This window comes from Pelobates fuscus, chromosome 4 (assembly GCF_036172605.1).
Source record: "Pelobates fuscus isolate aPelFus1 chromosome 4, aPelFus1.pri, whole genome shotgun sequence".
Lineage (NCBI taxonomy): Eukaryota > Metazoa > Chordata > Amphibia > Anura > Pelobatidae > Pelobates > Pelobates fuscus.
This window is the reverse complement of record NC_086320.1, coordinates 93,060,359-93,132,447: the sequence shown is the minus strand read 5'-3', so window position 1 is coordinate 93,132,447 and position 72,089 is coordinate 93,060,359. Positions and strand designations below refer to the sequence as shown.

Below are 72,089 nucleotides of genomic sequence, written 5' to 3'. Positions count from 1 at the left end.
CTTCTTTATTTTCACTTTCTAACACCCGCCCAGGTAAGTTACTATGCATTCCAGTCTACTGGTTACACACACTTTATACACCATCTGCCATAGGTTCACGCCATAACACTTCTAATCTAGTGTTTGAAATATTCAATATTATATTCAAGAGTAACTACAATTTGTTCTTAACATACATGCCATAAATTGCATTCACCTAGTATGAGAACCTATACTCTCACGTCTTTTCTCTATTCCCTTAGTGTGAAAAATACCTACCTTGTGTATATTCGGCTCCTTCAAGCACGCTGAAGATTCCACATGTTGACTACTTCAGGACTCCAACTTAGTCCGCAGTTCATCGTTACAGTTTACACGGTTGACACAGACATATCATCGACCACAGCAAGAAAGAGGATATGGGAGGAGTTTGATGACATCATATAATACTGTTATACAATCTGATTGGTTGAACTTTTTACATTACTGTTAACTGTTCCTTTGCTGCTGGGAGGTTCAGTAAAGAAAGATAAAGCAAATATTTGCCTCCTGTCGTTAATAAAATTTAGATTATTCAGTCACTAAAGCTAGAATAATCCCTAATTATCTTGAACTACTAAGAGCTATACCATTATTTAAGATAATGATCTTGTACTTTATCTAAACCTTGTTAATGATGAGAAAAAAAACGGGGGGAGGGGGAGGAACGGAGATGGGGGAGAGAAAAGGTAAGGGAAACAATAACCTATTAACTAGGTAGAAAGAAAGAAGCAAATTGTACTCACGGGGCAATAGTACCTAAGTAGTAGTCTGCTAACTTATCCTCCATTCAAGCTTACAATAGCTTGGGATATTTTATTATATCAAGTTTATTGCTTAACTGATTAGATGAGACCCTCTATGAATTTGATTATAATCAGAAAATGTATCACATATAAAGGCCTCTGTATTTATCTAAATGTGCAGGGATTTAATTAGTGTTGCATTAGTAGATATGTCCGCCACATTTGATCTATACAGGGGCTCATTTTCCCTATTTTCATCTGATTCCACATTAACAATTCATGTTCCACTGTTGAGGTCATTACTTCTTCAATTTTTCGTCAGGAAGGTAGAACCGTGGTCTTCCATTGTCTAGCAATTAGTATAGATGCTGTGCTCAATAAGAGAAAAATCATTTTCTTAATTGACTTAGGTATATTGTTTGGAAGTAATCATAGCAGTATGATTTTAGGATCGTGGGACAACTCCATATTTGTAACTTGTTTTATCATCCTTGTAATAATACAAGTTTTATCATCCTTGTTCCATAGAGAGTTTACACCTTCGCATGACCCTCAAACATGTAACATAGTACCTTTACATTTATGACATCGCCAACACTGGTCTGACGTTGCAGGAAACATAGAGTTTAGACGTGTTGGTACCAAAGAATATTAACTTGTAAGTCTTCTTGCCAGTCTTGCATGAATTTCCAATTGCTCTGCACAGCGGGATTTGCAAGTTTTTGATAGCAAATAGACAATGTCTTTTTCGGAGGACGTAGCGATAAACATTGTTCTTCAAATTCCGTTATAGAAGCTTGTAGTGTTGATTCTACTGTTGAAATCTTGTCTATAGTTACAATCGCTTTGATTTGAAGATAAGCAAATGTAAAATTTGAGGGCAATGAAAATTCTTCTTGAAATGCTGGGAAGGATTTAAGACCCTCTGTGTTGCATAAATGAAATAGATGTGTGATTCCTGCTTTTTCCCATTTCTGATAGGGAAACGTACCATTACAATAGAATAAAATTTTAATTGGGGTCGCAAGGGCCCATGGGTATGCTGAACATAATTTGTCCCTGCAAGTGTCCCAGATTCTAAGAAGATGTTTGTGGATAACATATTTTCCCTTCTTTGCCTCAATTGATAAGGTTTCCAAAGTGTTGTTGAAAGATCTTGTGTTCCACAATAGTTGCTTTCTATTGCCACCCATTGGGGGGAATAACCCGTCGAGTGGGCGCTAATAACATTCATTAAGATGGCTGAGTGATAATATTCTCTTATATTTGGTATTCCCATTCCTCCGTTCTTCACACTCCTCAGGAGTGGAGCCTTGGGTACTCTAGGGTGTTTGCCACCCTAGCTGAAACGTACAATAGATGCTTTAGAGAGACGATATGTACTTTTGCAAAAGTTTAATATGCAATGATCTGAAAAGATATAAAATCTTAGGTAGGATTGACATTTTGAGCGCTGCAATCCTTCCTACCCAAGATAAAAACAGATGCTTCCATGAGTGTAGTTGGTTATCAATTTCTTTCAAAAGCTTCATATAATTAGCTGCGAAAAGTTCTTTCTCTTTATTGGTTAATCTGATACCTAAGCATATTAAGTAGTCTTCTCTCCAATCATACTGATAGCTTTCTTTTAATCTATCTTCCATTGCTTTAGAAGGGTTAAGGCACGTAGCTTGCGTTTTGCGATATCAAATTTGTTGTATGATTGTTGACTGTATATTGCGTTATTGTAAGAAATATATCATCGGCAAATAAACTACGTTTATATTCCTTGTTGCCTACTGACACACCATGGATGCTTCCGTTACTCCATATTGATATTGCGAGAGGTTCCAAAGCTAGCACATATAGAAGCGAGGATAATGGGCAACCCTGACAGGTCCCATTAGTGATTGAGAAAACTTGCGACTGAAAGCCTGAATTCAATACTGTTGCTGAAGGTGCACTGTACAGAGCTTTAACTGCACAAAGAAAAAAAGGTGGAAATCCATAAAATTATATCAATTTCCTGAAGGAATGACCAGTTCAGACGGTCAAACGCCTTTTCGGCATCAAGGGATATCATAATACTCTCCTGTTTGGTGCGTTTTAAGATTCCATATAAATCTAGCACTTTCCAAATGTTATCTGGTCCCTGTCTGCCCGTCACAAATCCCACTTGGTCCGTGTGTATTAATGTCGGTATGATATTACTGAGTCGTTCTGCAAAGATCTTAGCATAGAGTTTGGCATCATTATTTAAAAGAGATATTGGTCTAAAATTTTGACACATCATTTCAACATTTGACACATTGAAGATTTCCCTGGTTTAGGGATAGTGATTACATGGGCAGACAGGAACTCAGTCGGGAAAGATCCCAATCTAGTGGCGCTGTTAAAAAAAGCTAGTAAGAGCTAAAATTAATTCATGTTTGAATGTAGCGTAATGTACACTAGTATAACTGTCTGGACCCGGTGCTTCCCTTTTGGCATATTTTCAATTAGGCGCAACACTTCATCTGTAGTGATAGGTGCACACAATTTTTCTAGATGTTTTGGTGTTATTTGAGGAAGGGCGATGTTTGCCAAGTATGAACGTATAGATAGATGTGTGGGTTGAGGTTGAATATGCTGATCTTTTGAATTATATAAAGTAGTATAGTATTGTGCAAATTCATTACATATCTGTACTGTACTGGTTGCATAACTTTATGGCCCCCATGCGTATTTATAAATGGAATTCTTGCTTGTGCTTGTTTGTTCCTCAGTCTTTGTGCCAGAACTTTAGTAGCCTTATTTCCCATAGAGTAAGATGTCACCTTTAATTTCTTTATTGCTAAATTAGCTTTCTTGGAATGGATTGCATTAATCTCTTGACACACTTCCAGAAGTTGCTGTTAAGAGCTTGGGTGGAGTTTACTTGGTTTTCTCTATGAAGATCCTGTAGTTTTTTAAGTAGAGTAATCAGTGCTGTATGATTTTTTTTCTTGAGGTAAGATGCTCTGCTCGGTAACATCCCACGAATAACGGATTTATGAGCCAACCATAGTGCAGCAGGGTTTGTATCTTCATTATCATTTATACTAAAATAGTGCTGTAATTCATTGCGAATCTTATCCATAAATGTGGTGTCGTTGAGCAGCTGTTCATTCAGTCTCCATGGACTTCTGTTTTTATATTGATATGAATCTGTCAGGGTAAGTAGCACTGGGTTATGATCTGATTCTGTCGAAATGCCTATCTCACAGGAGCTGACTTGCTGTATATGTGTGCTGAAATAATCATCTATTCGGGAATATGTATTGTAGACTTGTGAATGATGTGTATATTCCCTAACGTCTGGATGTAAAATTCTCCATATATCATATAATCCATATGCAGCTAATGTTTTGTTAAGTGAGGTAGAGCTTTTTTCCTTTTATGTGTATGAGAAGCTGTAGAATCTGCAATAGGATCAAATATATGGTTAAAATATCCATATGTGATCAGGGTTCCTGTTTGCACCTTCTCTACTTCCTCTAGTAGATTAGACATATAACTCAGCTGATTCTTATTCGGGAAATAAGAATTAACTATCGTATAGGTGGAGTTATTTAGTACACATATAAGAATAATAAATCTACCCTGTGGATCCCGTTGGACAGATATCTGATCAAAGGCGAGTGTCTGGTTAACCAATATTGAGACCCCTCTGCTCTTAGATGGGGAAGTGGCATGATATTGATGAGGATAGTTATTCTAGGATTAGAATCATGTTTAAAATGAGTCTCCTGTAAGCATATATCAGCTTGTGACTTATGAAGTTCTTTAAATAATGAATACCGCTTCTGAGGAATATTTGACCCCCTAACATTGTGCATATAGAATTTCATTCTATCTAACTTCAAATAGGCAAATCAAAACAGTTCTAATTTTTATATTGATATCTTAAATCTATATTATCTCGGCACACAGCAGGTAAGTTATTCCAAGCAAGAGGGAGGGAAAGAGAGAGAGAGAGAAAATAAACAAAAGGGGGAGGGATGAAGAAAAAAGAAAGGAAAAAATAAAAATTAAAAAGGGAAAGGAAAAAAGGGGAAACCCTAACACCCAAATAAAATAGGCAGTTCAATGGTATGTGCCAATTATTGGCACTTCTTGGTTGGGGGAAAATGTGTACGGGTCGGGTTTAGAAGGTGGCAATCTAAGGCCCCTAATTTATACCGCTCCTTTAAAGGGTGCCACTGCAGAAGAAATTGGCAATGTATATTCTAGTAAGAAACTCTCTAAACCGGTTCCAGAACTAGAGAAACTTAGCTTAACAACTCTTAATAATTATCAAATAAGCTGATACTTCTATATATATATCTATTGTGGACCCCTTCAGCAGTGTTATTAAATAAATTATCCTGTTAATCCAGTATTTGAGCATTGATATTCTGATATTCACAAGGTATGGTGTAGCGATGTGGCTATTGTGTTGAAATGGTTGCTCTGTGTGCCTGTCTCCCTCACCTGTCGGTGCACCATTAAAGTAACCCCAATGATGATACTGCAATCTGACGGGGGTCCTGCTGGAGTCAACTCTGCTGGTAGTGTTTAACGCCCGGGCTATAGGTGCAGCTTTATGCCATGTGTGGGCCATTGCTCAGGCGGGGGAGTGTGTATCTGTCTGGTCGGCCGACCTATTCATGTGGGAGTGGTGAATGGTTTGAATGTGTGTTTCTAAGCCCTGGTATCCTTTAGAGCATGACTATGATATAAAACTATGGACCATAAAGATAAAACAGTTAAACTAGACATAATAAGGCAAAGTTCATAGTTCAGCTTCAGGTGGTAACTTCTGCACTGGCGCCTTGTACGTGCTGTCTCGGGACAAAGGTGGGCGCTCTGGCTGGGTCCCAACGATGGGTTGTTGATGCCACCTTCCTGGGTGGCTCTGTTGCAAGAGAGTGTTGTGGGAGTCCCAAGGCCTCCAAAAGAGCCAATGCTTCGGTCATGTCGTGGATTGTGTGCTGAGAGTCTCCCTGGGCTACCATTAGTGTATGATTAAGACGCCACCGGTACTGCAGGTCATGATGCTTGAGGAGGGTTGTGAGCGGCCTCAGGGACTACCTCCAGCCCATTGTGCTTTCTGAGTGGTCATTGTAGAACATTAGTGCCTGTCCTTCGAAGGTATAGGGAGTTTTCTCACGGAACGCAGCCAGTACCATTGCTTTGTCCTTGGGGCTAGGCAGTAGGGTCACCACATCACTTGTGACCTCCGCAATGGCTCTCAATATTTAGATTTTTTTTTATATATTACATTTAATATCTTAAAAAAAGATTATCCAAATTTATGAAATCATTTAAAAAAACTTATCCAGAAATATTAAATGAAGTCTGATATTAGTAAATATTACCATGGTTCTAAACGGAAGCATTAGATTTTCAAGGTTATTGATGAAAGTCAACATGCATTCTAGTTTAGCAACATTTAGGGAGACTCAATTGAGTTCCACTTAATTTGCAATTATATATTTACTAAAAGCATATCTGTTGGACATGCTATGATTTTAAGCAAATATGCACATTTCATTCAAGACAATCAGGTGTCTGGTTTAAAATCAGGAATTGGAAAGTGCAAAGGATTGGATTCTTGTATTTATAAAACATTAATAAAAGTTTACTTCTCACAGATCTATTATAGTAGAAGGATTATTCATAATATAAATGTAACTGAAGTACATAAAAATGCAAGAGTTACAAAAGCAGCCAGCAGACAAACAGAAAGGACTTAAAATTAAACGAATAGGGGTCCACAGACTCCCTATATACCCCATATTAAATGGATACCCCGGCCTGAGGATTCCTGATTAAAGCCTTTGACCAAAGTGGAATGGACCAAGTCCTAGACTTAGGACTTTGGGGTTAAACCATTCACTAATAATTTAACCCCCTAAGGATAAGCTATCTTGCACCATAACAACTTCATTAAAATACAGTTGTTATGGTGCCCAGAACGTTCTTTAAAGTAACAGTGATGTTACACCATTTAATCTCTCGCGCCATAGGCAGCAACATGAGGGTTACTAACCCTCACACCACCTTTCGTTTAAATTATTATTATTGTTATTTTTGTTTTAAACTCAGATTGGCCCAGATTACGTTTGCCCTTTTAGTTAGGTTGCATTCATACATTAGTCATTAAACTATTTTTTCTTATGGAAATTTAAATGTGGTGTAATGTACATTTTAACCTTGCACACTTGAAGGCATTGTATAAAGAACAAAGTAAGAAGATGGAAATATAGAAGATAATCTGTTGATGAGTTGTGGCAGAAGCAGCCACCAGAGACTCTTATTTACCATGTTATTTGTCCCTAGCTCTATATGTCGATACATCCTGTATATTGTACCTGCCTGTAAGAAAGAAACAATGTTGCACATACCGTTATTGGGTCCGTGGGTGGCCGCCGTTCGCCTAATCTCCACGTGGCGGCGGCCATCTTAACTGCCGAACAGCGGTGTTTGGTCGTCGAGCGTCTGGAACTAAAATCGGACGCTCGACTACCCAGACACCGCTCAGACCTCCAGGATCCCCAAATCGTATGATCCAAACTGCCGAACGGCCCGCCGTTCGGTAGTTTGTATTCCCCAGTCTAGGGGATTCATCCGAACCAAAGATTGGGGTCGGATGGCTGAGCTGTTCGGCACTTTCTATGCAGTGAAATAGACCGACTACAGGGCCAGAATCTATGGAGCTGTTTTCGGCTACTGTGTCCCTGCAGTCGGTCAAATCTTTAAATATCTGTAACTCCCGAACCCCTGGTCTGATCTGGGTGAAATTTGAATATGTTACCCACCCAGAGCAGACCTACCAGGGGACCCCTCGTTTATCATCGTACCCCCCGTATTTAGGGGACATTCAGAAACTGGGGAAAACTCGGTTCCCTCTAATTAATTTACCTGCTAATCTAAGGGGAGGAGAGGGAGGGGAGGTGATTGTGATTTGATTGGTTGTTTTGAGTTACCTCCCTTGCATGGGAAAAAGCCATAAAAGAAATTGTGTGAATAAAGCTGACAGTTGACCTCCAAGCTATGTGTCGTCTAGTTCTTGGAGGGAAGGGATTGTAACCACGCTACCCGTTTGATACCTGTATTGGATTGCTGTTCCTGTCTACCAGCGGAGCTACCTTGGATCATACCTCTACTCCGCTACAATTGGTGGCAAGCGACGGGATCGTACTACACAGCAAGAGGCATTCAGCAGGAATTAAAAAGGACTGAATGGAAACAGATTATACCCTCTTGAAACTGGACACGCTAAAAGAGTTACTGGAAGCGAGAGGGAGGATAGCAAGCAACAAAACAAAGGCTATCCTAATCGCAGAACTCATGGAAGGAGACAGAGTCGCAGCTGCTGCAGCACCTCCAAGGGAGGGGGAAGAAACTGAGTTTACCAGAGAATATAGGGCCAGGATGGCTCTATTCTCACCAGCCATGGCAGCACAGAAAGCAGACCAGGTGTACAACGATGTACAGGCTCTCTTTATGCAGCGATCAGCGCAGGGAAGCGCAACAGCGGCCCCCACCCCGCCAGCGAAAGCTAAAATACCGTACCAGGTATTCAAAGCATTTAATGATACCGAGGGGGACATTGATGGCTATTTACAGAACTTTGAACTTTTGTGCCAGCTGCATGCGATTAGCACTGAAGAACAAGTACGAGTGCTAGCGGGTAACCTATCCGGCCGCGCAGCAGATGCCTACCGAGCTATGCCGGCAGAGGATATCCGAGATTATCAGAAGGTAAAACAAACCTTGCTCGCACGGTATGCCATTACACCTGAAGCATACCGAACACAGTTCCGGAAATTACCCAAATCAGAAAAAGACTCACATGCAGAATTTGCACACCGCCTACAACGGGCAGCTGACGGGTGGCTTGAGGCAGCCAAAGCCGTCACGGCCCAAGAGATAAAGCAATTGATGATGCTGGAGCAGTTCTACCGACGTTTGTCTCCACAGTTACAGATCTGGGTAAGAGACCGTAAGCCCCGTACTCTGCATGAGGCCGCTCAACTAGCAGATGAGCATCAGGACTCCCGACGGGAACAGCATTTCTCCAGTAGAGTGCAATCTACGCCAGCTGTTCCCCAGCTTACCCCAGTAAATCCGCCCCGACCAGGGGGGACCTACCAGTCCCAAACCCCCCGGTACAACAACCGGGCATCTGTCCGGTGCCATGCATGTAACCAGCTGGGTCACATGCAACGAGACTGTCCCCAAAACCGGGCCAGACCAGCCTGGACCCCTCAACGACCACCAACCACCCCCCGAGCCGCGGTACACTGCTATCAGGGCAGGCCCTGGGCTCAACCTTTCACCTCTACCCAAATAGAAGAACCCTTGGGCACCCTCCATGAGGTAAACCCGGTCCAGGCGGCCTCAGACAACCGCCAGGGCCACCGACAAGTGGTCCATGTGGAGGGCAAGCGGCTGGAGGGGTTAAGAGATTCTGGGGCCACCATCACTCTGGTACGGAACCATTTAGTGGCCCCGAACCATCTCACTGGGGAGTGCATTGCAGTTCGAGTGGCAGGGGGAGCTATCTACAAGGTACCCACTGCTAAACTACATTTGGACTGGGGAGCGGGGGCAGGACAAATTGAAGTGGGGATGATGCAGGACCTACCTGCCGATGTGATTTTGGGGAACGATTTGGGGGAGCTAACTTCCGCTTTTGTTACCCGGCCTCCTCCACAGGAAGCTTACCCGGTCGTCACCCGCCAACAGGCTCGCACCACGGCACCCCACCTTGACTCTGAGGCTCAGGTAAGCACGAAACCCCCTGATCACACTGTATTACCCTGGGCTGCCCCGTTAGAATTTGGTAGCGAGGTCGCCCTGGACCCGTCCCTACAGGTTTACAAGGACAGGATAGATAAAGACCAGACTGGCAGAGAGGGGGAGAGATATGCTTGGGATAAGGGGTTATTATACCGGTATGCAGAAAAAGTAGTAGCCGGGTCAATTCCTGTACCCATTAAACAGTTAATTGTGCCTCGAAAGTATCGACAAGAGTTAATGCGAATCGCCCACGACATTCCCATGTCCGGACACCTAGGGATCAGCCGAACCAAACATCGACTGCTACAGAACTTCTTCTGGCCAGGGATATCACAGGATATTAAGCAATACTGTAATACCTGCGATACCTGTCAGAGAGTGGGAAAGCGGGGGGACCGATACAAGGCCAAACTACACACCCTGCCCATTATTGAAGAACCCTTTAGCCGGGTAGCGGTAGACATTATCGGACCACTGAGACAAAAAAGCCCGTCTGGTAAGAAATACATATTGACCGTGGTAGATTATGCCACTAGATACCCCGAAGCAGTAGCCCTAACGAATGTACACGCAGAGACCATAGTAGACGCCCTCATGCGTATATTTACCCGTATGGGGATCCCCCGGGAGATCATTTCAGATCAGGGTACCCAATTCACGGCCGAGGTCACGCAACAGCTTTGGAAAGTATGCGGGGTCCGAGCTATCCTTAATTCCCCATACCACCCCCAGTCCAATGGCCTCTGCGAACGGTTTAATGGGACCTTAAAACAAATGATCCGCACGTTCGTAGCCACTCAGAAGAACTGGGAGCGGTTCTTACCCCATCTCCTGTTCGCCTACCGAGAGGTGCCCCAAGAGTCCACTGGGTTCTCTCCCTTCGAACTGTTGTTCGGAAGGAGGGTAAGGGGACCCCTAGACCTAATAAGGGAACACTGGGAGGGGGGAACGACCATTGACGGCACCCCTATCGTACCCTATGTGTTGGAGTTTCGGAACCGCCTGGAGGAATTGACCCGAGCTGTGCGCAACAACCTCCAGGCGGCCCAGACACGCCAGCGCCACTGGTATGATAAGGGAGCCAGGGACCGCAGCTTTCAGGTCGGCCAGAAAGTACTAGTCCTACGCCCCGTCCCTACGGACAAGCTGCAGGCTTCCTGGCGGGGCCCATTCAAGGTGGTAGAGCAGGTCTGCGATACCACCTATATAATCGGCCCCTGCGCCGGGACCGGGGACCGACGCATGTTCCATGTGAACATGCTGAAGCCCTACCACAAGCGCACAGAGGAAGTATCCGCCATCTGCGCCTCGGCTGCAGAGGACACAGATAACCTACCCCTCCCTGACATGCTGGCCCGAGGAACGCTACAAGAGGATCCACTTTTTCCAACCTCCCGGGATATACCCCGTTAGCTACCCATCGGGTAGAAACCCTAGATCCGATCCCACTCCGTCAACCGCCCTACCGCATTCCCGAAGCAGTGAGGGGGAACATGTACAAGGAACTGAAGGAAATGTTGCAGTTAGGGGTAATTGAGCATTCAGATAGCCCCTGGGCATCCCCCGTAGTACTCGTGCCGAAGCGGGATGGAACTACCCGCTTCTGTGTAGATTACCGGAGGCTCAATGATAAAACCATATCCGATGCCTATCCCATGCCCCGGATAGACGAGCTATTAGACAAAATGGCTAGGGGGAAATACTTAACCACCATTGATCTTTGTAAAGGATATTGGCAAATTCCTCTAGCCGAGGACGCCATTCCCAAGTCGGCCTTCGTCACCCCATTTGGCCTGTACCAATTCCGGGTCATGCCATTTGGGATGAAGAACGCCCCGGCCACCTTCCAGAGGATGGTGGACCGACTATTGGACGGGTTTCAGGAGTACGCTTGCGCCTATCTAGACGACATAGCCATCTTTAGTTACTCCTGGGCCGATCATTTAGACCATATCGGAGCAGTACTAGACCGCATCAGGGAAGCCGGACTGACCCTCAAGCCCAGTAAATGCCATATAGGGATGGCCGAGGTCCAATACCTCGGACACCGAGTAGGCAGCAGCCACCAAAAACCCGAACCAGCCAAAATAGAGGCCGTAGCTAAATGGCCAACCCCCCGCACTAAAACCCAGGTACTAGCCTTTTTGGGGACGGCAGGATATTACCGAAAGTTTGTACCTAACTACAGCGCCCTAGCCAAGCCCCTTACCGACTTGACCCGCAAGAACCTTCCCAAACTAGTAGTATGGGCCCCAGAGTGTGAACAGGCCTTCCAACTCCTAAAAAATGCCCTTGTTAATGCCCCTGTGTTGGCTGCTCCCGATCCGACTAAACGCTTTCTCGTCCATACAGACGCTTCAATGTTCGGATTGGGAGCAGTACTGAGCCAGATCGGAGCCGATGGCGGTGAACACCCCGTAGCTTACCTCAGCCGAAAACTTTTACCCAGGGAAGTAAGCTACGCCGCCATCGAAAAGGAATGCCTTGCCGTGGTGTGGGCCCTCAAGAAACTACAGCCCTATTTGTATGGACAAACATTTTCCCTGCTCACAGATCACAACCCGTTGGTCTGGCTGAACCGGGTGTCAGGAGACAATGCCAGACTGCTGCGCTGGAGCTTAGCGCTTCAGCCCTTTGATTTCAATATCCAATATCGCCCGGGGAAGCTCAATGGAAATGCTGACGGGTTATCCCGACAAACGGAACTAGACAAGTGATCTGTGGGTACTCCTCCAGACATCCCCAAGCCGATCCGTTGGGATCAGACTGTGTATGCTGGCTTGGTTCTGGGGGAGCATTGTGGCAGAAGCAGCCACCAGAGACTCTTATTTACCATGTTATTTGTCCCTAGCTCTATATGTCGATACATCCTGTATATTGTACCTGCCTGTAAGAAAGAAACAATGTTGCACATACCGTTATTGGGTCCGTGGGTGGCCGCCGTTCGCCTAATCTCCACGTGGCGGCGGCCATCTTAACTGCCGAACAGCGGTGTTTGGTCGTCGAGCGTCTGGAACTAAAATCGGACGCTCGACTACCCAGACACCGCTCAGACCTCCAGGATCCCCAAATCGTATGATCCAAACTGCCGAACGGCCCGCCGTTCGGTAGTTTGTATTCCCCAGTCTAGGGGATTCATCCGAACCAAAGATTGGGGTCGGATGGCTGAGCTGTTCGGCACTTTCTATGCAGTGAAATAGACCGACTACAGGGCCAGAATCTATGGAGCTGTTTTCGGCTACTGTGTCCCTGCAGTCGGTCAAATCTTTAAATATCTGTAACTCCCGAACCCCTGGTCTGATCTGGGTGAAATTTGAATATGTTACCCACCCAGAGCAGACCTACCAGGGGACCCCTCGTTTATCATCGTACCCCCCGTATTTAGGGGACATTCAGAAACTGGGGAAAACTCGGTTCCCTCTAATTAATTTACCTGCTAATCTAAGGGGAGGAGAGGGAGGGGAGGTGATTGTGATTTGATTGGTTGTTTTGAGTTACCTCCCTTGCATGGGAAAAAGCCATAAAAGAAATTGTGTGAATAAAGCTGACAGTTGACCTCCAAGCTATGTGTCGTCTAGTTCTTGGAGGGAAGGGATTGTAACCACGCTACCCGTTTGATACCTGTATTGGATTGCTGTTCCTGTCTACCAGCGGAGCTACCTTGGATCATACCTCTACTCCGCTACATGAGTATTATAAGTACTTCAACTGTAACTGCACACAAATATTTTTCGTAAAATAAAAAAACTAACTTTTTGTAATGTAGAAATGCAAGCAAAACATGCTCATTTAATTTGGGAACTGTCCAGAGAAAAGGGTTCTGAAATGAGGAAGTAACTGCATGCATGCATTGAAATAGCCTATTCAGTCCTTTTAACATATCTCTTGATTGGCAGGGCTAATACATTGGAGAAAAAATGTGTGGTGTTGTGCAGTTTGGTTAATTAGTACAGCATATTTATATATAATGACCACATAGATAAATAATAACAAAATACCCAGCACGTACAAAACTGTTACAAATCCATAATGGTGTCATTACTTTAGTGAAAAGATTTTCTATGAAAAGATTAAAAGTTCAGAAATGATTAATTGTAATAATTGAATTTTTGGAATTAATGTCTACCATATCAGGCTAATAAAATCCATATTTAAGATCAGTACAGTGTGTGTGCGTGTGTGTATGTATGTATGTTTGTGCGTAGGTGTGCATGTGTGTGTGCATGTGTGTGTGTGTGCGTGTGTGGGTGCGTTGCATGTTTTATAACAGAATACTGCAAATGGCATTCCAAAACAGAACAAAAGTTAATACATAAAACAAGCAAAAAACACCTCACTCAAATGTCAAAACACAACTACTACCTGTACCGGAAGGACATAAACTCATAAGCTGTCTCTTGTATCCAGATAGGAATGACTCCCACCTCCAGTATCACAGGATACAGTATCGAGCGGAAGGAGGTAAGGCCAAGTATAACTACATGTGTATCCCATACGTGTAATGTGGCTTTCATGAACGTGTGTTAGGGTTGTAAGTTGAGTGCTCTGATGTGGGTCTAACAATGGGAGAATGTTCCCTGGTCTGTCAATTTGCTCTGACTTCACATCTTTCCATAACTTTGTCACTCCCCCCCTTTAGACTACTCAATGATGCTCAGCACATGCAATGCTTGGTAATATCCTTTAAAATCCATCAGAGCTAGACATCCCCTGTCCTTCAGCAGGGTGAAGGGTGTGATGTTGTACCCGCATTTTGAGTTTATACCATACAAACTTCAGGATTATAGATCAGAAAGAGGGCAATGGCAATGGGTAATGTTTGAAAGAAGTATGGGACATGAGGTAGAAGGTTATTCTAAGTCATTCCTCTAAGTCCCTCTGTACCCTAGTCAATTATGGTAGAGATGCATTATAACTTTGGTAATCCAAACCCCAAGATATTTCAGTGAGGAATCTGTCAATTGGAAAGAGAACCCCTGAAGAGAGAAGAATGTCACTTAGTAGGTAATTGTATTAGATGAAATGAGAAATAACAAGAAACAGATACATTTTGTAAATATTGTGTAGGTGATTGGATGTGGTGGGTGAAGGATAGAGTCCCGTTTAACTCAGAGGAAGTGGACTTAGGATGATGGGTAGATAATGATGCTGTCAACTCAAGATATCCTGCTCATGTCCTTCCTTGGAACCTCCAGGAATCCCCATATGGGCAGTTTCATCCCTATTTAAATTGGCACTACACCTATAAACCTCAGAGCCAGGACCTATAGGCTCAGGACCAGGTGAGCACCACATTTACTATTTTACACTCATCTTCTTTATTGCTACAGTCTGCACATTGGTTTGCTCTCCTTTTATGTTTTATCTATGAGAACTACTCCAAACCGAAGCGGAAGGGTGATGTTACCAAAATAAGCACACAGGCCTAAGTATGGAGCCAGTATTTACACAGGCTCCTTAAAATGTGAGTGTTCTGTTTGCTATATTATTCACCGGATTACATTTTTAAAAAACCATCTGCACCATATTGTACTTTTTGTTTTTATATTCATTGGCATGTACTTCAGACCATACTACTGAATCAAGCAACGCTTGGTAAGCTTTATATTTGTTTTAGCGCTCCCCTTATAGGTGTAGGTCTTTGTCACTTATACCGCACTGTATTCAATGAGTGCAGCATGCCTGCGTTTCCCGGCACGCAATGACAATAAATGTCCTGTTAGAAAGATAACAATGGATCCAAGAGAATGAAATCGCAGAGGCTAAGAGAACTGAGAGGGTGATAACCTGTATTAAAAGTAGCCGAAATGTCAAGTTAGATTAGTATAAAACAGTAGCTGGTGGCTAGTAGGGCAAGGGTCATTATTAACTTTTTTATATATATATATAAATCTTTATTTTTCAATTTAAAATTTTCATCCATATACATTAAAAAAAAAATTAAATACAGTACAGTATATTACATTACAGTGAAATAAATAATTATACATGTTTTGTATTAGAACTGTATTTCATATATTTACACGTTTTCTGCTATAGCTACAGTCATACTAAAAAATAGGATATAACATACGATACAGTTCCTCTTCCTTCCTTACATCTCACATTTCACTGCTACCTAGAAGTGGCTATCTATAGGGGAGCGGGGGGGGGTTTGAGTTTTTTTTTGTTAAGGTATCTAACCCAAGGGGCCCAAACTTCATCATATTTCTCTCTGGATATCTTATTTAATTATATCCCAGCTTCCATACTGCATTGATATTCTATTTGTATACGTATATCTTGCCAGTTTAACGTGCCCATATTTCTCCAATTCCTAGCCATAACTATTTTTATTGCCATACAGATGTGGATCATAAGAATTTTTAATTTTATGTTACTTTTTGGCAAATCTAAATGGAACAAGAACATTTGAGGCGTAATAACAGTTTGAACCTTAAAAACAAAATCTACCAGTTCGGATAAGATTATTTTCATAGGTTTCAACTCCTCACAGTCCCACCAGATGTGGGAGAATGAGCCTAGCTCCCTGCCGCATCTCCAACAATCTGGTAGGAGTGTGGGTTGAAATCTATGAAGGCGAGTAGGTACCAGGTACCAACGGTATACAAGTTTGAAGTACACTTGGTCATTATTAACTTTGATGAGGGCACTATTAGTTGAATTTGAGAGACAGAAGCCAGGTTGCAGAGGATCAAGCAGGGAGTTGAAGGACAAGAAATGAGTTAAGCGGTTGTAAGGACGTTTTTCCAGAAGTTTAGTTGTTAGTGGAAGGAGTGATGTAATTTGGTAGAATGTATGAAATTTAGGTTCAAGGAAAAAGTTTCTTGAGTATGTAAATTACTTTTTTACATTTTTGAAAAAGGTGGAGAATAAACTGGTAGAAAGGGATAGTTTGAAGATGTGAGGTGAGTATGAGCAGAAGTGAGGGTGGAAGACAGAGAAGGCATTAGATGTGAAGTGACAGGGTCATGCAAACAGCTAGTGGGTTGTGAAAAACACAGTGAAGAGCAAACATATTCATCGTGGTTGGGTGGGAAAAGCCGAGATTTGCTGTGGGGGTGACTGGACATGGAAGCAAAACATTGCAAGCTTGTATTGGGATGTTACTTTGGATAATATGTGTTTTTTTTAAGATGTAGTCTGCAAGGTCTTGAGCGCTACAGTCAGATGAGGTGAGTTTGGTGCAGGTGGGTAGAGTGAGAGTGTTGAAAGGAGAGGAAAGATATGTAAGATTGGAGGAAAGAGTAGATATAAACAAAAAAGAAGTATGATTGTTTAGCTAAATAAAATGGCCTGTGACCATGCATGTGAATGTCTGCCTGTGACTTTGCGTGCTTGTGACTCTTTGTGATTGTGTGTGTGTGTGTGATTGTCTGCCTGCAACTGTGTGTGAGAGGGTGCAGGGATCTTGTAGATCATTAAACAATTAAAACAATTAATTTAAAACCAAGAGATGATTAAATTTAAATATACCAGGAGATCTTCTTGTGATTGGTTTACTACAGGGCATGAGGACAAATCAGCCAGCCCGTGTGCGGAGGTGTGTTTCCTCTCAGCTGATAGTAGTTCCCTTTACGTGAACGGAAGTGACGTGTCAGAGTTTTCAGAACCTCTCTTCTGGTTTCGTCAGATCGCCATTTTCAGTGTTGGCATTTGCCCCATTCGTCAATGCAAAGCAACATAACGAACAGACCTCAGTTCATGTTGCCCAATAGGAATTCACTTAGCAGTATCAGTTTCAATACAATGTATAAATATATAAAAACAAACAGAAGAAAAAAGGAGATATCAGTAAAACATATTTTTCATAGGACTACATCCCTGACTTCACTTGTATTAATTTAAGATCGAATTAGAATAAATCTTAAAGTTACATAACTCTAATAAGCATATATAACTAAGATAATATTAATATATAATTGTGGATGTGAAGTCAAAAGTGTAATCCATAACAAACCAAACACCTAAAAAACCCAGTTTTTATTTTTTTGTTTGAATATTTTCTGTAAAGGGAACTACTATCAGCTGAGCGGAAACACACCTCCTCACACCAGCTGGCTGATTGGTTTACTACAGGGCATGAGGACCAATCACAAGAAGATCTCCTGGTATATACACAAGAAACAAATTAGGAGCAGGAATCTGATTGATAAAGCCCTTGAACAAGGTGAAACGCATCTCGGACGATCAGGACACTATTTGGGACTACTACCTTATGGTATTTTATTCATTTGTATTACATTTTAATCTTTTGGTTTGAAATAAATTGTTTTAATTTAATACAAGTCCTGTGAGTTCCTGCAACTTCCTGCTTTGCAAACAAGAGTTGTGCCCTCTTAAAGTCACATAACACTGAGAGCCCAGCTTTTTTGGCTCTCCGAAAGGTGAGCAGTTATCTGCATTATTTTATTTGTATTTATGTACTGAGGATAATACACTAGGGACTGTGTTCCATTTCCCTCTTGTTCTCCTGAACACCTGTGTCTTCATATAGAAGAAGTTCGGTATTATCTATAAATAGCTCTGCGACTGTGACCTGAGCCTATCCTTCCTAGGCTCTGTGCCATGTGAGTGTGTAACATATATTTATTTTGAAACCACTCCTGTTGTCCAGACATAATGCACCAGATTTTGTCTATTTGTTTACTCTTTCAGATATTTGGTTTATCAACTATTCCCTTACTTAAGGGTAAGTGTTTAATATTAGCACTCCACTAGGTTTATTTGATGTTTTGCATAATTTATCCTTTATCTACTTTTTTCCCTCTATATTATGTTTTTTTCTTTGTTAACCTTATTCCATTGACTGTACCATTTTTGTTTTAAGCGAAGTAGATTCCAGTTCAATCTTTCAAGGTCTTTACTTTTTATTTGACCTTTTATCTGATTTATTTCTGCATAAATTAGAGTTGATGGATTTTCTTTATTCCTCACTTCCAATTGGGATAATTGTATATATAGTGGTTGAAGAGGCAAGCAGTTTTTTTATTTCTTCTCATATGAGCCAACTTTAATTATATGCCCTCTAATCACTGCCTTTGAAGGTATACCAAATGGTCCCTATTGAGAGATGGGGCGATTTATTTTCTTGAAAATACGTTTTTATAACATTCTGTAGGCTTTCGGAGATATGCTTTTGTTTGAGAAGGGCTTCGTTCAAATCTTGTCTAATTTTTTTTTTCAATTACATTTCTAAAAATATAGGCACATGATCAGACCACGTGTAGATTGAGATTTCACATTTTAAGTCTTAATGGAGAAGAGAGGCCTTAGCTAAAAAAAAAAAAAACCTTTACATGAATATGAGTTGAAGGGAATAGAGTAAAACGTATAATATTTTTTTATTCTAGATTAATTGTTCTCCATAGATCCAAAAGTTCATTTTCTAGGTCCAAAGTCCAATTTTTAAATCTCTTTGCACCTTGCATCACCTTCTTATTTATATTCCTCCCTAGAGTTGTTGAAGTAAATGTGATTAAGACAGACACCACAAGAAATCATTGCTAAAATGTGGTGCATGCAGTAATTCAAGTCATCCACTAGGGTACATTATTGCCCATTAAATTCTTTCTAATAGTGTTCAGACGTCCACTAATAGATTTGATTTAAATCCTGGCCAATAGGGGTCACTCAACTAAGTGTAAATGGCATCGACCCCACGTATTTGCAGTGATGTAATGCCTGCAATTTCGTGGATAAACCACTAGATGTCACTATTCCTTGCCATATATCAGATGCTTATACAATCCAAAGCTAAAACATGTGGATAAACTTGGATATTACTATACATGAATGTAGGGTACCAACACAATACGGGCAGAGGGGGACAGTAATGAGAGCAATAGAAGATTTTTACTAAAGGGAAAAACAAAGGCAGGAGTTTTTATGTGCATGCGTGAGTGGCAAAACTCTGCATGAGTGTTCCCAATTTTGACCTTTTTTTGACCCATTTGTTTCTGAGTGTGTAAAAATGTGCCTGGGTTTTTTGAGTATGTACTGGTGTGTATGAGTATGTGCAAGTGTGCATGTGACTCAGTGTATGATGGTTTCTAAAAGTGTGATGGTGTATTTTAACATCTGAGTGTGCTTAAATATGAGTGTGCAGGAGTGTGAGAGTGTGTTTGGCTTTTCTGTCAGTGTGAGTTTGATTGTGTGTATGAATGGTTTGGTTGAGTGTGTCTAAATGCACATTTGTCTCTGAATGTTCACATGTGTTTTTGTATGGGCATGCAATTTTGTTTGAGTGTGCGTTTATGTGTGTTTGAACATGTATTTGAATGTCCACTAACATTCCTTAATGTGAATGTGGCTGAACACCTTCGTCCGCTCAGCCAAACTTTAGCAAACATTTGCACACACAAGCATGTGACTGAACATGAAACGGTGGGAAAAGTGTAACTTAGCATGCAAGCGTATACCAAGCTGTGCAAATGTGTCAGTGCACACTTTGCCGGCTCAGCCATACATTTGCACACTTTTCACATCTTTGCATGCTTAAAGGATCACTATAGGGTCAGAAACACAAACATGTATTCCTGATCCTATAGTGCTAAAACCACCATTTAGGTGACTTGAACCCCCCTTTACCCTCTAAGAATGGGTTAAAACTCACCTTATTTTCAGCTCTCCATGAGTCCGCCGGTGCTGGCACCGCCCCCTTGATGACATCATCAAGATTGCCCATGCATCTCTATGAGGAAAATTCAGTGTCTCCATGCAGAGCGTTGGGACACTGAACAGCAGGGCTGTTTACTATGCAGCCCTGTGCCATGAAGCCCCTCCAGTGGCCATCTAAGGAGTGGCCATTTGGAGGTGTCCCTAGGGGCAATGTAAACACTGCCTTTTCTCTGAAAAGGCAGTGCATACATGAAAATGCCTGAAGGGAGCTATTATACTCACCAGAACAACTACATTAAGCTGAAGTTGTTTTGGTGACTATAGTGTCCCTTTAAACAATAGGCAGACAAACAGATAGACAGATGAATAGAGAGTTTCATTATAGACACCAGGGGTGTTACGTATTATTATGTCTTTCTTTTTTATGACAGTGATTTTGCAATCTTTTGCTAATTGTCACTTTATTAACCAAACTATTATCTTACAAGTACTTTGAGCACTTTTCATATACTATTTCACACTTTGTACATTCGTATTGCACTTTAGGACATTTTTTTAAACCACTCGATTTTATTTTGTTGCAATGACACAGTTCAGACACTAGATGTCGCCACGCCACTTTTAGCTTGTAGTGAAATTGAATGTACAGCTTTATATGGTTTAAATGTCAGTATAACACTGTTACCAGTGTTACCACTGTCACTTCATTTAGATTTTTTTTCTAAGAATATTGCAGGCACTTTGAATCCCTTTATCTAGAATTGTTGCCAGAATATGAAGGTCCATTTAAATGAACATTTAAGTAGCAAGATTTATTTAGTATGCACTCCATTAGTGTTTTTTAAGCCATTCTAATATATTCACAAGTGTGCCTTTAAGCAGACATTGCATTAGTAATTTCTAAATTGTGTATATAGTTATTATATATATATGTATATATTTCAGTGATCAAGGTCAAACTACATGATGCCATGAATGATTTAATTAACGTATACGTACCAAATTAATTATATACCTATTACGTCTAGTAAATTATTTATTTGTATAAAGAAACTAATGAATTTGATGAATTGAATGTATTTATAAAGAAGTCATCATGCTTATCTATATACGTTATGCTACTAAGAAATAAAATAGTGCTTTAGCTTTGTATTTATACCTATGCATATTCTTTTATTGCATATTACTCTGTTTAAAACACCAGTAAGAGATATTGCAGGGTTTTTATTATATTTGACATATTGTGCTCCTAACATTATTTAAGTATGAACATTGTGGCGGACCTTGGTTACCCAAACCTATATTGAGTTCTTGCGAAAAGATCCGTAACCCCCTATTTGGGAACTGAACAGAACTTGTGTGGTCCCCCCTGTTATTAACTTAGAATACATACCACAATTAAGGAGTACTGGAGTGCTTTCCCTGGGTGGCCACCGTTCGTATAGCCATTTTGTCTCCCAAATGCAGATAGCAGTACTTAGACGTTGAGTGCGTGGAACTAATTTTGGCTACACGTTCTTGCGAACCCCGGTCAGGATGGTACTACTGCCTGTATACTTTCCCGAACAACTAAACGAACCACGTTGAGGAGATATCTACAGACTAGGGGGAGCATTTGCTACCTAAGAGCCAAGGGGAGCGTTCAACGGTGTTTGTGCAGGAACTCCCGAACCAAGACTGGCTACAGCCCTGGATTCTCTGGAACTCTTTTGGGGCATCACCTCGTGGCCGGACGGTGAAATCTTCTCCCAAATAGCGATCTCGTTCCACCAAACCAATCTGAGCGCTTTTCAGATATGTTGTGCGCTCATATTCAAGCTATTCTGGGTTCCTGTACAGTTTTATTATGTTTTATAAGATTTCATATCGTTCATGTAACTGAGACATAATTGATTTATCTAAAATTCCCAGCTCAATTATCTCTCAGACCCAGTGCATCTTGGGAAAATTCCCTGTAAACATGTCCTGGAGACTCGATATTATGGTGCTGTGCATAAAAAAAAAAACTTGTGTGGGCTAATAAAAATCGGTTGACTCCCAGAACTGTGTGTTGTCCAGTTACCGAGGAAATTAGCTATATTCACTAACCAGTGCTTCTGTTCTAGCTCCAGAGGATTATAGCAGAGATATTCATTCTCAGTACTGCAGCTCCGCTATAATTGGTTGGCAGTGACGGGATACAGACCTCACAGTGGAAGGAAGCCACGGTTCGGTGGATAGCAGCGTACGAATGGGAAACTAATGGAGACAAACTACTCAGTTATCAACTGATCAACATTAAAAGAAATCTTGAAAGCAAGGGGTAAGGTAGCCAGCGACAAAGCAAAAGCTACTCTTATCGCCGAATTAATGGAGGGAGACCGAGCCAGCAGCGCTGCACCTCTAGACAGAGTTTCAGAGGGAAGTAAGGATAAGGCTGGCATTTTACAACAGAACCCCTTCAGATAACATGGTGACAAGAGTGATGGCGGAGGCACAGGAATACATAGTGACCAGAGAGCACGCACGCAAACCAACTATGTTTGGCAGACCGGCAGTCCAGCGATGTTCGCCAACCAAGAGGGTAAAGCTGCTAGATGATTACACTCATATTGTTTAGTAGATGTCAGATATTCCACTACCTCCCCTCCCCCCAAATCTCTCGTGCAGAGAGAACTTGCTGGCATTTCGGATCTGGACTGCCTGTATTGGTGGGACCAGTCTGATATGCTTCAGATATGTTCTCTCTGTAATGGCACAAGATGAGCTAAAACCAGCTTGAGTTCTGAGTGGGGATCCATCGAAGGGCAGGCTATTTCAGTTGCTGTCCATTCTCAGAATACTCTTGTGTCCTGATTTTTGCTCTCCATAAGTTTAAAGGGTAATCCAGACGTGGACCCCTTGCTCACGGTGCCTAGAGAGATATCAGTTGTGCCTCACTGATGATGCCTAACAAGGCTGAAACGATCGTCTGGGGTTGCTGTATCTCTCGTGCAGAGGGAACTTGCTGGCATTTCGGATCTGGACTGCCCGTATGGGTGGGACCAGTCTGATATGCTTCAGATATGTTCTCTCTGTAATGGCAAAAGATGAGCTAAAACCAGCTTGAGTTCTGAGCGGGGATCCACCGAAGGGCAGGCTATTTCAGTTGCTAAAAAAAGGGATAAACCAAAGGTGCTGTGTCAATATAAGGCGCTGAAGGTAATTTTACATCAAAAATTTGAAAAGCTGCTCAACACTCTTGTTAATACCTCTTACTTAACACAAAAACATGCAAACCGAATAGTGAAATATTGTTTGAGTGGCGAGAATTCACCACATCAAACAAAAGACAGTGGAGCGCTAAATTCATACCCTTAAATAAGGGAATATAAATAAAACAGAGTATCTAGGAGAAAAAATAAACAAAATATGGTGCAGTATGTCTAACACAAGTAGAATATTATATTTCTCATATGAAGCACACTCACATGGTGCAGAGCCTTATGGGGGATAGGCTCAAATCTCATGCGTAGAGGTATTTTAAGAGAATACCAAAACTTCTTCAGTGTAGAGACGTTGGGTACTCAGAGATAATAGGAGAAATAAGACAAAATATAGTGTGTTATCCTCACTAAAAACATAAATAAAGTAAGGTAGTCACTGCTCACCTTGTTGAGAGCCAAAATACTGGGCTCTCAGAGTAATGCGCACTGTGCCTTTAAAAGGGACAACTCTTCTTTGTAGCGAAGGACACTGGCAGAATGTGGGACTTGAATAAATTTAGTAACCAAAATAAAATGTAAATTAAAACAAATTAAAAGCAGCAAAATAAATATACCACAAATGTTCAGTCTAAACAATAAAATTGCTGTCCAAAGCAGTCCGAGACGCGTTTCGCCTGAACCAGCAGGCTTTTTCAATCGGTATCATCTTCTGTGCCAGTTTTATACCTGTCGGTTCGTCCGTGATTGGCTTCCCTGTGTGCCTCTTATCCAATCCAATTGCCGATCCAAGGGGGATCAGCAGTTTGTATTTATTTTCGTATATCCGGAAGTGACGTATTGGAGAGCATCAAACGTCACCTCCGGTATTTCGAAATTGCCATATTGCAAACTGTGTGGTACCCACTTGTCTTTATAGCTCCAGACAATAGTTCATAATATCCATTGCGGTAAAATAGGATGGAAAGCAGAAGCATTAAAATTACAATGCATAGCAAGAGGACTTATACAAAAAAGGAACACTTACTTGTTCTATTGAAAGAATTTGGTTTTAATAGTAAGTTAACAAAAATGGTGTTTAAGTGTTTTTTTTATACACCTATTTCTCATAAAAGAAATATAAGTTAAACTGTGTTATTAGTAAACACACAAAATTTAATAATAATGAATAAACAGTTATCCTCATTCACTTAATCAAAACTGTTTGTACAGTGTATCATATAACATTAAAGTGCAAGAGTAGTCATCATATCGTATTTAAGTGCAAAAAGAGTCATCAAACTTTCCAAAAGGACCACATGATAATGCCATCTACATAAAAAAATCCATATTTAAATAAAATAATCTATATTAAAAAGTGTATATATACTTAAAACATAGGATGGTATAGATAAATTTCATTAAAATATTTTCCTTTTTTCTTTTTTTTTAATTTCTCTTATTTCTTTATTTACCTTCCTTTCCTCAAAAGACTTTAAGAGAATCTCCTTAGAAGGTTATTTCATAAATATTTTTCATAAAAAGTATTTTTCAAAATCGTTGTTTAGACCCCTTAGGTGTAGGGTGTCTAAATTGAATATCCATCGCATCTCTGCTTGACCCATCTTTTTTATTACGTCATCACCCCTCCAGTTCGGGGTTACTTTATGGATTCCCAAAAATGTTATTTTACTTGGGTCACTATTATGAAAGTTTTTAAAATGGAGAGATACATTATGTTTTAAAAATCAATTTCTCACATTCCTAATGTGTTCTTGTATTCTAATTTGTAAAGGACGAATAGTACGTCCAATATATAACAGTCCACATGAGCAAGTGATCATGTATATTATTTTCTTAGAATGGCACGTTATAATATTTTTGATTTTAAAACTTTTCTTAGAGTCTTTTGGGGTATGAATTCCCTTATTTCTCTTTTCCTACTGTTCGTGCTCCTACATGCTCCACATACTCCACAACCATAAAAGCCCATTTTTTCATTAAATGGATTAATAGTCTTGTTGTTCATGTGGTAGTTGGTGAGACTATTACGTAGATTAGATACGCCCCGATATATTATTTTAGGCTTATCTGGTAAAAGTGTGTTAAGTATATCGTCACTCTTTAAGATGGGCCAATGTTTTGAAATTATTTTCTTTACTTGGTTGCCCTGAACATTAAAATCACATATAAAAGATATATCATTATTAACAAGTGTAGCTGGTTTCTGTTTATATTCTAGTAAAGCCTTTCTATCTCTAAGTGATGCCTTATGATAAGCTGTCTGTAATAGTTCTCTACCATATCCCTTTTCAGAGAAATCTTTAATAATTTTTTGAGCCTGTTTCTGGAACATGTTTGTGTCCGTGCAATTACGTTTTACTCTTAATAATTGTGCTTTTGGTGCATTTAAAAGCCAAGGTGAATAATGGCAGCTCGTTTGTTGGATATAACTATTGACATCCACTTTCTTAAAGAAACCACCTGGACGGCCGATCATTTCAGCCATAGGCTCCATCTCCAGTAGACTCTCACAGTGCATTGATAGATGTCTACAACCCATGGTCCAAAAATGTCCCAGTTATCTGACAAATTCTGGGACAAACTATATGGGACACTGACTATTTTTTGGTTACGGCGGACGTGAATTTGCCCTACTCAATTATAGAACACACTAAGGGCTGTGAGGCTACTAAATATTTTCTTGAAAATTCAGGAGAATTCCCTGAGTCACAAATAGGTTTCATATTGGAGGGGATCAATTGGATCCTTAACAATAATTATTTTTGGTTTAATGGTAATTTTTATTTACAGGTCTGTGGAACGGCGATGGGCACGAGGTTTGCGCCTACCTACGCCAATCTATTTATGTCCTTTTGGGAACATAAATTCATTTTTACGGATTGTAGATGTGGCGCAAACCTGGTGACCTATCGCCGTTACATTGATGACATTTTTTTTCATTTGGAAGGGGAGTAGCGAATCTCTGGACTGTTTTTGTGAACATTTGGAAAATAACAATTGGGGTATTAAACTCACTAAAAAAATATAGTAGAATTCAGTTGAATTCTTAGATTTGAATATATGTATTGAAAATAACACTATTAAGACAAACACTTTCTTTAAGAAAGAAATAATATATAATATTAAGGCAAAAAAATTGCTTATTTTTGCAGTTTTCCAGGATTTGAAATGTACTGACCATTAATATATTTAGCTATTGTACTATGATTCTCTCTCCTAGATTATTTTACTCGCTTCAGTCATCCCCCTTGTTATTTTATTACAATTCTAGCTCCAGGTATTTCACTCTTAATTGCTTTTAGCATTTATTGTGTTTTTTTTTTTTAATTCTTTATTTTTGTGGTGCAAATAGTTAACACAAGCTCTTGCCATGCTCCAACAGCAGGTACAAGATTGGTAAAATACATACATGAACAAGTATAAGGCATAGAAGGCCATTGCACACATTTTTTAGGTTAAGTAGCTAGGTCACAGGGTAGTCAAACATGTCTAGAGTGTGTAGCAAAACATAAGATGTGGTCTAAGTGAGGTACGTAGACATGTGAGTGGGTATGTGAAAACGAGGTTCAAAGCAAGCTGGTGAGATATGACTGTTGAATGTTAAAAAAGGAAAATAATAAACTGGTAGATTATTAGGCAAGCATATGTGTCAGTGTGAGATTAGATTTACGGACCATTTGAACACATGCCCAGTGGTTGCAATAAGAAATTATAAAAACATAGGATTACAAAAAGCACACTGGCTACATGCATACAAATGCTGCTAGCTATATGAACATAGTGCTTTCTGCAAAGACCCCTTCATGGCAATCTACGGAGTTACACAAATTTTGAGATTTAGATAAGCTTGACATGCCATAAAACTATCTCTCTATCATCTAACTCCACATGTCTCTACGAGATGGGGAAGCTGAACCTGCGTTAGTGGTTGCAGTCAAAATGGCCTCCCTGACACGTGGGGTTGTTCAAATTAATATGGAGTAAGCTATGAGCTCACTGGGTTCCAGGAGTGTGTCGCTTAGATATCATATTAACATAATAAAGCAATAAAACAATAGGTCTAGAGTTTGAAGCCATGTGGTAGTGATGTGACCTTGGTCTGTGCCTGCTAGTCTGTGTGTCCTTCTCCCGCCATGTACTGTCTCTGTCAATAAATCCAGTAAACATAGCTACACCACCTGGGAACAAGCTCCTTCTATCTATACCAACATTGCAATGTAATATCCAGACACTGGCACCAAGCTTCCCACCATCTCCCATGGACAGAGAGACACTGTTAATGTAGGGGTGTGAGCAGGGGTGGGGCTATTCTGGGCAATGTTAGGTGACTTACTAATTGGAACTACAATGTATTTTATTTACACAGACTGATTTATAAAAAGATTTATTGCAAAGAACCCGGACTGTGACATCACCACCGGGGCTTCGACGGCAGGTGAGTTCTACTTACCTGAACCTGTCCCTTGCAGGCGCTGCCATTTTCCTTAGGCGGGTCCTCTTCACCACCAGGAGCAAATTTCATTCCTGTACTCTCGCGCATGTGTGAAAGTACAGCAATAATGTCTATGGGCAGAGCAAATCCCCAATGAGCTTTACTTTGTCTTATGATTTTGGTTAGAAATAGATGAAAAATTAAAAAGAGAAAGACAGAGTAGAAAAGAGGATGAAGTATGAAAAACTGGGGGGGCGGAGCCTGACCATCATGGAGGGAAGACGTGCTCAGCAGGAGCTCCTCTCACATACCGTGAAAAATAGCAAATATCACCCCCATTGAGGGTACAGTGGTTCACTACAAGCAACTTACCTGACTCCTGATCCCACTGTGACCCGAGTAAAGGCTTCAAGGCGGGACTGGTGCTCATTGACTGCACAATCTACAGCATGCGGCCTGAGACGCACTGGACGGGGGAGGCGGCCATAACTTGCCAAGAGCCCAGAAACCTCCTTCCTCCCACCCCCCGGACCGGTGGGGGTTATCCCGGACCAAACCAAGGTGGCTATCCAGACTTCCTTGCTGAGTGGGGAGATAACGCGAAGGCTTCTGCACAAAACGGCAACCAACTCAAGATGGCTGATGCCACGTGGATCCCCCACGACGCAGAGGACAAGCAGGGATACGCAGCTAGGCTGGAGAAAATCTTCCAAGATTTCTGGCGCAAACTGGAGGAAAGGATACACCATCCTGCCCAGACCCAACCAACTGCCGAACTGCCACACAAGCGACTGCCTGACCCGAGGCAAACAAGCACGGCTCCTGCAACAAAACAAGCCCCAATATGGCGGCCACGCAAGATGCGCCGGAACAGAGCAGCAAGAAGGAAGACACCACTGCGACCCAGCACAGGGACTGTTACATACTCTCAAGTTACGACACCTGGCTTTGTGTGCAGGGTTCCAGCAAGGCTTCGAGGTCTGTCTTTAGGCTACCGTGCATTCATGCACTTTGTCCTGCCAGCTACTGGCATCGGGTGACTGTGGACTTACCCCCACGACTCTGGCTGCTACAACCACAATATGGAATAGTCCCATTATAGCCTTGGAAAATGCCAGTAAGCTTAACCTGTTATCAATTAATGTCCCTAAGTTGATTTAGCCTGGTTACCCACTCTAACTATATTCAACCTGTGACATCACATTTATATTCTAACTAATATGCAATGACTAAATATGTGTTCCAACTGCATAACAACTCTCACTTCATTACAACCTGCAACTTGACCACTAGAGCGCAGTGGGGCCACCCCGCTAATCCCAACACTTCCACCTCAGTCATTATGCATATTCAATAATACTTATTGTCAGTTTAACTCAAATGTTATGTTATATGCTTTTTTTAGACAATAAGGATACTCACTCTTGTTATCTTTTCTATTATAAAAAAAGAAGTGCAACATATCTTGTCATTTACATGTATAACATATGCAATGTCATTCACCAACTTCATCTTGTGTAACTATCCATGCACTTCGAAAAATAAAGAATTAAAAAAAACAAAAAAACAATAGGTCTGACTAAAGTAAGCAAACTTTATGTATATGTATAGAGGGAGACAACATTATCTAGCCCGGGCTCTTGTAATCTCTCCCACCCTGGCATCCCAGCTCTTCATCCGATACCCATGCTAGTTATCTGAGATAAGTTAGGTGATAGTTGTAGCGGATTGGTACCGGGCTGTCCTACAACATGTATGGGAATAATTGTATTTGGTCATATTGCTAGTTTCATGTGTGTGAACATGTATAGAAATCATGGTATCCGGTTATATTGGCAGTTGAATGTGTATAAAGCACTGTATTCCTCTAGTTGTTCGGTAGAATCATTCGAATGAAACAAGGGAATGAAACTACCGAACAACCAGACCACCCTGTGTAAAGTGTGCCTTCAATTACCGTTTGCAACAATGTTGCAAACGGGTAATTACCTATTCGTGCAGTGTGGTCTTTGTCCTCTGGGTGGCCGCCATTCGGGATACGAACACGTGGCGGCGGCCATCTTAAACTGCCGAACAGCGGTGTTTTGCCGTCGAGTGTCTGGAACCGAAATCGGACACTTGACTAGGCAACCACCGCTGAGACCTCCAGACTCCTAATACTTCGTGGGGAAACTACCGAACGGCCCGCCGTTCGGTAGAAAGAACCCCACGAACTAGGGGATTCATCCGAATCCCCGTCAGGCCACTTAACAGCAATACTTCACCCGTTTGTATTCGCCTGTTTGTGACCGACCGCAGGGCCAAAATGCATGGAACTGTTTTCGGATACTTTACCCCTGCGGTCGGTCAAAACTTTAAAGTCCCATAACTCCCGAACGCTTTATCCGAATGGGCTGATTTTAAAATATGTTGTTCCTCCAGACTAGGGCTATCTGGAGATATTGGATTTGTGGATGTACCCCAAGTATTTAGGGTACATCCAAAACTTGGGTAAAACTATGTACATGATAAGGGGATTATGATGCTAGAGGAGGGGAGGAGATGTGTGGGAGGTTACTGTTCGCAGATTGGATAATGTCTTAAGTGATAGAACCTCCTCCCTTGCATGGGAGAGGGCTTTATAAGGAGCTGTGGAATAAAGCTTGTCAGTTCTACTCCTGAAACTGTGTGTCGTCCAGTTATTGGGATTGCGATGGGGATATTGCTGTATTACTCTGCCTGCTAGAAACCTTGCCTGTGGACTTATCATCACCTTGTTCCTGAGCCTCACTGGGATCTCTAGTGGAGAATAGCTGTGCAAGATCGGCTCTCCACTACATTGGTTGGCAGCGGTGGGATCCAAACTCACAGAGGAACAAGCGTAAATGGAGTACGGATGGAGATTGATTTTTCTGCGCTAAAACGCTCCACGCTAAAGGACCTCCTAGAGGCAAGGGGTATACAAGCCAGCAATAAGAAGAAAGCAATACTTGTTACAGAACTCTTGGCAGAGTACAGAATGGAGGGCGATTCAGTTCCGGCACAGAGGGAGCCGGGAGGAACACCACAAGAATCGGAATTCCAGAGGCAGGTTCAGTTCAGGCTATCCCTTTATGGGGAAAACCCCCCAGCAGAAATTATTACCAGGACAGTGTCCGAGGTACAAGAATTCATCCTAAGGACACAGGCGACAACCGTTCCAGAACAAAGCTCTGCAAGTAGTGTGCCACAGGAAGGTAAGCCTAAAATACCGTACCAGGCTTTTAAAACATATGTGGAGGCAGAGGAAGATATAGACGCTTTCCTGCAAGACTTTGAGAGACTGTGTGCACTGCATAAAATCAACACAGAGGACTGGGTACCTATTTTGGCCGGAAGGTTAACCGGGAGGGCAGCAGAGGCATATCGGACTGTACCTAATGACGAAACAAGGAATTACAGTAAAGTAAAAGAAATTATACTCGCCAGGTATGCTATAACACCCGAGGCATACCGGCGGAGATTCCGGGATCTAAAGAAAGCAGAGAAGGACTCGCACGCAGAGTGGGCATGCCGATTACAGGGGGCAGCACTCGGGTGGGTGCAAGCTAGCAAGGCACGTTCTATGGAGGATGTAATACAGATGTTGCTGATGGAACAGTTCTATGAGGGAGTAACCAGTGAGGTCCAGGAATGGGTAAGGGACAGAAACCCTACTTCCCTCACCGAGGCTGCTAGAAAAGCAGATGACTACCTGGATGCACGCAGGCCACAAAAACCTGCAGCTCCAAAAGCAACCTTTAAAACATTCGGGGGAACCACCTACACCCCAGCTCCACTGAGACCACTACCACCACCACCACCACCCGCTGCACAGCCCCGGTTCCGACAACCCACCGCTGGCCCCTGTCATCACTGCCAGAAGTGGGGACATTATAAAAGGGATGCCCACAGCTGCGGGACCGTTCCACCTGGATTCGTCCAGGCCCACCTCCACCCAGGGCGGCCGCAGCCCACCACTACCAGGACCTAGTTGCCACCCCGTATGGTTCCGCAGTCCCCATTACCACTGTGGAACAATGGGAGGTACTGCACGAGGCAGATCCTGTCCAGGCCAATGTCGACAATCTACGACACCATCGACAGACCGTATATCTGAATGGTACAGCAGTCCGGGGGTTACGAGATTCGGGAGCCACCATCACTTTGGTACAGAGCCACCTGATTTCAGATCAGGCAAAACTGAACAAAACTGTTGCCGTCCGGGTAGCTGGGGGAGCAGTGTACCGGCTACCTACAGCAAGGGTACATTTACATTGGGGAGCGGGGGCAGGGGAAGTGGAGGTGGGGTTGATGCCGCATTTACCGGCGGAGGTTTTATTGGGGAACGATCTGGGGAGGCTCACTTCTGCTTTTGAGCCCCAGTCGCCCACCACAGGGGAGGTCAACCCTGTAGTCACCCGACAACAGGCCCGCATCCAGGACCACAACACACTGCCGGAGGTCCAGGTAAGCAACCCTACCCCCCTCTAGAATGTGTCCCCTGGGCCCCACCTAATGAATTTGTAGCTGAAGTTGCAACAGACCCCACGCTTCAGGTGTATAGGGACAAGGTTGTCACGGGTTCCCCCGGGGCGGAGGGAGAGAGATTTATCTGGGATAAACAACTTTTGTACAGGGAAACAAGCAAGCAGATTACGGGGTCAGACCCGATAGCGAGGAGACAATTAGTGGTACCGCAGCGGTACCGGGCTGAATTACTCCGGATAGCGCATGATATTCCGCTATCCGGACATCTAGGGGTTAGTCGCACCAGGTACAGACTAACCCAGAGTTTCTTCTGGCCAGGGATTAGCCAGGAAGTACGCAGATATTGCACGACTTGCGATACCTGCCAGAGAGTGGGAAAAAGGGGAGATCGCAGGAAGGCTAAACTTCACCCCTTACCCATAATAGAGGAACCTTTTAGCCGAATAGCGGTGGATCTGATAGGCCCCCTCAATAAAGCTAGCCCGTCAGGAAAAAGGTATATTTTAACGGTAGTAGATTATGCCACCAGGTATCCAGAGGCAGTGGCTCTGACCAACATCCACGCTGAAACGGTCGCGGATGCCCTCATGCGGATATTCTCCCGGATGGGATTACCCAGGGAGATTATCTCGGATCAGGGTACCCAGTTTACCGCAGAATTCACCCAACACCTCTGGAGGATCTGTGGCATTAAGCCTATTATCAGTGCCCCTTACCACCCCCAGACGAACGGGCTCTGCGAACGATTCAATGGTACCTTGAAGCAGATGCTCCGAACCTTCGCAGAGACCCACAAGGACTGGGAACGATTCCTGCCGCACCTCCTATTCGCATACCGGGAGGTGCCGCAGGAATCCACAGGGTTCTCCCCGTTTGAATTATTGTTTGGGAGGAGGGTCCGAGGCCCATTAGATCTTATTAGAGAGCATTGGGAGGGAGACCGGAGCACAGATGGCACCCCCATCATACCATATGTGTTGGCCTTTCGGGACCGCCTAGAAGCACTGACCAAGACGGTAAGGGAAAACCTTCAGGAGGCCCAGACCCGCCAGCGCACATGGTTTGATCGGGGAGCCAGGGACCGTAGCTTTCAGGTCGGGCAGAAAGTACTAATTTTAAAACCTGTCCGACATGATAAGTTACAGGCCGCCTGGCAGGGCCCATATAAGGTGGTGGAGCAAAGATGTGACACCACCTATATTATCGGCCCCTGCACAGGGACTGGGGGGCGACGCATGCTCCATGTGAACATGCTGAAGCCCTACCACGAGCGTACTGAGGAGGTAACCGCCATCTGTGCCCCTAACACGGAAGAGTTTGACAGCTTACCCCTCCCCGATTTGCTGGGGGATGGGCAGTTGTCTGGGGATTTAGGGGAGGTTGCGCTGGGAGATCGGCTGAGCCCACAGGAGCGGATCGAGGTACAGCAACTATTAGAAGAGAAACGCGACACGTTCTCTAATGTACCTGGATACACGCCTCTGGCAACTCACCGGGTCGAGACCCCAGGGCAACTACCCATGCGCCAGACTCCCTACCGCATCCCAGAAGCGGTACGGGCAAACATGCGTAAGGAGATCGACAAGATGCTCCAACTGGGGGTGATTGAACCCTCAGACAGTCCTTGGGCATCTCCTGTAGTCCTCGTACCAAAGTGAGACGGTACGACCCGCTTCTGCGTGGACTATAGGAGATTGAACGAGAAGACCGTATCCGACGCCTATCCGATGCCCCGGATAGACGAGTTACTGGACAGAATGGCCAGGGGCCAATACCTCACCACTATTGACTTGTGTAAAGGTTATTGGCAAATCCCCTTGGCCCCAGACGCCATCCCGAAGTCGGCCTTTGTCACCCCATTTGGCTTGTACCAGTTTAAGGTCATGCCATTTGGGATGAAAAACGCCCCAGCCACCTTCCAAAGGATGGTGGATCGACTCCTGGATGGATTTCAGGACTATACCTGTGCCTACCTGGACGATATTGCTATTTTTAGCAATACATGGCAGGAACATTTAGCTCACATAGGAGCTGTGCTAGATAGGATAAGGGAAGCAGGTTTGACCTTGAAGCCGGCCAAGTGTAGTATCGGAATGGCTGAGGTACAGTACCTGGGACATAGAGAAGGGTGCGGTTAACAGAAACCCGAGCCCGCCAAAGTAGAGGCTGTAGCCCAGTGGCCCACCCCTAGGACTAAGACCCAGGTTTTAGCGTTTCTAGGGACAGCGGGGTATTACAGGAAGTTTGTTCCCAATTATAGCGCCCTGGCCAAACCCCTCACTGACCTGACCCGTAAGAACCTTCCCCGCCAAGCAAACTGGACACCGGAGTGTGAACAGGCATTCCAACAATTGAAAAATGCACTGATAAATGCCCCTGTCTTGGCAGCTCCCAATCCAACTAAACGTTTTCTTGTTCACACAGACGCTTCTATGTTTGGATTGGGAGCAGTACTGAGTCAAGTCGGGGTCGATGGCGGCGAACATCCAGTGGCTTACATCAGTCGCAAACTGTTACCTCGAGAAGTAAGCTACGCCGCCATCGAAAAGGAGTGCCTGGCTGTGGTGTGGGCCCTAAAGAAACTGCAGCCCTATTTATATGGACAGCCCTTTTCCTTGCTCACGGATCACAACCCGTTAGTCTGGCTGAACCGGGTGGCTGGGGACAACGCCAGGCTGCTGCGCTGGAGTTTGGCGCTACAGCCTTTTGACTTTAATATCCAGTACCGGCCGGGTAAGCAGAATGGAAATGCTGACGGGTTGTCCAGACAAACTGACTTAGAGAAATGATCCGTGAGCCCCCGGACATCCCCAAGCCGATCCGTGTTGGATCAGACTGTGTATGCCGGCTTGTGGGCAAGGGGGAGCAGTGTAGCGGATTGGTACCGGGCTGTCCTACAACATGTATGGGAATAATTGTATTTGGTCATATTGCTAGTTTCATGTGTGTGAACATGTATAGAAATCATGGTATCCGGTTATATTGGCAGTTGAATGTGTATAAAGAACTGTATTCCTCTAGTTGTTCGGTAGAATCATTCGAATGAAACAAGGGAATGAAACTACCGAACAACCAGACCACCCTGTGTAAAGTGTGCCTTCAATTACCGTTTGCAACAATGTTGCAAACGGGTAATTACCTATTCGTGCAGTGTGGTCTTTGTCCTCTGGGTGGCCGCCATTCGGGATACGAACACGTGGCGGCGGCCATCTTAAACTGCCGAACAGCGGTGTTTTGCCGTCGAGTGTCTGGAACCGAAATCGGACACTTGACTAGGCAACCACCGCTGAGACCTCCAGACTCCTAATACTTCGTGGGGAAACTACCGAACGGCCCGCCGTTCGGTAGAAAGAACCCCACGAACTAGGGGATTCATCCGAATCCCCGTCAGGCCACTTAACAGCAATACTTCACCCGTTTGTATTCGCCTGTTTGTGACCGACCGCAGGGCCAAAATGCATGGAACTGTTTTCGGATACTTTACCCCTGCGGTCGGTCAAAACTTTAAAGTCCCATAACTCCCGAACGCTTTATCCGAATGGGCTGATTTTAAAATATGTTGTTCCTCCAGACTAGGGCTATCTGGAGATATTGGATTTGTGGATGTACCCCAAGTATTTAGGGTACATCCAAAACTTGGGTAAAACTATGTACATGATAAGGGGATTATGATGCTAGAGGAGGGGAGGAGATCTGTGGGAGGTTACTGTTCGCAGATTGGATAATGTCTTAAGTGATAGAACCTCCTCCCTTGCATGGGAGAGGGCTTTATAAGGAGCTGTGGAATAAAGCTTGTCAGTTCTACTCCTGAAACTGTGTGTCGTCCAGTTATTGGGATTGCGATGGGGATATTGCTGTATTACTCTGCCTGCTAGAAACCTTGCCTGTGGACTTATCATCACCTTGTTCCTGAGCCTCACTGGGATCTCTAGTGGAGAATAGCTGTGCAAGATCGGCTCTCCGCTACAATAGTGTCTTGGTTGTCCAATACTGGCCTCCCCGTATGCCCCAGGCCCTCTCAGGAGCCAGTATGCATGTCCCAGTGCTCTGGATGTTTTTCGCTCCGCCAGCCAAGCCTCAGGAAGGTGTGGGTCGGCGTAGTTTCTTCCGACAGGACGGCGTCGGCAGTAAGGTCTTCCCCCGCCAAGCCCTTCTCCCAGGTGTGTCGTAGCGGGCGCTGGGCATCTTGTGGCATAGGTTGGTACCTTTCTCGGAGGCCTTGTTCCTTCGTGGCTTCTTAGAGACAGGTGCTGTCTGCGGTCTCTGTTGCATGTCAGCCTCAGGGTGCAGATTACTGGGAGGTAAGTTCTGCAGCTTAGTGTGTCTGCGCTTTTCTCTTGAGGCTTGATCCACCCTGCTTTGCAGCTTCTACCAGAACCTGCTGAAGAGTTCATCCAGTCGTTGCTCGAGTGTATCAGGAGTTGGTTCAGAGGCCGCCATCTTGGCTCAGCAGAGTGCTTGTATCAGAGGCAGGTTAGTTGTACTCACAGCTGAGGAGTAGTACTTGCAGAACTGTGCTGGGATGACCCCCACTGGCTGGGGGGGGGAGACAGGGTTCCGACCACTTCGGTGCCTTCCAGCTGAGCAGCCTGCAGAGGGATCATCCGCCTCTCCCTCGTCCGCCTCTACCGGTAGGCCGCACGTTATTGTCAAGCTTAGGCTGTCCAGTATGACCCGTAAACCCCACAAATTGAGTCTCTGGGTACACTTAGTCTTCCAAGCTTCGGAGTAGGCAGATTATTTGGGATAAATATCTTTAAAATATCTTAATAGTGGATTCTCACGCGGAGCACACGCTTTGTGCGACCAAGCTGCTTGGCGGTCAGGCCCCGCCCCTTTATTGTGTTTTTTTATGTGTTTTCTGCTTAGGAAGTTTTTTTTGTATGGTAACTTCCATACCTGTTTTGAGCTACGCTTAGTAGATCAGCCCCCCTTAAAACTATTTATCATTTTTATTCAGTGATTCTAATGGGGGCTAACCGCTGTGCCACCAATGTTATTTTGATGGGGGCTGACAGCTGTGTCACTGTTTTTATTCTGATGGGGCTGACCACTGTGCAACAATTTTTTTTACTATTTTCTGTAGATTTTGGACTGCCTACGTTAGTAGAGAGTACTAGTGAAAGTGGTACAGGGATACAGTGCTGCAATTAATGATTATTTTCATAATCAGTTGGCTGATTGTTTTGATTATTTGATTTATTTTTTTGCAGCATTTAATCTAAATTGCTCCCATGCCTTAAAAGACTTTGGACACTTTTTTGCAGAGGTTGAATCTGGTATGTATCCAACCCAGATTAAACATTTTTATTTAAAAAAAGAATGATTAAAAAGGCCTTGATACAAGCTACCTATGTCTGCTGTCATTAAAGAGTTACTGTCACATGCCAATTTTTGCAGCCTTAGTGACAAGCCCCGCATAAGAAACAGACCAGAAAAAAAAATTCTAACATGTACCAGCCGCCAAAATTAAGCTTCCTGTGCCCTCTCTCTGCATCTAACTCGTCAAACACAAAGAGACATTTCACTTATTACCACACTGTGAGGGTACATGTTACTCACCAGCACACTACGACTGTCAAACCTTGGTGTGGTAATAAATAACAAGTATCCTTTCCACCCTTTACATTCGTAGTGTGGTAATAAGTGATATGTACTCTTTCTTTGTGCTGGTGAGCGATATGTATCCTAAGTCTTTTTTAAATAAATTTTGTGTTTTTATAGACCTCACGTTACAAACACAAAAAATGAGTACAGCAAAAGAAGCAAAGCTTAAAACAGATAGTGGAAGACAGGGCCGGCCTTAGGCATTTAGACGCCCTGTGCGAAAAATCTTCACAGCGCCCCCCCCCCGTCATCCATGTATGCTGTAATGTTTGTGTTGTCTGTGTATGTGATAGTAGGTGTGATGACTGTGTGTGATATGTATGCTATGTGTGATATTTGTAATGGGTGTATTAACAGTGTGTGATATGCGTGTATTGGTTGTATGTGACACACACACACACACAGAGTCAGACGGCCATACACACACACAGGAAGACATCCACACACACACAGACACACAAAGGCAGACAGTCACACACACACACAGACACACACAGGCAGACAGTCAGTCATACACACAGACACACACAGACACAGACAGTAATACACACAGACACACACAGAGGCAGACAGTAATACACACAGACACACAGAGTCATACACACAGACACACACAGAGGCAGACAGTCATACACACACACACAGACAGACATACATACACAAAGACACACACAGGCAGACAGTCAAACACACAGACACACAGAGGCAGTCATACACACAGTCATACACACAGAGGCAGACAGTAATACACACAGACACACACACAGAGGCAGACCGTAATACACACAGACACACAGTGGCAGACAGTCATACACACACACACACAGACAGTCATACACACAGACACACACACAGGCAGACAGTCACACACACAGAGGCAGACAGTCATGCACACAGAGGCAGACAGTCATACACACACACAGGCAGACAGTAATACACACACAGGCAGACAGTCAGACACACAGACACACAGAGGCATACAGTCATACACACACAGACAGTAATACACACAGTCAGACACACAGACACACAGAGGCAGACAGTCATACACACACACACAGACAGTAATACACACAGGCAGACAGTCATACACACACACAGACAGTAATACACACACACACACACACACACACACACACAGACAGTAATACACACACACACACACAGACAGTAATACACACAGGCAGACAGTCATACACACAGACACACAGAGGCAGACAGTCATACACACACAGACAGTCATACACACAGACACACAGAGGCAGACAGTCATACACACACACAGACAGTAATACACACAGACACACAGAGGCAGACAGTCATACACACACAGACAGTCATACACACAGACACACAGAGGCAGACAGTCATACACACACACAGACAGTAATACACACAGACACACAGAGGCAGACAGTCATACACACACACAGACAGTCATACACACAGACACACAGAGGCAGACAGTCATACACACACACAGACAGTAGTACACACAGACACACAGAGGCAGACAGTCATACACACACACACAGACAGTCATACACACAGACACGCAGAGGCAGACAGTCATACACACACAGACAGTAATACACACAGACACACAGAGGCAGACAGTCATACACACACAGACAGTAATATACACAGACACACAGAGGCAGACAGTCATACACACACACAGACAGTCATACACACAGACACACAGAGGCAGACAGTCATACACACACACAGACAGTCATACACACAGACACACAGAGGCAGACAGTCATACACACACACAGACAGTAATACACACAGACACACAGAGGCAGACAGTCATACACACACAGAGACAGTAGTACACACAGACACACAGAGGCAGACAGTCATACACACACACAGACAGTCATACACACAGACACACAGAGGCAGACAGTCATACACACACACACAGACAGTAATACACACAGACAGACAGAGTCAGACAGTCATACACACACACAGACAGTAATACACACAGACACACAGAGGCAGACAGTCATACACACACACAGACAGTCATACACACAGACACACAGAGGCAGACAGTCATACACACACACAGACAGTAATACACACAGACACACAGAGGCAGACAGTCATACACACACACACACACACACACAGACAGTAATACACACAGACACACAGAGGCAGACAGTCATACACACACACAGACAGTAATACACACAGACACACAGAGGCAGACAGTCATACACACACACAGACAGTAATACACACAGGCAGAGAGTCACACTCACCTGACAATCCCACAGTTACCTGTGGAGTTCATTGGGGAGGCAGTGCAGCTCCTGGTGACTGTTTGGTGGGGAAGCAGGGACTCCTTCCTGCTTCTCCTGCATCAGTTTTCCGGCGCTTTTAGCTCCGCCCCCGCCGCACGGTAAGCTCCGCCCCCACGCCGGCTGTGCGGCCGCACAGCGCCCCCGGCTCCAGCACAGCTTGCACACCCCTAAGGCCGGCCCTGGTGGAAGATCATTCCAAGAGGTTTGGACAGAATCCTTTGGAGTGATTGAACGCAGTGGAAAAGCGTTATGTATTCTGTGTAGTGAAAGTGTTGGGTCCCGCACATCAAGTGTTTCACTTTGACACCAATCACAAAAGTGTTGCCAAACATGGAGAATCTGAAAGGAAAGAGTTTCTTAAGGAGACATTGAGGAAATATCACTCCCAGCATCGTAGTTTTTCCAACTATCTTTCTAAATCAAATCATCTGGCAGTTGCCAGCTTTCAAATTTCACTGTGCATAGCAAAACATGGTAAGCCTCTTTCTGATGGGGATTTTATCAAAATGACCATGTTGGCTGGGAGTAGTTCCCTTTTTCATTGTGAAGAAAATGGACTTTTATTTGACATTTTCTTCTGTATTCGTTTGTTTCCTCCATTCACTGCATGAATATTGGATATTAGTTCGGTAGTTTGAAACTACCGAACACCGACCACCCTCCTGGCTCCGACCGGATTAAGTGCTCCCTGGGCGGCCGCTGTTCGTATAGCCGAACGCCAAGTGGAAAAGAAAACGGTGGCCATCTTGTTTGCACGAGGGGAGTCAGCGGGACTTGGTCGTTGAGTGTCTGGAACTAAAATCGGACACTCGACCTCACGAACCACCGCTGAAACTACCGAACGCCGGCTTCTCTTACTTACCGAACAGCCAGAAGAGCGGCATTCGGTAGTTTTGTTCGTACATACAAGGGGAACAATCGCTCCTATGAGCCAGGAGGATCTATTCAGTATTTTGTTCGTTTTTTGCCTTTTTCTTAATTGACCGACCGCACATGCTGAATTCGTGGAACTGTTTTGGGCAGGAGCCTCGTGTGTGGTCGTTAACATATGACTTCCACACTTTTTAAGAACCCCTGAACCGATCAGGGGATATGTAATTTGTGGGGATACCTTGTGGGGAAAGGTGTGTTCTAACTTTTGGGGAAATTGTGTGCCCTCTGCCTGGAGATAATTGATTTATTCCTTAACTTAACTCAATATCTCCCAGGCAGAAGGAAGGCGTGTATTACTGCAAAACTGTATAATGATTGGTTAATGTCTTTGTTTGCTGTGGGAGGTCCTCTTGCAGGAGGATCTCTCATAAAAGCCAGTGTGTTTTCAATAAAGATAATTCCTGTTAAACCCTTCATGAAGTCTAGGCTCATGTTTGGGAAATATTCTATTTGCTGGGGAGAATCGTCTTGGAAGCTGCATTCATCTATACTATTCCTCTACTCCCTGCTGCAGCTATAATCACTTATGCTCAGCTGTTGGGAAAGGAATAGAAGACTGCAGTACCATAACCACTGCAGGTCTTAACATTCATGATTTCCCAAACAAGGATAAAATTATGCAACGCATCTCTGAGATGCCCGTTAGCAGAAATACTGTTAAAGATCGAGTCATGCGCATGGGAAGCGATGTTAGTCAGTAGCTACTCTACTGATTTACAAAAGGCACATATATAAATATATATATAGATATATATTATATATATATAAATATAGAGCTCAATTTAAAATTATGGTTCTTGCTTTCAAATGTCTACATAATTCTGCTCCCACCTATCTATCCTCCCTTATACTCAAGTATGTCTCGTCTAGGCCCTTACGATCTGCTGAAGACTTACGTCTATCTTCTGTCCGTACTCCCACCTCTGATGCTCGCCTTCAAGACTTCTCGAGGGCTGCACCGTTCCTGTGGAACTCGCTTCCCTCCTCCGTTAGATGCTCACCCAGTCTCCACTCCTTCAAAAAATCATTAAAAACCCACTTCTTCATAAAAGCGTATCAATTAAACTCTTTATAGCTCCCAACTGATTCCTCTTCTGCAACTGTCACTAGTCTAATACTATCCTTACCTTTTGCGTCATTTTACCCCACTCCCTCTAGCATGTAAGCTCATTGAGCAGGGCCCTCAACCCCTCTGTTCCTGTGTGTCCAACTTGTCTGGTTGCAACTACATGTCTGTTCGTCCACCCATTGTAAAGCGCTGCGGAATTTGACGGGGCTCTATAAATAATATAATAATAATAAATCATGCAAGGCTAGCAGTAATTTAGCATTTTGCTCTTGGTGACATCATGAGAGAAGAGCTGTTGAAACTGTTGTCCTTGCCTAGAAGAACACAAGGACTACATATCCACAATGCTGTGATGGAGGCTTTTTTGGCACAAGAAATAAGACCAGAAAAAGTGGTATCAATAACTAGTGATGGAGCACCAAGCATGGTTGGGGCAACATCTGGTTTCATACAGTTCTTTGTTAAAGAAGCAAAACATACAGTCATACAGTTTCATTGTATTATACACCAGGAAGCTCTTTGTGCCAGGGACAGCAGCAAAAAATTAGAAGATATCCTCAAAGATGTCACTAAAATGGTGAATTACATCATGGCTCGTGCTCTTAATTTTCGACAGTTTCAAGCACTTCTCGATGAGGTACAGGCACAGTATAACACTTTACTTATGTACAATAATGTCCGGTGACTGAGCAGAGGACGAGTCCTAGAGAGATTTGTGGCTTGCTTGGATGAAATAAGGTTGTTTATGAATGAAAAGGGGCAAGAATATCCCCAGCTAACTGAGCCGGCTTGGCTTACCAACCTCATGTTTTTACAGCTTTTAGAGCACACTTCAATGTACTGAACAAAATACTGCAAGGTGTAGGGAAAACAGCAAAAAGGATGTTTTGTGATATCAGAACATTTGAGAAAAAGCTGCAGGTTTTTGAAAGAGACATTGAAAGTGGGCAGCTGAAATACTTTCCAAATCTAAAAATACATTTGGAAAATTCTACAATATTTACGGACTATCCTCCAAGCCATCAGGAAATCCACAAGGAACTTTCTCGCATTGTAGCAGCTGCTATGGATAATTTTAGTAACATAATCTTGCAAATCCGGAAAATGGAGACAACCCTGTATTTTCTCACTTGTCCAGATAAAGCCAAATATGAAGAGCTTGATATTTCCTGCTTACACTGGTTAGATTTAGGAAATCTAAAAATGGAGCTATTAGAATTTCAAGAAAGCTCTATCTGGAAAAATAAATTCTATGCCCTGCATGCCACACTTGAGAATATAGAATGTAAAGGGATGACCACGGACAGCACAGTTGGTAATTCTGAAAATGAAATCCTTAAAGTGTGGAATTCTCTGATGAATAATTTTAAGTCAATGAAAGCACTTGGGATTGCTCTTCTTTCGTTGTTTGGGTCATCTTATGCTTGTAAGCAGCTGTTTTAAGCATTGAATTATATCAAATCTGATACCAGAAACAGACTAACTGATGAATTGAGCGCTGCATGTGTTGCTCTCAAACTAACGGAATGCTGTGCCAAGATTTGACAAATGTGTATCATGTATACAGCAGCAAAAGTCACATTAATTGAGCAAAAGCATGCCAACTGCAAACCTTTACTAATGCAGTGTTTGTGTCCAAGACACTAATTTAGGAGTTGTTTAAAGTGTGTTTAGCAAGTTTAGTTTCCTTGTTTATCTTGCTCATCCTAATTCAGGTTGACATTTACTGTAACTGTAGAACTAGAGAAAGGACCCAGAGTAAGGCATAATCATATTACAAGTTGAGTATCCCCTTGTACGCATCTTTGGCACAGTTTACATGCAGTTTTGGTGCAGCTGTACGGACAGAAATCTGATGAAAAATGCATGTCCATTGACATACATGGAAAGCTAGATGTGCACCAAAACTAGATGTAAGACGGATGTAATTCTGATGTAAACTGTACCAAAGCAGCATGTAAGATGCATGCAAACTGCAGGTGGATAGGTGGGAATAGGTCCTTAATAAGGTAAGGCACCACCGAACACCAGTGTGTTTTAATTTACTAGAATTTATGTTTTTTCAATAAAAAAAAAAAAAAAGTTTGTCATTGAACTCTCTGTTGATCTGTTCTTCTTTTAAAACAAAATATGTTAATTAGTTTGGGCAACTATTATAGTTGTTTTTTCTAAACTTAAACCTCAGTATTCAGGTTTAATTGCAGTGTTGGCACTTTGAGGAAAAAAGTTGGCATGTATTGTGGTTTGGGCACTCGGACTCCTAAAGGTTCGCCATCACTGGCTTAGACTGACAGATGATCATTAGTGAATCGCTCCATCAGCCTGCTCAATGTTCTAATACCAGAGTACGAGCCAATCAGCGAGTCATGAGAAGTGATGCCCCACCAATACAGGGGGTTGCAAAGTCTCCAAAGACAACACGTTGTCTCCTGCACAACACTTTGCTACAATTGTATAAAAGTTTTTTTTTTGTTTTAAAAAAAATACAATAAGAAAATATTTTAGAAAACAGTTGCTCAGGAAGTGAAAAGTGCTGCTTCAAAAATACAGTGGTTTGCAATGTCACCATAATGTACAGCACAACTAAATAAAAATGCATTGTTTTTTAAAATCCAAATAGAAAATCTTTAAGCAAACAGTTGCTCAGGGAGTGAAAAGTGCTCCCAAACAATACAGTGGAATTCTAAGCCACCAAGGTCAGTACATTTCAAATCCTGGAAAACTGCAAAAATAAGCATTTTTTTTTGCCTTAAATCTTTTGAAATATCTTTTAGAGAACAGTTGTGTAGCTCCTGCACTTTTTAGCTATTTTCATGTGGCAGCAATTTTTTATGTCCTGCTGAACTCTACTAAATTTTTTTTGAATATATATATATATATATATATATATATATATATATATATATATATATATATATATATATATATATATAAAATATGTTGTTTTTTTTTTACATTCATAATTTATGTCTTGTTTTGTCATATGAACGTTAAGCATAAAGAATGACAGTAGGGTGAATCCAATAAAGAATATAAATTGCTATTTAGCTGTCTGTAATCTGTGTTAAATCACTGCCATATTGAATACTTATGTTATAACTAAATATTCACTGATTGTTGTCATGCATGTAAGATATTATTATTAATAGTCACAATAAATTATATTTTTATAATCAATTTGTGATTAATGGGTGAAATAAAAATCCTCTAATGAAACGAATTCCAGGATCTATGAGAATTTAAAATAGTTGGTAGTTCTCAGCTTTAAATTAATATAATCGGGGAAACAGTGCCAAGATATGAATTTTGATATATTAAAAAATAATTTTTGATAATTTTTATGAAAAAAATATTTTTAATATTTATGACCCCATAAATATCCTCACAATTTACTTGGCTAGTTCTTGTTCCTGATCATAGCAGAGGGAGAGTCCTGGTCATGACAAAGGCTCGGCTACATAAGCTTCCTGGACACCATATATCTATCATTCTGTAAACATACTGCATCAGACTTATTGCTTTAACAAGGAGAACCACGTGGAGCTATAGACAGTGCTCCTAATGTTTAAAAATATTTAAACCGAAACATACCACTCCTATGCTGTGCTTCTCAAAGCATCAATTATGATATGTTTTATTCACCTGATTGATTCAATATTTGTTATTGATGTAATCCATGTTGTAAACTGATAAACTATTAGATTTAACACTTTCGATATTGTAATGTTACATGTATCAATGAAATGTATGTGCACATTTCCCCTACACACAAAACAGTCTTATAACAAAATATCCTCAAGATAAGAGCTCATTTATTTTAAGTCCAAATGTAAAAAAATAATAATTGAAACTGACAAATCAGGGCATGCATAGCAAATCAGGCAGTGGGATGAAGGGAGACGATGTTTCATGCAATGGAATAGTTATTACAATAATACATTGCAGTGCTAGCATCAGACAGAACTGAACTTCATTCTCTGTATTCTCTGTATGGGACATAGTCTTGGCTATGATGATACATCCCTCCTTCTGCCGTAGTTGCATAGCCCAGGTACTGATTGAACTCGGCTTTGTAAACACGACGCAGTGTATTAACATGCTGCATGGAAGGTTCTACTCTGGGTATGGACTTCGCCGGTTGGGAGAGATACCCTGGCAGTACCATGTCATGCCTTCTGGATACATATGATTGTTCATAATACATTTGTGGAGGCTGTTGGTACCCAATCATATTGTTCATTGGGCTACCTAGGCCCATCTCTTCAGCCTGGGACAATTGATGAGATGCAAGGACTCTGCTGGTGGGAATTGGTGGTATTGTATGAATAGGGCACCACTTCTTGGGCAGAAGATGTAAAATACAAAGAGTCAGCTTCAGCCAAATTCACGGGTGACACTTCCGGTGTGGGCAAGCTGTAGTCGCAGTGGTGGTCTCTATAGTGAATGGTGCTCTGTGGAAGCTTAGAATGGCAATAGGACTGGTCTTGGTTATAGCCCATACTGAAACTGTCCAAACACATCCTCCCATCAGTACTGGGCTGGGCTGGCTGTTCCTTTATGCCAATAAATCAATTTCTTCATTTGATCCAGTTTATGTTTTTAGGCTTGAATTGGTGATTTGTTTCGTCCTGGGTGTGCTGCTCTTTCAGTCTCTCCGCCTCCACAAAAAAGGCTGTTTTTCAGTTCTTGTTAAAGCCCTCCATGCTTTCCCTGCAGAGGAGACAAAAAAAACATAATCAATTAGGATTTCAGCCATGGGAGATCGTGTAAAACTGTTTGTAACAAATGTTTAAAATCCATAACCCAGCCTGGTGGATGCAATGCATCCCGGTGTCCCTGTTAGGTACATTGTTACACTGAACATTCGTAGTAAGAACGCTGATAAAGTTCAAATTATTAAGAATAGCAGGAGAATTAAATGTCATCTCAGGAAACAATATATTATACATTTCATACATTAATAAAGTTATCATATTTACTAATAGTTAAGAATCCAGTTTAATAAAGATAAAACATGAACAAAAAATATTTTTAAAAAAATTATAAAAATCAAACTAACACAAAATATTTTCCTAAAAATTAAAAAATAAATGTGTCAGTAATTCTAAAATATAAGAGTTTGTCATTTAATACAATGTTCAGACAGAAGGTGTAAAGTTGCCTTTTCTTACCTAGTATTTTGCTAAGCTCTCCTTTCGGAAGGCCTGGGTTCTGCTGTGCCAGCCGCTTTCTCTCGTCCATGGCCCAGACCACCGAGTCTCCACTTGGCTCCTCATGTTGGCAGATTCTGCTCTCATTTTGCTGCTCATGGCTTAGACTGAGAGGTGATAACTAGTGAATCGCTCCATCAACCTGCTCAAAGTTCTAATACCAGAGTACAAGCCAATCAGCGAGCTAAGGGGCGGAGCTTCACCTGAACTGTGCAACAGGCAACACTGTGATTGGTTGTCTTTGTTCTCCTTCTCCCCTCCCACAGGCAGGTATCAGCACATTGGGGGCTGGTGGCAGAGGTAGGTAGGCAGCCCAGCCCCATAGTGTTAGTTTCAGGGTTTGTACAATATAAGGGGGGATTTCCTCTATCACATTCAGGTCAGACTAATAAACTCAGAGCACAGTATTGGGAGTTACCATGATCCCACATTTATAATTTATTATCAATTAAACATCAATGGTGGGAAAAGTCCTGGGACGTTCAATAGAAAGCACTGACATGTATCCTGTCTGCCAATAGAGCGCTGTATTCTACTGAGGAATAGTGATGTCGCGAACATAAAATTTTCAGTTCGCGAATGGCGAACGCGAACTTCCGCAAATGTTCGCGAACGGGCGAACCGGGCGAACCGCCATAGACTTCAATAGGCAGGCGAATTTTAAAACCCACAGGGACTCTTTCTGGCCACAATAGTGATGGAAAAGTTGTTTCAAGGGGACTAACACCTGGACTGTGGCATGCCGGAGTGGATCCATGGCAAAACTCCCATGGAAAATTACATTGTTGATGCAGAGTCTGGTTTTAATCCATAAAGGGTATAAATCACCTAAGATTCCTAAATTGTTTGGAATATCGTGCTTTAAAACATCAGGTATGATGTTGTATCGATCAGGTAGTGTAAGGGTTACGCCTGCTTCACAGTGACAGACCAAACTCCCCGTTTAATGCACCGCAAACAACCACAAACAGTCCATTTGCACAACCGCAAACTCCCCATTTGCACAAGGTTGGATACCAAGCTAGCCATGTCCCGTTCCTTGTCCTCACTGATGTCGTTGATGGTCTCTTCCTCCACCCAGCCACGTACAACACCAAGGGTCGCCGAAAGGTGACAACAAGCCCCCTGGGACGCCTGCTGTGTTTGGTCTTCCACCTCCTCAAAGCCACCTTCCACCTCTGACTCCTCTTCTTCAGACTCCTATCTCTGCGTTGCCTCTCTCTGCGTTATTATAAGGTATGTTAAGTAGTACTATTCCTATCAGTTTAATCCCTGTTACGTCCCCTATCAGGGGACGTGTATATAAGGCATCGATTTTAGGAAGCGGGAGATGGAAAAAGATGCTTGGTCGGTCCTCCTACTTCAAATTTGGGGCACTGCGCGTGCAATCTAATGTGCCACCAGATAGGAGTAGTGTGTTAAGTAGTACTATTCTTATCAGTTTAATCCCTGTTACGTCCCCTATCAGGGGACGTGTATATAAGGCATCGATTTTTAGGAAGCGGGAGATGGAAAAAGATGCTTGGTCGGTCCTCCTACTTCAAATTTGGGGCACTGCACGTGCAATTTAATGTGCCACCAGATAGGAGTGGTGTGTTAAGTAGTACTATTCCTATCAGTTTAATCCCTGTTACGTCCCCTATCCGGGGACGTGTATATAAGGCATCGATTTTAGGAAGCGGGAGATGGAAAAAGATGCTTGGTCGGTCCTCCTACTTTAAATTTGGGGCACTGCACGTGCAATCTAATGTGCCACCAGATAGGAGTGGTTTGTTAAGTAGTCCCCCTCATCAGGCCTTTTTTAGTCGAATGTATCGCCCACTGTCAGTCCCTTCGGGATCCATCCCTCATTCATCTTAATAAAGGTGAGGTAATCTAGACTTTTTTGACCTAGGCGACTTCTCTTCTCAGTGACAATACCTCCTGCTGCACTGAAGGTCCTTTCTGACAGGACACTTGAAGCTGGGCAGGCCAGAAGTTATATTGCAAATTGGGATAGCTCAGGCCACAGGTCAAGCCTGCACACCCAGTAGTCAAAGGGTTCATCGCTCCTCAGAGTGTCGATATCTAAAGTTAAGGCAAGGGAGTCTGCTACCTGTCGGTCGAGTCGTTCTCTGAGGGTGGACCCCGAAGGGCTGTGGCCATGCGTAGGACTTAAAAGGCTCCGCATGTCCTCCATCAACAACACGTCTGTAAAGTGTCCTGTCCTTGCCGGCGTGGTCGTGGGAGGAGGAGGATTACTTTCACCTCTTCCCCAGTTAGATTCCTGTAGTGCTGTGACATCACCCTTATATGCTGTGTAAAACACACTTTTTAATTGATTTTGGAACTGCTGCATCCTTTCCAACTTGCCGTAATTCGGTAACATTTCAGGCACTTTCTGCTTATACCGGGGTCTAGTAGAGTGGACACCCAGTACAGGTCGTTCTCCTTCAGCCTTTTTATATGAGGGTCCCTCAACAGGCATGACAGCATGAAAGACCCCATTTGCACAAGGTTGGAGGCCGAGCTACTCATGTCCTATTCCTCGTCCTCAGTGATCTCTCTGAAGGTATGTTCTTCCCCCCAGCCACGTACAACACCACGGGTACGAGATAGGTGACAACGAGCACCCTGGGATACCTGTTGTGGCTGGTCTTCCTCCTCCTCCTCAAAGCCACATTCCTCCTCTGACTCCTCTTCCTCACAATCCTCTTCCAGCGTTGCCGCAGGTCCAGCAAGCGATGCTGATAAGGCTGTTTCTGGTGGTGATGGTGACCACAACTCTTCCTCTTCACGCTCATCTACGGCCTGAACCAGCACTCTTCGCAGGGCACGCTCCAGGAAGAAAACAAATGGTATGATGTCGCTGATGGTGCCTTCGGTGCGACTGACTAGGTTTGTCACCTCCTCAAAAGGACGCATGAGCCTACAGGCATTGCGCATGAGCGTCCAGTAACATGGCAAAAAAAATTCCCAGCTCCGCAGAGGCTGTCCTAGCACCCCGGTCATGCAAATAATTTTTCTTGTTGGAGGAGGCGGTCGAACATTAGGAGTGTTGAATTCCAACGTGTTGGGCTGTTGCAAATCAAGCGCCTCACTGGCATGTTGTTTCGCCGCTGGATATCGGAAAAGTGCGCCATGGCCGCGTAGGAACGCCTGAAATGGTCACACACCTTCCTGGCCTGCTTAAGGACGTCCTGTAAGTCGGGGTACTTATGCACAAAGCGTTGTATGATCAGATTACACACATGTGCCATGCACGGCACATGTGTCAACTTGCCCAAATGCAATGCCGCCAACAAATTTCTTCCGTTGTCACAAACCACTTTGCCGATCTCCAGTTGGTGCAGAGTCAGCCACTGATCCACCTGTGCGTTCAGGGCGGACAGGAGTGCTGGTCCGGTGTAACTCTCTGCTTTCAGGCAAGTCAACCCCAAGGTGGCGTGACACTGCTGTATCCGGGATGTGGAACAGTACCTGGGGAGCTGGGGGGGGGTGCCATTGATGTGGAGCAAGACGCAGCAGCAGAAGAGGACTCAGCCGAGGAGGTTATGGAAGAAGATGGAGTAGGAGGAGTAGAGGAGGTGGCAGCAGACCTGCCTGCAAGTCGTGGTGGTGTCACCAACTCCTCTGCAGAGCCACGCATTCCATGCTTGCCAGCCGTCAGCAGGTTTACCCAATGCGCAGTGTAGGTGATATACCTGCCCTGACCATGCTTTGCAGACCAGGTATCAGTGGTCAGATGGACCCTTGCCCCAACACTGTGTGCTAGACATGCCATTACTTCCTTTTGCACAATCGAATACAGGTTGGGGATTGCCTTTTGTGCAAAGAAATTTCGGCCGGGTACCTTCCACTGCGGTGTCCCAATAGCTACAAATTTTTTGAATGCCTCAGACTCCACCAGCTTGTATGGTAAAAGCTGGTGGGCTAAGAGTTCAGTCAAGCCAGCTGTCAGACGCCGGGCAAGGTGGTGACTTTGTGACATTGGTTTCTTACGCTCAAACATGTCCTTGACAGACACCTGACTGTGGGCAGATGAGCAGGAACTGTTCAAGGCGAGAGACGGAGGGGCGGATGGTTGAGAGGGGGCAAGGAGGACAGCAGTGGTTAATGTGGCTGAAGATGCTGGTCCAGGAGGAGGATGGCGGCTTTGAGTTTGTGTGCTGCTTGCACTCATGTGTTGATCCCATAGGCGTTTGTGATGTGCGATCATGTGCCTTCGCAAAGCAGTTGTACCTAGGTGGGTGTTGGACTTCCGACGACTCCGTTTCTTTTGGCACAGGTTGCAAATGGCATCACTGTTGTCAGAGGCAGACACACAAAAAAAATGCCTCACTGCTGAGCTCTGCAATGACGGCATTTTGGTGGTGGCAACAGCATGCGTTGATTGGCGTGCTGTGTGGCTGACCCCAGGTGCCGATGCATGCTGTCTGACTGTGCCACTAGCTCCTTGCGACGACCTCCCCCTGCTTCCAACTCATCTCCCCCTTCTCCTCTCTGTCTCCCCATCTGAACTTTCCCCCTGTTCTTCATCTCTTCTAGCGGGCACCCACGTGACATCCATGGACGCATCGTCATCATCAACCGCTTCACTTCTATCTGACAACTTGTATCTGTACAACATCATCATCATCACACCGTACGTGTGTAATGCTGCCTGACTGAGACATATCCCTGTTATCTACATCCTCTGGCAATAATGGTTGCGCATCACTCATTTCTTCCAACTGATGTGTAAATAACGCCTCTGACATACCAAGTGAAGCGGCTGTGGTGCTAGTGTTGGTGGTGGCGGCAGGCGGGCGAGTGGTAACTTGAGAGGTGCCCGAAGCTAAGCTGGAGGAGGATGGTGCGTCGAGGTTCCGAGCAGAAGCTGTAGAAGATTGGGTGTCCTGTGTTAGCCAGTCAACTATGTCCTCAGAACTTTTCAAGTTCTAGGGCCAAAGGGAATCACAGCACCACGACCACGACGGCCCCTGCGGGGTGGCCTGCCTCTGCCTGTCATTTTTTTTTCGATTAGTGGTACTATGTGTGCAAGCTACTGTGACAACAGATATGAGTGGCACTGGTGTGACACTATGCCCTGGCAGGCCCTGAAACGCACACTAGTGAAGGAAACTGACTGCTATTATATTACAGTCCAAAAAGTTTTTTTTGTTAAATGCAAGCTATTGTGACACCAGTGAGTGAGTGGTGGCACTGGGCAGGCCCTGAAACACACACTAGTGAAGGAAACTGACTGCTATTATATTACAGTCAAAAGAGTTTTGTTTTTTTTAAATGCAAGCTATTGTGACACCAGGGAATGAGTGGTGGCACTGGGCAAGTGGGCACAGTATATGCTGTGAGCCTGACACACAGGCTGGCAGGCAGGCAACTGCAATTACATTACACAGAAAAAAATAAATACAAAGCAGAATGATATTCTAGCCCTAAAAATGGCTTTTTGGGGTGCTGTCCTTACAGCAGAGATCAGACGAGTCCTTCAGGACTGTAGTGGACACTGAATACCCTAGCCTGGCTATCAATTTCCCTATCAAATCAGCAGCAGCTACACTGTCCCTACTCTCACTAAGAATGTAGCTTCACAATGAATGTAAAAGGGATACTGTCCAGGAAGCGGGAGGAAGTCTGGGAGGGAGGGTCTGCTGCTGATTGGCTGGAATGTGTCTGCTGACTGTGAGGTACAGGGTCAAAGTTTACTCAATGATGACGAATAGGGGGCGGACTGCACAGCGCATGTGTTCGCGATCCATGGCAAACGCGAACAAGTGATCTTCGCCAGGAACTGTTCGCCAGCGAACAGTTCGGGACATCACTACTGAGGAATATTAAACATTAAGGTGCTGGCCTGGGGGAAGCGAGGGGGGCAGGGAGAAGTCTGGGTTAGTCTCGGTGCTTTCACACATCCAACTCACTGATCAGATTTCCAATTCTAGAATTATCAATCTAATCAATGAGCATTACAAGTGACCTGTATTGATTAACGTCATAAAGTAACAAACATCCCATCAATAAAAGGAGCCTTATTATTATTATTATTATTATTGCCATTTATATAGCGCCAACAGATTCCGTAACTATAAATAGGACAATTACAAATAAACTTACAGGAACAATAGGTTGAAGAGGACCCTGCTCAATCGAGCTTACATTCTATAGGAGGTGGGGTGTAAAACACATTAGGACAGGAATTTGTAATCAAATAAGGTGGGCTGCCCTTTAGGAGAGGGCAAGAGACAGGTATGTGAGGTAGGGGTTAGTCTTGGAGGCCATAAGCTTTCCTAAAGAGATGGGTTTTAAGGCACTTCTTAAAAGATGCAAGACTAGGGGAGAGTCTGATGGCGGTAGGCAGGCTATTCCATAGGAAGGGAGCCGCCCGCGAGAAGTCCTGCAAGTGCGAGTTGGCCGTACGGGTGGTGGTCACGGGCAGAGCGGAGAGACCGAGAAGGGACATACCTATAGATCTGTGAGGAGATATAAGAGGGGCTAGAGTTGTTCAGTGCGTTATAGGTGTGAGTTAGTACCTTGAATTGACTCCTATAGCATACAGGAAGCCAATGTAAGAACTGGCAGAGGGGTGAGGTGTGAGAGAAATGACTAGAGAGGAAAATCAGTCTAGCAGCAGCGTTCATTACGGACTGTAGGGGTGCAGTACGGCTTTTGAGAAGACCAATCAGGAGAGGGTTACAATAATCCATGCAGGAAATTACTAGAGCATGGACAAGCTCCTTGGTAGTATCTGGTGCAAGAAAGGGGCGGATGCAGGCTATGTTTTTAAGATGGAATCTACAGGATTTGACAACATGCTGGATGTGAGGCTCAAAGGTGAGACCAGAGTCAAGTATGACGCCAAGACAGCGCGCTTGCAAGGATGGACTGATGTGGGTACCACAAACTTGAAGGGAGAGCGCAAGAGGAGGATCAGTATTAGGAGGAGGAAAGACAAGGAGCTCAGTTTTAGAGAGATTGAGTTTCAGAAAGCGGGAGGACATCCAGTCGGAGATGGAAGAAAGGCAAGCAGTGACACGTTGCAGGACGGCAGGGGAGAGGTTCGGAGAGGAGAGATATAGCAGGGTGTCATCAGCATAGAGGTGGTAGTGGAATCCAAAAGAGGTCATAAGTTTGCCAAGAGAGGCAGTATAAAGAGAAAATAGAAGGGGACCAAGGACAGAGCCTTGGGGGATTCCAACCGAGACAGGACGAGGGGAAGAGGTATCATTAGATATAGAGACACTGAATGAGTGTTGGGAGAGATAAGAGGAAAACCATGAGAGGACAGAGTCACAGAGACCAAGCGATTGAAGAGTTTGAAGAAGGAGAGCATGATCAACGGTGTCAAAGGCTGCTGAGAGGTCAAGAAGAATAAGTAGGGAGTAGTGGCCTTTGGATTTAGCTGCGATTAGGTCGTTAGCAACTTTGATAAGGGCAGTCTCTGTAGAGTGGAGAGGGCGGAAGCCAGATTGAAGGGGGTCAAGGAGAGAGTTGGAATTGAGGAAATGAGACACACGGGTAAAGACAAGTCTTTCCAGAAGCTTTGAGGAAAAAGGGAGCAGGGATATGGGACGGTGGATGGGTCGAGGGATGTTTTTTTTAGTATAGGTACTACAGTGGCATGTTTAAGGTCAGCAGGGACGATGCCAGAAGAGAGAGAGCAGTTGAAGATGTGTGTTAAAGAAGGCACGAGAAAAGTGGAGAGAGATCTGATAAGGCGAGATGGGACAGGATCGAGCGGGCAAGTGGTGGGGCGAGAGGAGCAAAGAAGAGCAGACACCTCTTGGTCAGTACAAACAGAGTATAGGCACTCGCTATAGTGGTATAAGTGATATATGATGGGCAGCAGTGACCAACACAAGGATTCCCCACCTTATGATAAAACAATAGTGAACAAAAAGAAAAAAGAAAACCGCGCCCTTATTTGGATACGAACATACGTACTCAAATCCTTATGGTCATACAATTTCAATGGTATACCTAAAAAAAAAGAAGAATATACAAAATAATAGTGTAACCCTGTAGGTAATCCAAAAACAATAGAGAAAACATATGGATATACACTCACATTTGGCAGAGCTAAATACAGAGCTCTGCTGTTTTAGCGCATAGACGGAATGATCCCCGTCCTAGGATAAATATGAGGTGGTCCACGTCTTGATGGTCTCAAACAGAAAAAACAGACAGGAGAATCCACATAGTGTAGTAAATACCAATATTGATATGGGTGACAAGTGAATAGAAAATATCGTACTCACATTTACCAGAGCGTACCTCGCTCTAGTTAGTAGCGCATAGGTGGTATAATCCCCACCAAGGAACAAAGATGTAAACCAGGAACAAAATATATAATGGAAATCTCAGAGTAATAAAAAATAAAATATAACTATTTATTATACATATAAATCAATAAAAAACTATGTAAATAAAATACTCTATGAGAAAGTCCATAAAAAATCCACTTTACGCGTTTCACCTATGGAGGCTTCTTCAGAAGTGTGGATAAAGTCCTGGTAATGTCAAAATATATATAAAATGCAATAAGAACAATTAGCTTCATGTGGTAAGAAGATTGATTCACTTACTGTATCCTGGTTTCGCGCGCGCTGCCAAACCGGAAGTGACGCGGCGCCATATTAGCCAATAGTAGGTTTAAGGAAGTGGGCTATTCTAACCGCCGGTGGAACGCACGCATCATACCGGAAATGACGCGGCGTGACCGGACGGTGGTGTTCTGTGCGTTTCAGCGTGGAACGCATGCCGAAAACGGACCAATCAGGGGCCATAGCAGACCTCCGTATATCGGATGAGAGTGATGTCCGCAAGCAGACCAAATACAAGTGTCCATATCTGGCAGAACGAACAGTATACCAATTCACTGGCACAACATAAAATATGCATAAGACAAGAACATTGTTATAAACATCATTATCGATAAAAAATATATGTATTCACATCTGCAATGATATATACAGGGGCGGACTGAGCACTCGGGCATATCGGTCATGGACCGAGGGCCCGATGCACTGGGGGGCCTGCCTGTGGTGCAGAATGTAATAGCAGCTGGGGAGTTCGGCAGGCTCCCCAGCCAGCCTGCACTCCGTAAGGGGCCCGCATGAACTTCTGCGGGCCCCTTCTGTTAGAGAAGCTTCCCCCCATGGTCGGCCATACTCACAGTTTGTAGCACACTGAGAGACAGCCCAGGGGCCTTATCAAAGACCCTCCAGGCTGCCTCTCACTGTGCCTGTCTAGGCTGGAAGAAAAAAGGAGTAGAGCCTCTGCCCTGAGTTGTGAGCTCTCCATGCAGGCTGCCTGTACCTGATCAGAGCAGCCCTGTGCGGAGCTGCTTTATCAGTGTTTCTGGCAGCCTGCCCGCAGTTCCATGTCCGGCCAGGGAGGGAGCTCTTCTAGAGATTCACATGGCAAGATGGAGGTTGGACTCTCTGCACCACCGTGGGTAAGGATTACCCCCTTCACGGACAAAGGTAAGGTTTAGGGAGAGGGGATACATTATTTAACTTTTTTTAACCTATCCATCCATTCCCCTTTATTCACCAAGCCCCAACACACACCACAACCCCGATCACTCCCTACACACACCACAACCCCTATCACTCCCTACACACACTCCCTACACACACTACAACCCCTATAACCCCCATACACATCCTACAACCCCCATCACTCCCTACACACACCACAACCCCTATCACTCCTTACACACACTACAACCCCTATCACCCCCATACACATCCTACAACCCCTTTCACTCCCTACACACACCACAACCCCTATCACTCCCTACACACACTACAACCCCTATCACCCCCATACACATCCTACAACCCCTATTACCCACTACAACCCCTATCACCCCAAACACATCCTACAAACCCTATCACATCCTACAACCCCTATCAACCCTTGCCCCTCCTAAAAAGGTAATAAACTTACCTTTATTTCAGGGCCACACGGGTCCGCCAGAATTATGAGACACTGAACATCAGTGCTGCACATTGTCTATCACTGACCCAAGAAGCACCTCTAGTGGCCATCTGAGTGACTGCCACGAGAGGTGTCCCTATGCAGCAATGTAAACACTGCCCTTTTCTGAAAAGGCAGGGTTTACATTAAAATGCCTGTAAGGACTGACTATACATACCAGAACAACTCCATGAATCTGAAGTTTTTCTGGTGACTCTAGTGTCCCTTTAAGGTGGCTCGTAACGTTTAGCACATGGTTAGTACTTTGGATGCCTGCATTGCTCATATAAACACATTGCCATGATTCACATACACACTTAAAGGACCACTATAGGCACCCAGACCACTTCAGCTCAATGAAGTGGTCTGGGTGCCAGGTCCATCTAGGGTTATCCCTACAGCCTCTAGTGGCTGTCTCATTGACAGCCGCTAGAGGCGATTCCACCCTTCTCACTGTGAAAATCACAGTGAGAAGACGCTGCCGTCCATAGGAAAGCATTGAGAAATGCTTTCCTATAGACTGAATGCGTGCGGCTCTTGCTGCGCATGCGCATTCAGCGCTGACGTCAGAAGAGGAGAGTTTAACCCCTTCCTCACCCTTCAGCCCAGTGAGAGTGCGACCCAGAGGTGCGGGGCACACAAAGACCCTATAGTGCCAGGAAAATGAGTTTGTTTTCCTGGCACTCTAGTGGTCCTATAAATACTACCCTATTTAAAAAAAAAAAAATTGTTATATTACTCTGAATCCACACATCGTGGCACTAGACACAAACATACATATATTCACTTAAACCAAGGCTCACAGTGAATATACACACAAAACATACATTCACTTTACATGTACATATATAACCAAATACACCGTACATACACCATCTTATATACCAGAATATTATTATTATTGCCTTTTTATAGCGGCAACAGATTCCGTAGCGCATATATATTGGTCTGCCGGGGGCCCAGGTCCTAATTTTGCCCGGGGGCCCAGGCCACTGTCAGTCCGTCCCTGGATATATACATATAAAGGGCACATAAATTGCACATAAAGTGTGAGTAAAATCACAATAAGTGACTCCACTCCACAGTTAGAGTATATATATGTATACATAAACATAAGTGTCTATTTTGGAAAAAAATATATTTAATATATGGGCCACATAAAAGATAAGTGGCTATAATAAATAAAGAGGGATAGGATTAGTATAAAAAATAAAAATGGATAGAATAATAATGTAAAAAAATACATCAAAGATGAAAGAAGAAGATTATTAGTATAGATGGGTAGTCATAATCTAAAATACGAAGTATATACAGACTTTATGCATATATACATATATATACAATATATATAAAAATATATATAGAAGAGGGATATAAAGGGAGGAATGGGAATAAAAAATTTACATTTTTAAAGTAAAAATAAAATAGAAAATAACATAAAAAAGAGGCAACAACTAATATTAAAAATAGAAAGATCCATAGAGCAAACATAAGCCAATCTTATAAAAAATTGAAGAGATCAAAATCCATATTTAACCCGTTCGAATGCAACGTATCAATTTTTTATTCCCATTCCTCCCTTTATATCCCTCTTCTATATATAGAAGATAGACTGCTCACTGTTTTAAAAAAAAATAGTGCCCCCCCGGGCCTCCACCCCTGAGCGGTGGGTGGGGGCCCTAAATACTAATAAGGGGGGGACCTATTGTCCTTCCCCCTGGCCCCCACCCCTGAGCGGCAGGTGGGGGCCCTAAACTAGAATAAGGGCGGGACCTAGTGTCCTCCCCCCTGGCCCCCACCCCTGAGCGGTGGGTGGGGACCCTAAACAAGAATAAGGGGGGACCTATTGTCCTCCTCCCTGGCCCCCACCCCTCAGCAGCGGGTGGGGGCCCTAAATACTAATAAGGGGGGACCTAATGTCCTCCCCCTTGGCCCCCACCCCTGAGCGGCGGGTGGGGGCCCTAAATTGTAATAAGGGGGGACCTAGTGTCCTCCCCCCTGGCCCCCACCCCTCAGTGGTGGATGGGGGCCCTAAATACTAATAAGGGGGGGACCTAATGTCCTCCCCCCTGGCCCCCACCCCTGAGCAGCGGGTGGGGGCCCTAAATTGTAATAAGGGGGGGGACCTAGTGTCCTCCCCCTGGCCAACACCCCTGAGCGGCGTGTGGGGGCCCTAAAAAAATATCCCCCCAGGTGAGGAGGATTGTAGCTTTGAGGAGGAGGAGGAGGAGCAAGACCAAACACAACAGGCATCCCAGGGTGCTCGTTGTCACCTATCTGATACCCGTGGTGTTGTACGTGGCTGGGGGGAAGAACATACCTTCAATGACATCAGTGAGGAGGAGGAACGGGAAATGAGTAGCTCGGCATCCAACCTTGTGCAAATGGGGTCTTTCATGCTGTCCTGCCTGTTGAGGGACCCTCGTATAAAAAGGCTGAAGGAGAACAACCTGTACTGGGTGTCCACGCTACTAGACCCCCGGTATAAGCAGAAAGTGGCGGAAAAGTTACCGAATTACAACAAGTCGGAAAGGATGCAGCATTTGCAAAACAAATTAAAAAGTATGCTTTACATGGCGTATAAGGGTGATGTCACAGCACAACGGGAATCTAACAGGGGGAGAGGTGGAAGTCATCCTCCTCCTCCCACGACCACGCCGGCAAGGACAGGACGCTTTAAAGACGTGTTGTTGATGGAGGACATGCAGACCTTTTTAAGTCCTACGCATCGCCACAGCCCTTCGGGATCCACCCTCAGAGAGCGACTCGACCGACAGGTAGCAGACTACCTCGCCTTAACTGCAGATATCGACACTCTGAGGAGCGATGAACCCCTTGACTACTGGGTGTGCAGGATTGACCTGTGGCCTGAGCTATCCCAATTTGCGATAGAACTTCTGGCCTGCCCCGCTTCAAGTGTCCTGTCAGAAAGGACCTTCAGTGCAGCAGGAGGTATTGTCACTGAGAAGAGAAGTCGCCTAGGTCAAAAAAGTCTAGATTACCTCACCTTTATTAAGATGAATGAGGGATGGATCCCGAAGGGACTGACACTGGGCGATACATTCGATTAAAAAAGGCCTGATGAGATGAGCTGCCTTGGGCTAAAAATGGTCCACACGCTGCTGTATTTTAGCTCTGAATGAGAAGACGCTTAGCTTAGTCAGGTTGCTACTTTGTTACTTAGAAGCTAGACTTAGGCTGGGATAGAACTTTTGATTTCCACTTTTATTTCGCGAAGTTTTCCAGCCTAGTTAGGCATCCACTTTTCTACCAATACCTAGACTTAGGCTGAGCTCGTATTTTGTTTTGTTTTTACAATACAAGGGGTTGGGAATACGTGGGCATCTGAGTCCTGGCTGGATGGGAGACATTCCCTGCATCTGAGAGACAGGGGCAGCTCCTGTGTCTCTGGGGAAAGCTCACAAACTAGCAACTTCATACTATTGTAACTTTGTATCTTTCCCTAATAGCACTACTCTGGGAACTTAGCGTTCTATCAATAAGCACTAACAGATCGTCCCAGCTACTTTGTCTACATTATTTTTGTATAAGCAATCCACTACCTTTGTAATTTGGGGCTGACTACTACTCAGTTAAATCGACCTACTTGGGTATCTTTACATACAGGGGGAAGTTTTCCAATTCTATTATGACTTCATTGTTTTTCCCCCACACTGTATGCCTTTGATCCCGATTTATCTCACCAGTGCAGTCAGCATCCCCACGGTTTACCATATACTCCAGGGAAGGACACCCTGGGGTCTGGGGTATCCCCCCCAGAATATACAGTTGGGCTACATTTTATGCAGACACTCTGACACTATAGGGTTGATCTGTGTTCTGGTGCTTTATACATTTAGGTAGATACTCTTTTACCATATGCTAGTATGAGCAAATAGCCTCTAGGGGTTGTGGTACAGTACTCTCTACAGTGATCTGTCCAGTACCCCCCCATCGTCAGTACAGCCATATGGACCAACCCCCACTCCTATACCCCATGATTTTTTTTTTAGTCTCTGTACGTTTTTCTATTAAAGATTTATTATTTTCCTTACTCTGTACATCTATTACTCTGCACACCAAGGGAGTGAATACCCTATTGTGGGCACACCCTCAGTCGAGTGTGTTCTGGTAGATGGATTTTGCTTTCCTCTCCCAACACCTCAATTCTTGGGATTTATTCTATTTTCTAATACTTATTGCGTTGGGGTAAGCCCTTTAGTTGTTGCCCATTTAGTCCTTGCCTTGGCTCCAGAGCTGGACCTTTCTAGCTCTATAGCCATCTTCCTTTTCCTAATATAGCTCTGAATGACGTTTGACTTGCGTGACTTATCCGCCACCAACTAGGGTTCAAGCCACCATGTTTTAGGGCACTTTCTGCCTGTGAAACAAACATCAATTTTTCTGGCCGCTGCTACAGCAGCGGCTGCAACAATACCAAATTTTTCAGGCATGTGTACATGCCTAATTTTTAGGCCCACTGGTTCAGCACTGTGGCTTCAAAAACCAAACAAAAAAAAATCCTCCAAGATGGCACCAATATACCAGTGGTCTAAGCATCTTCCCACCTTGGCCTAAAAAGGGGAGGTGATTCCACAATTAAAAATCGCTGCCATTTACACGTCCACTGATAGGAGACGCGGAAGGTATTAAACTGATATGAACAATACTAAACTCACCACTCCTATCTGGTGGCACATTAGCTTGCCCGCGCAGTGCCCCAAATTTCAAGTAAGAGGACCGACCAAGCATCTTCTTCCATCTCCCTGTTACATAAATCAATGCCATATCCATAGAAATTGTACATAATATCCAGGAGAGTTTTACAGGGCCAAATCTTGTCGCCTGTTGAAAGAGGTGACCTTGCTCGGGTCCCAGGTGTGCGGTTCCTAAAATGGCTGCCATATACACGTCCACTGATAGGAGACGCGGAAGGTATTAAACTGATATGAACATTTACTAAACTCACCACTCCGAGTGCTGTTATTTATTTAATTTTTTTGTGGTGAGGCTTTACAGGACAGAGTGCTTCTCCACGGGACATGTTAACTCGCGGGCAGCTGGCTCATCAAGGAACCAGAGCAGCTTTAACGAGCAGCTTGAACGGTGTCCCAATAGCTTGCATTTAAAAACCTGTTAAATGTTATAATAACATCAGATTGCTTTGCAGCAGGATATCCTTCCAGAAGAGATGTATTTGACAAAATGTTGTAATACCTTTAGTACAAATTAGTGAAAAAATAAATCACAAGCAGGGTACAAATGGCTAATTAAAGCTAAGGATTTCAGGATTAACCATGTTTTAGAGAAGGAGATACCACCAAAAAAAAAAAAACCCTTGTTCGATTCTAGAAACCTGGTGTGTATGGTAATCTGACCCAAGTCAATAAGGCAAAACTGTAGATGGAGGAAACATGCAAACTCACAAGTTACATTAGCACCACCACTCAAAAAACACTGAATAAACAGACGCAGAACTGTAGCTGTCTCTATATTTTAAAGTAAATAAGGTCATACAATTCACCACCCTCATTTTCTAAAAGGGGAAAAATTACTATGGGTCACTTTACCACCAGTGAAGTTCAGCCCACCCCCGGCTCCAACCAATTGACTGAAATCCTCCAAGATGGCACCAATATACCAATGGTCTAAGCATCTTCCCACCTTGGCCTAAAAAGGGGAGGTGATTCCACAATTAAAAATCGCTGCCATATACACGTCCACTGATAGGAGACGCAGAAGGTATTAAACTGATATGAACAATACTAAACTCACCACTCCTATCTGGTGGCACATTAGCTTGCCCGCGCACTGCCCCAAATTTAAAGTAAGAGGACCGACCAAGCATCTTCTTCCATCTCCCTGTTACATAAATCAATGCCATATCCATAGAAATTGTAGAGAATATCCAGGATAGTTTTACAGGGCCAAATCATGTCGCCTGTTGAAAGAGGTGACCTTGCTCGGGTCCCAGGTGTGCGGTTCCTAAAATGGCTGCCATATACATGTCCACTGATAGGAGACGCGGAAGGTATTAAACTGATATGAACATTTACTAAACTCACCACTCCGAGTGCTGTTATTTATTTAATTTTTTTGTGGTGAGGCTTTACAGGACAGAGTGCTTCTCCACGGGACATGTTAACTCACGGGCAGCTGGCTCATCAAGGAACCAGAGCAGCTTGAACGAGGTGACCTTGCTCGGGTCCCAGGTGTGCGGTTCCTAAAATGGTTGCCATATACACGTCCACTGATAGGAGACAGGGAAGGTATTAAACTGATATGAACAATACTAAACTCACCACTCCTATCTGGTGGCACATTAGCTTGCCCGCGCACTGCCCCAAATTTAAAGTAAGAGGACCGACCAAGCATCTTCTTCCATCTCCCTGTTACATAAATCAATGCCATATCCATAGAAATTGTAGAGAATATCCAGGATAGTTTTACAGGGCCAAATCATGTCGCCTGTTGAAAGAGGTGACCTTGCTCGGGTCCCAGGTGTGCGGTTCCTAAAATGGCTGCCATATACATGTCCACTGATAGGAGACGCGGAAGGTATTAAACTGATATGAACATTTACTAAACTCACCACTCCGAGTGCTGTTATTTATTTAATTTTTTTGTGGTGAGGCCTTACAGGACAGAGTGCTTCTCCACGGGACATGTTAACTCACGGGCAGCTGGCTCATCAAGGAACCAGAGCAGCTTGAACGAGGTGACCTTGCTCGGGTCCCAGGTGTGCGGTTCCTAAAATGGTTGCCATATACACGTCCACTGATAGGAGACACGGAAGGTATTAAACTGATATGAACAATACTCCACTCCTATCAGTAGGTCCGTCCCATTGTGATTTATGCCCCCCACCCAGCGCGCAGGGATGGGGGCCGGGGGGGAGGAAAGTAGGCCCCCCCCATTGTGATTTATGGCCCCCACCCACCGCGCAGGGGTGGGGGCCGAGGGGGGGAGGACAGTAGGTTCCGCCATTGTGATTTATGGCCCCCATCCACCGCACAGGGGTTGGGGAGGACAGTAGCTCCCCCCAGTGTGTATCATGGGCTTTGAGGACAGGTGTCAATCCATACCTGCCAAGTGACCCTATGTAGGGGGAACAGTCTCTATTCTGCTCTGTGTCAGTGTGTATCAGGGGTTTTGAGGACAGGTGTCAATCCATATTTGCCAAGTGACCCTATGTAGGGGGAACAGTCTCTATTCTGCTCTGTGTCAGTGTGTATCATGGTCTCTGTGGACGGGGAACAGTCTCTATTCTGCTCTGTGTCAGTGTGTATCATGGTCTCTGTGGACAGGGAACAGTCTCTATTCTGCTCTGTGTCAGTGTGTATCAGGGGCTTTGAGGACAGGTGTCAATCCATACCTGCCAAGTGACCCTATGTAGGGGGAACAGTCTCTATTCTGCTCTGTGTCAGTGTGTATCATGGTCTCTGTGGACAGGGAACAGTCTCTATTCTGCTCTGTGTGAGTGTGTATCAGGGGTTTTGAGGACAGGTGTCAATCCATATCTGCCAAGTGACCCTATGTAGGGGGAACAGTCTCTATTCTGCTCTGTGTCAATGTGTATCAGGGATCATTAGGATAGGTGTCAATCCATATCTGCCAAGTGACCCTATGTAGGGGGAACAGTCCCTATTCTGCTCTGTGTCAGTGTGTATCAGGGATTTGACTATCTTTATTCAGATTCAAAAATTACAATTCCAGGAAAAATTTAACAAACATTTACAAGAACATGTTATGCACATCATAGAAACAACGTGAACCTCTTTAAAGCCACAAACTTAAGACAAAAAATACGTACACACAATGTGTAAGGGTTTGAAAGAATATTCTGAATCCTTACATGTTTACTTTATCGTTTGTTTGATTTTTGTGAACCATATATAAACTACAAGCAGCGTGAAAACTATAAAAACTCAAGTGGCCATGCTGATCAAATTAAAAAGTATGCTTTACACAGCGTATAAGGGTGATGTCACAGCACAACGGGAATCTAACAGGGGAAGAGGTGAAAGTCATCCTCCCCCTCCCACGACCCCGCCATATCTGCCAAGTGACCCTATGTAGGGGTAACAGTCTCTATTCTGCTCTGTGTCAGTGTGTATCATGGTCTCTGAGGACGGGGAACAGTCTCTATTCTGCTCTGTGTCAGTGTGTATCATGGTCTCTGTGGACAGGGAACAGTCTCTATTCTGCTCTGTGTCAGTGTGTATCAGGGGTTTTGAGGACAGGTGTCAATCCATATCTGCCAAGTGACCCTATGTAGGAGGAACAGTCCCTATGCTGCTCTGTGTCAGTGTGTATCAGGGGTTTTGAGGACAGGTGTCAATCCATATCTGCCAAGTGACCCTATGTAGGGGGAACAGTCCCTATTCTGCTCTGTGTCAGTGTGTATCATGGTCTCTGTGGACGGGGAACAGTCTCTATTCTGCTCTGTGTCAGTGTGTATCATGGTCTCTGTGGACAGGGAACAGTCTCTATTCTGCTCTGTGTGAGTGTGTATCAGGGGTTTTGAGGACAGGTGTCAATCCATATCTGCCAAGTGACCCTATGTAGGGGGAACAGTCTCTATTCTGCTCTGTGTCAGTGTGTATCATGGTCTCTGTGGACAGGGAACAGTCTCTATTCTGCTCTATGTGAGTGTGTATCAGGGGTTTTGAGGACAGGTGTCAATCCATATCTGCCAAGTGACCCTATTTAGGGGGAACAGTCCCTATTCTTCTCTGTGTCAGTGTGTATCATGGTCTCTGAGGACAGGTGTCAATCCATATCTGCCAAGTGACCCTATGTAGGGGGAACAGTCTCTATTCTGCTCTGTGTCAGTGTGTATCAGGGTCCCTGTGGACAGGTGTCAATCCATATCTGCTAAGTGACCCTATGTAGGGGGAACAGTCCCTATTCTGCTCTGTGTGAGGAGGAGGAACGGGAAATGAGTAGCTCGGCATCCAACCTTGTGCAAATGGGGTCTTTCATGCTGTCGTGCCTGTTGAGGGACCCTCGTATAAAAAGGCTGAAGGAGAACGACCTGTGCTGGGTGTCCACGCTACTAGACCCCCGGTCTCTATTCTGCTCTGTGTCAGTGTGTATCAGGGGTTTTGAGGACAGAAGTCAATCCATACCTGCCAAGTGACCCTATGTAGGGGGAACAGTCTCTATTCTGCTCTGTGTCAGTGTGTATCAGGGGCTTTGAGGACAGGTGTCAATGTTAGGTGATTTCTGCCCTTTATGGATTAAAAGCAGACTCTGCATCAACTGTGTAATTTTCCATGGGAGTTTTGCCATGGATCCCCCTCCGGCATGCCACAGTCCAGGTGTTAGTCCCCTTGAAACAACTTTTCCATCACTTTTGTGGCCAGAAAGAGTCCCTGTTGGTTTTAAAATTCACCTGCCCATTGAAGTCAATGGCGGTTCGCGCGGTTCGCCGGTTCGCGAACATTTGCGGAAGTTCGCGTTCGCCGTTCGCGAACCGAAAATTTCGGGTTCGCGACAACACTATTAGGCATATTTATCTTCTCCAGGATCCCAAACAGGTCTGCGAACCTTGGTATATCATCGAGTCCAAAGTGGCTCATATAGACAAAATACAACATTCTATGTGGACAGTCACAAGGAACACTCTTATGAATTCATCCTTATCCAGTTCGTTGATATTATCTCAAACTCTGGAAGAATTGCTTGATATTAGGAAAAAATGAGGCTTAAATAATTTTATACCTAAGTCATGCACACTGGATATATTGGAAATATTGATAAAAGATTTCTCGCTAAAGTACTGGATCAATGCTGATAAACTCAAGATTGCAGATATTATGCAGGGAGACAAAACTTTGTCTTTCCAGAGCATCACTGATACTCTCCATATTCCACGAGGAGAAATTTTTACTTATCTTCGCGTAAAAAATTTCATCCATAAAAACTTTATTAAATCATCTTCTATATTTGCAAAGAAATTGGAATTTATATTTGGTAATCAATCTATTAAAAAGATCACGTCTGTTGTAGCCTCTATGTTGGAGGCTCTTAAGGAGTCTCCTTACAAACTAATTAAGACGTGGGAGCAAGAACTTGGACAGCAGATCTCTGTAGATGACTGGAACTCCTCTTTAAGTCTGGTAAACAAACATATTCATTGCCTGAACTTGTCCGAGTGCCACTTTAAAGTTCTTCATAGATGGTACTCTACTCCAGCTAGACTTGCTAGAATGTATGATTCTGCTGATGCAACGTGTTGGAGATGTGGTAGTCATCCAGGTACTTATATACATATTTGGTGGACTTGCCCTGCTGTTAAATATCTATGGTTATGGGCTTTTAATATTTTTACAGCTATGACCTCAAACAGAATTTTGGAGAATGCTGCCTCTGCTCTCTTGCATCTTAATTTGATATTTAAACCCCATTTTGTTTTGCCACTCATTGTTTAGTCGCTGTTAAAATTATTATTGCGAGACATTGGAAATCATCAAAGCCGTTTGATAAACGGCTATTGGTTGATCAGGTCATGTTTCAATTATCAATGGAATATGAGCTGATCAACAATTCGATTCTTATGTCGAAGAGGAAACAATGGTATCGGGATTGGTTAAAAAAATATAAGGGTTTATTTGGACAATCTTCTTCTTAGATAGTTTTTCCTATCTGAACCGTATTTGGATATATATGTTGGCATTTAAAAAGTGAAGAATTAAAACAAAAGAAAAAATAGACGTGAAGACATATAGACTAATGATAAAGGAAATAATTGATCTTGTGCTCTAAATTTGGTGATGGTTCTTGTTTCTCTTTTTGTTTTATGTGATATTTTATGTTTGTCTCTAAGCGATCATTGTCCCAATATTTATGATGCTGTATAATGCAAAACAATGTGCAATAATTCATGTAATCATGTATCTGTTTGTTTTACTATACATGAATTTAATCTCTTAGGCCCAGTATATTTGTCCTATATTGGAAAAAAAAATGTTTCAATAAAAATCTATTTAAAAAAAAATAAAAAAAAAGAATTTTCCCACTCATAACTCTCTGATTGGTTACTTAATCCACCAATCAGAGAGTTATGAGTCAAATTACACAGCGTGGGAAAATTCCAAAGAACTTTCCCACGTTGTGTAAAATGACACAGAGCACTCTGATTGGTTGATTTCAAACCAACCAATCAGAGTGCTGTGACAGGTAAATGTAGAGACTTACGTGTCAGTCTCTTTATTTACCTGTCAGAGCACTCTGATTGGATGGCTTAAACCCACCAATCAGAGTGCTCTGAGCCTAATTGCAGCGCGGGGCAATGCTTTATAAGCCTTCCCCTGCCCTGCAGAGCTCAGTCTGCGCGGAGCCCTCCATGGGTGAAGATGGAATTTTTTTTGGGCGCTCGTTTTTTTTTTTCTTTTTATAATTGCGTCGGTTATTATGGATTTTTATTTGGCCTTTTTTGGAGCTGAAAAAAGAAGATTTTAGAAGAAAGAAAACATCGAATGGTAAGTTTTTTTTTTTTACAGGTTCTTAGTTAAAGGTCCCCCCCCTCATTATTTTTAGGGTGAGGGGGGTAGGTAGGGGTATAATTTTTATTGGGGGGAGGGGGTGACTAGGGGTTTGGGGACCCCTAGTCACGGGGGGAGGGGACATTTTTTAGAGCCCCCACTTGCCGCTCAAGGGTGACCACATGTCACTCCTCCCAGCATACTGAGAGCCCGCGCGGGAGGAAACAGAAAGGAGGAGGGAGTCAGAGTGGGAACTCTAACTCCCATCAGGCTGAGCCACCACTGGACCCACACATGGTAGGAAACATTTTGTGTATTTGTGTCTCTGTATGTATGTGTGTATGTATGTCTGTGTCTCTGTATGTGTGTATGTATCTCAGTGTGTATGTATGTCTGTGTCTGTGTCTCTGTATGTGTGTATGTGTGTATGTATGTCTGTGTCTGTGTTTCTGTATGTGTGTATGTATGTGTCTCTGTATGTGTGTATGTCTGTGTCTGTATCTGTGTGTATGTGTGTGACTCTGTATGTATGTCTGTGTCTCTGTGTGTGTGTATGTATGTATGTCTGTGTCTGTGTGTATGTATGTCTGTGTCCGTGTATGTGTGTATGTATGTCTGTGTCTGTGTTTCTGTATGTGTGTATGTATGTCTGTGTCTCTGTATGTGTGTATGTCTGTGTCTGTATCTGTGTGTATGTGTGTGTGTATCTGTATGTATGTCTGTGTCTCTGTGTGTGTGTATCCATATGTATGTCTGTGTCTCTGTGTGTGTGTATCTGTATGTATGTCTGTGTCTCTGTGTGTGTGTATCCATATGTATGTCTGTGTCTCTGTGTGTGTATGTATGTCTGTGTGTATCTGTATGTATGTCTGTGTATGTATGTTTGTGTCTGTGTCTCTGTATGTGTGTATGATTGTGTGTCTGTGTCTCTGTGTGTGTATGTATGTGTGTCTGTGTCTCTGTATGTGTGTATGTATGTGTCTCTGTATGTGTGTATGTCTCTGTATGTATCTGTGTGTATGTGTGTGTATCTGTATGTATGTCTGTGTCTCTGTGTGTGTGTATGTATGTATGTCTGTGTCTGTGTGTATGTATGTCTGTGTCCGTGTATGTGTGTATGTATGTCTGTGTCTGTGTTTCTGTATGTGTGTATGTATGTCTGTGTCTCTGTATGTGTGTATGTCTGTGTCTGTATCTGTGTGTATGTGTGTGTGTATCTGTATGTATGTCTGTGTCTCTGTGTGTGTGTATCCATATGTATGTCTGTGTCTCTGTGTGTGTGTATCTGTATGTATGTCTGTGTCTCTGTGTGTGTGTATCCATATGTATGTCTGTGTCTCTGTGTGTGTATGTATGTCTGTGTGTATCTGTATGTATGTCTGTGTATGTATGTTTGTGTCTGTGTCTCTGTATGTGTGTATGATTGTGTGTCTGTGTCTCTGTGTGTGTATGTATGTGTGTCTGTGTCTCTGTATGTGTGTATGTATGTGTCTCTGTATGTGTCTGTGTGTGTCTCTGTATGTATGTGTCTGCATGTGTGTATGTATGTGTCTGTCGGGGGTGTGTGTATGTGTTTGTGTGTATGTATGTCTGTGTCCGTGTGTGTGTGTATGTATGTCTGTGTCTGTGTTTCTGTATGTGTGTATGTATGTCTGTGTCTCTGTATGTGTGTATGTCTGTGTCTGTATCTGTGTGTATGTGTGTGTGTATCTGTATGTATGTCTGTGTCTCTGTGTGTGTGTATCCATATGTATGTCTGTGTCTCTGTATGTGTGTATCTGTATGTATGTCTGTGTCTGTGTGTGTGTGTATCCATATGTATGTCTGTGTCTCTGTGTGTGTATGTATGTCTGTGTGTATCTGTATGTATGTCTGTGTATGTATGTTTGTGTCTGTGTCTCTGTATGTGTGTATGATTGTGTGTCTGTGTCTCTGTGTGTGTATGTATGTGTGTCTGTGTCTCTGTATGTGTGTATGTATGTGTCTCTGTATGTGTCTGTGTGTGTCTCTGTATGTATGTGTCTGCATGTGTGTATGTATGTGTCTGTCGGGGGTGTGTGTATGTGTTTGTGTCTGTATGTATGTGTCGGGGGGGAGGGGCCCACAGTCAGGGGGGAGAGGTTCACAGTAGGGGGGGCAAAGGATCAGTTTCGCACCGGGGCCCCATGGAGTGTATGTACGCCACTGGTCAGTACCATGTGATTGCAGTCACTGTTACCACAGGGGGGAAACATTGTGGAAAGGGAATTTCATGTTATAACAGGATATTAGGTTTGCTGGTGGAACCTGAGGCTACATTCTCAATAAATAAATAAAAATATTAGGAATTTGGAGGCACATCTAGAAAATGCATTTCTCAGTTGTGGTAACATAAATGTTTCATGTAGACGAAGTGCACATTAGGGGAAATTCACAATGAATTAAGAATGAATGATGCAAGGCTACTTTATACACCTATCTTAGTAAATATAGTTGGATACAGTCACACCCATAATGTGGCCATAATTTGTTTAAACCGAAATTGTAAAACAATGTTGTATTATGGAAATATGATATAATCAATGTGAATTTGATATATATATATACTAAAACGAAAAGAAAAATGTATAAATAAAAAAAATATAAAAAAATGTCTTCAGAATTAACATCACACAGATCAGTAATTCATCCTCATGTATATTTAACACCTGCATGCATAATAATAGATACAATAAGCAGGTTATATTACTGACAGTGGCAGCTATTACTGGTTACTGCTGCACTACAATCCACTGTCAGCAAGCTATGTATCCTGGGGGTAAAACCTACCAGTGCCCCTGCCTCATATTGTACAAAGTATACAAATGATACCATAAGTTTTGGTTTTTTAATTGTAATTTGGGCCAATACACATTTTTCTCAGGATTGTAAACGCCCCCAGCAGCTCTCAGGACATTTACATAATTTACATATGTAAAATGAGATCTGAAAGCTATTCATTGCTCAGACACTGTCTGACTGCACTAACATCTGTGTAGACAGATATATTAACAGCAAAGGATGAAAAATATTAAACCAAATTGATCTATTTTAGCATTCTTGTATTTGTTTGTTACCATTTAAACAGAGCGTCTTGGATCCTGCCGGGAGTTGGATATAAGATGTATAGAGAATATTTGTTCACTAGAATAAATATTCACAACATAGCAGCCAACAGAATACTCTCTAGTGTAATAGGTAAA

The 72,089-nt window shown here is 43.6% G+C and overlaps 1 pseudogene; it reads right to left on the bottom strand.

Annotated features, from left to right (window-relative positions):
• Window positions 1-46,176: 46,176 nt before the first annotated feature.
• LOC134609347 (transcription factor Sox-17-alpha-like) lies at window positions 46,177-56,154 on the bottom strand (annotated as a pseudogene).
• Window positions 56,155-72,089: the final 15,935 nt, after the last annotated feature.